The 70,353-nt window shown below is 49.8% G+C and overlaps 4 protein-coding genes across 4 annotated transcripts in view; 1 reads left to right on the top strand and 3 right to left on the bottom strand.

The window, feature by feature from the left end:
* Positions 1–9,846: 9,846 nt before the first annotated feature.
* On the bottom strand, positions 9,847–11,570 carry SOCS1 (suppressor of cytokine signaling 1). The gene is made up of 2 exons (XM_087815118.1): positions 11,511–11,570; positions 9,847–10,945 (listed from the first exon to the last, which is right to left on the bottom strand). The coding sequence occupies exon 2, from the start codon at positions 10,892–10,894 to the stop codon at positions 10,262–10,264; it is 633 nt and encodes a 210-aa protein (XP_087671244.1). The 5' UTR covers positions 10,895–10,945; positions 11,511–11,570; the 3' UTR covers positions 9,847–10,261.
* TNP2 (transition protein 2) lies at positions 10,896–23,685 on the bottom strand. Its single transcript, XM_087815208.1, has 2 exons — positions 23,248–23,685; positions 10,896–11,048 (listed from the first exon to the last, which is right to left on the bottom strand). Exons 1-2 carry the CDS (start codon positions 23,683–23,685, stop codon positions 10,896–10,898), a joined length of 591 nt encoding a protein of 196 aa, XP_087671334.1.
* A 3,690-nt stretch (positions 23,686–27,375) lies between these two features.
* PRM3 (protamine 3) lies at positions 27,376–27,669 on the bottom strand. The gene has a single exon (XM_087815117.1). It carries the CDS (start codon positions 27,667–27,669, stop codon positions 27,376–27,378), a length of 294 nt encoding a protein of 97 aa, XP_087671243.1.
* Positions 27,670–67,408: 39,739 nt separating this feature from the next.
* Positions 67,409–70,353, top strand: part of RMI2 (RecQ mediated genome instability 2) — a 5,809-nt gene continuing 2,864 nt past the window's right edge. Inside the window, exon 1 of the mRNA XM_087815116.1 lies at positions 67,409–67,712. Coding sequence (XP_087671242.1) covers positions 67,409–67,712 — 304 coding nt within the window. The remainder of the gene's footprint in view (positions 67,713–70,353) is intronic.

Raw genomic sequence — 70,353 nt, 5'->3', positions numbered from 1 at the left:
AACAAATAGATGTCTTTCTCTCTTAAAAAATCAATTAAACTAAATAAACAAACAAACAAACAAACACATAAATAAATAAATAAATAAATAAATAAATAAATAAATAAATAAATAAATAAATGTGGAGACAGATTGTCAGCTCGGGTCTGTGTTCTGTGAGGGCCTGGATACCTCGTGTAGAGGAAGGAGGGGGCACTTGGGGTCCCACACACCTGGGTGAGAATCCCAGCTCTTCCCCAGCAGGTCACCTAGGCAGGTCACTTTACCTCTCTGAGCCTTATTTTTCCTCCCAACTAGAGTGGTGCCAAAGAGGATTTAAATGAGGTGTGTGGGAGTCCAAGGCCTGGGGCAGAAAAGCACACTCCCGGTGAGACAGCTGTGATGAGGACCCCATGTGCTCCCCGAGTCTCAGGTAGGAGACATCAGTCATGGGCTGCGCTCGATCGCTGGAGCTTGGAGGTCTTGGGCAAATGTTCACCACACTTCTGCGAGCCTTAGTTTCTTCACCTGCCAAAAAAGGAGAAACCTGCAACTTCCCGGCAGTTATATGGGTTATGGGAGGCAACACAGACCCCTTTTCCATATGCTGCCCCTCCGCCTGAGGTGCCTCACCAGCAGAGGCTGCCGGGTGACGTCCCCGCTCACACCAGAAGACTCCATCGGCGGCCCTCCCACCCCCCTCCCGTAACTCCTAGGCCTAATTAGTTTTCCTGGTGCCCCCAACCCTCCGGCCACCTTCCTGTTGGGGCGTGGAGAGAGTGATACTGACACTGTGCCCAAGCCCGCCCAAGCCCTTGTTTTCCTGACTTTGTAACAGCTCAGGTTCACCTGCTCCCGCGCACCTGGCACACAGGAGGCAGAAACAAACGCCTGGGGAGTGAGCCCCTAATCTCCTTGCTGTGTGGCCCTATCATGCTGGCAGCGTGGCACCTGCCAGGGGACGGGGCCCTTGGGTGAGAGAGGAAGTCCAGGCTGCAGCTGGAAGCCCAGGCGGCTGATTTCTAAGAAACAGGCTAAGGAACAGGAAGGCCAGGGCAAAGCTCAGGACGGCTTTCACTTTCAGTTTTCTGGGGCTGGAGCGGAATAAGTGACCAAGGTAGTCGGTTGGGAGCAGAAGGTATTGCAGGCACAGCTTTGCAGGGTCAAGTGGGGGCACAGCCACACTTCAGGACATGGACCAGGCCTGGAGCCCAGAGAGGTCCTGCATGGTCCCTGGCACCGCCACGGGGGCGGGAGCAGGGGCTGCCAGGACTAAGGGCCAGCTACTCGGCTCAGCCACCAGTGCTTCCCCTTTATTCATTTGCCCTTTAGTTTATACATGCCTCGGATCATTTATTCCTTCATCCATCCATTCATTCACTCACTCATTCATTCACCTATCCATCTCTGTGTCCTTTCTTTTATTCTTTGGCCCTCTGTCTTCTCTTTCCTCCATTTTTTCATCTCTCAGGCTCCTCTCCCCCCTCCCAATTTTCTCTTCTTACATAAATCCAGCATTTCTCAAGCCATGTCATTCACCTAAGACAATTTTTTTCCACATTTTCTAACCAAATGCGCCTCTCCCAACTTAAAAAAAAAAAAAAAAATCTATGTACTTATTTTAGTGTTGTCTCAGGCAATAATAGCCATAACCTCTCAGGTTTGATGTGATGCATCTTTTCCTAACACACATTAAAACAAATATAAAGGAGAATTTTTGCCAGTCTCATGCCTAACATATCTGGTAGGGGGAGGGGAGGTTGGTGCTGGGGTGTCACACCTGCACTTCAGGTTAGGGGCTCCCTCACCTGCGTGCCCTGGTGTATCCTCTCTCCAGTGCTCCTCAGGCTAGCCTGTCATCCTGCCATCTGCACTCACTGTGGGATTGCTACTCCATTTCTAGAGAACTTTGTTCATATAAGCATGCTCCTAAGCACTTTACAGATATTAATGCATTTATACCCCCTAACAGTCCTGGGAGATGGCAATGATAGTAATGGGGAAACTGAGGCGCAGAAAGGCTAAGTAACTTGCCTGTATTACACAGCTAACAAGAAAGTCCCTGCTGTCCCGACACAAGCCTAGGAGACAGCAAACCTCTTGGCACTCTGATGTGGGCTTTAACAGAGGCAGGAACACAGGAAGTGGGGGGCCAGTAGAGTCAAGGAGGGATTCCTGGGTAAGGCGATGTCTGAGCTGGGCTTTGATGGTTGAGTAGGAGTTTGCCAAGTGAAGCAAAAGCAAGGGAAACATCAAAGCTTTCCCTGGGCTGCTCAAAAGGCCTAGGGAATGATGAGAAATTGGGGATGATGAAAGCACATGGGGACTATGAAGAGAACAGTGCACAGCTGGAAATGTACAGTGGGGCCAGTTGGTGAAGACCCTCAAATCCCATGGGAAAGGGGTCATATTTTCATATTGAGCAGTTGGGAGCCATTGGAATACTCTGGCATCATCTTGCTTGGTTCAAATACTGCTTCTACTGCTTTTACCAGCAGTGAGATCATAGACCAGGAACAACCACTCCTGACCTCAGTTGCCTTGAGTGTGAAATGAGACAATAATAGTATCTAGAAAGTGCTAGATAAGGGAGAGCTAATAATACTCATTTGCAGTGGGAGCTCAGGTGTGTGTTTCACCAGGGGTGTGAAATGATCAAATTTGCAGTTTGACCCGGTTTCCTCCTAGTGCCCACATCTCTAGGCCTCAGTTTCCCCATCTCAAATCCAGTGAAGGGCAGGCCCACTTTAAGGGTCAAGTGTGCATTCCTACCCCTTCCCCTACACCCCTGCTCACCTAGCTGGGAGAGCTTAGCAGGCCCCTCAGCTGGACCTGAGGTAGTTTCACTTTGACCCACCTTCCAAAAACTGTGGCCTTTCCTGTCACTACACTAGCACAGAGGGGACTTGGTGAAAGATAGATAAGTGGCACTAAGGAGTCCCAGGCTGGGCGTGTCAGGGTTTCATTTTCAGTGTCTCAAGCTGGGGATGAGGGCAGGGCCCCTGACATAGCACCCAGCCTGCCCTGCCAACATTGTGCCTCTTATAGACCATGAACTCTGTGCTTAACAGTTTATAATTGCTTCCTTTTAATCATCTATACTCTGTGAGATCCGGAAGCTTATACTGTTTCACAGGTGAGGAAATTGAGGCTCAGCATCAGTGAAGAGACTGCTTGCCCACGACACACAGCTAGCAGCTAAGCTGGGCTGTGTTTCCCAGGATGGTCTCTGGATGATGGTTTTAGGTGGGACACAAGGATAGTTTTATAAAACATTGAGCCCTCTCCCTGATGTGAAACAGCAATTTCTTATTTTAATTCTCTTTCTGCTTAAGTCAAGGAACAAGTCTCACATGGGTGCTATTGTATCTTAAACACATGCCACTTGACACGTCTTTCTCTCTCCCTCCTTCCCTTTCCCTCCCTCTCCCTCCCTGCTTGCTTCCCTTCTTCCCCCCTTTCAACTAAACACAGAGCAAACCTCCCAAAGCAGAGCAAGACCCCAATATCTAGTTATAATTCACTAACATTGTTGGGGTTTCATTGCATTTTGTAAGGGTTACCTCTTTGTGGCAGGTGATTCTGCCTTTCTGTATACGGTAATGATGTTTCCCTTTAAAGAAAACATATAAATCAAGTAACTTGATTTGAAGAAAGTAATAATTGAGTAATAGGACTGCTAGAACTTGAATAGATCTGGCAAAAATCATAAAAGAGAAGCTCCAGGGTCTGATGGTTTGGCAAACTCAACTTAGAGCTTAAAATGGTAAGAGTGGCTGTAAAACCGGGCTCCCTGTGTTAGAATCCCCTGGGTTCTGTCACCTCTTTGTGCGTGACCCTGGGCACTTTAGTCTCTATGTGCCTCAGTTTCCTCATCTTCCAAATGAGGATAATAATAATAATTATACCAGTTTCATATGGTTCTTATGAGGATTAAATGAGATACTGTGCATGAATTACATAAAATGATGCCTAGCGTCTAGTAAGCACTGGACATGGGTGAGCTGGTAGCCATGGCAGTTCTTAGCAAATGCTGAGCTGGGAATGGGACCAGGTCTGTCTGACTTCATGGCTATGCTGATTCAAATGCCTCTGGGCTACCTGTGTGATGAAAAATAATAATTATAATTCCTATATTTGGGTGGTGATTCATTTTGTTTCTACTCATATTAAATCATTTGATCCTCATGACCCTTTGGAAACAGGACAGTGGGTCTATTTAAGTCTAATTCTCATTTTCTAGATGAGGTCACTATAGTCATACAGTTGACAAGGTCAGGACTGGGTCCCAGTTCTTTCTGCTCCTCCATGCTGCCTCCCAGAGGAAAATGTTGGTGGGCAGAGGCTCTCCAAGGCTGACTTAGCCAGGCCTTGCCCCCTCCTCTCCTTCGTCAGCTCCCCGGCTGCCCCTCCCAGCTGCACCCAGGTGTGAGGCTACATGTCTCACCACACAGGCCCCTGCAGGTCCTCAGGTTGGGCCAGCCCTGAATGTCACCCTCCCAGCCCTGCCCCAGCACAGGATCCAGCTCCCTGGCTCATGCCTTCCCTGTCCTTGCCCATTCTCATTTGCACCCATGCCCCCCACCAGCTGTCAGGGGTATCCCAGGGCCACTCCTCAGGATCCCTTCTGACTACGCAGCCTCGGCCACTCTCCTGGGCTAAATTCTGACCTAGCTTTGCAGTTATCAGCCCACTTCCTCTCCTGGCTTCCCAGCCTGTGCTGTGAAGAAAGGGCAGGTGTGTGAGATGCTTTGAGCCCTGGCTGGTTCTGAACATCCTCCAGGGTGGCGCTTGGTGTTAGAAATAAGGCACAAGCCCATGAACCCTTGAGCTCTGTAGTGGGTAAGATCATGAGGTTGGGCACCGAGCACCTGGTGTCAGACTCTGACTCTGCCATTTTCACATGCACGGGGCAACTCCTTCACCTTTCTGAACCTGTCTCCTCGCAGTGCAACCTGGGTCAAGGATGAGCACCCATTAGGTGCTCAGTAAATGGCATTATTTTAAAACAGCAGCAATGCAATAGATAAAAAACAGAGAGCCAGTCCCAATGATTGGACACCTATCATGTGTTAAGCACTTTACAGGCACCCTCTTACTTAATTTTGCCCATGGGATGGGTACAGTCATTCATCTCATGTCCAGGTGAAAAAAAGAGGGTTCAAGACCTCAGGTTGGGGCAGACAAGGGTCAGCGTGGACTGGGGTGAGGTGGAAGTGCCTTTTGGTCTCTGTGGACTCAGGAGGGCCCGCTACTATGACCTTGACCTGCATGGCCTTAGGATATGCGCTCTCAGAGGCCAGAAAGCCCACAGATGGCCAGCGGGCAGGGGTTATCGGGCGGCGTTAGGACCGTGCGGAAGCGAAAGGGGCCAGGTAGCCCGCTGCGGCTCGGAGGGGCCCAGGGAACCGAGCGCGGCGGCCGAACAAAGCCGAGTTCGCGTCGGGTGGGCTCGGCGGTAGCCGCGGGTGCGGCGGCGCGGTGACGTCATCAGCGCGCGGCACGTGGCGGCCCGGGAGCGCGGGAGTCTTGCTGAGCCCTCGGACGGACGTTGGCGACGGCGCCTCTTATTTGTATAAGCTGTTTACTTCGAAACCCGCTGGCAACCACCACCCACGGCGCACTAGGTGCGGGAACAGCATGTGCAAAGGCCCAGCTGCAGGAGGAAGCGCGGTGAGTACTGAGGCTAGACGCGGAAGGGCCGCCTGCAGGCCTCTTGGTGCTGGTGGGAGGTGGGCCTTCTCCCGAGTGCGGCTGGGAGTCATTGATGGAGTGGAGCTTGGCGATGCCTGACCCCACACTGGGTACGAGTGTGTGGGAGGTAGGGGTTCTTTCAGGGGCCAAACAGTGTAGAGCGTGGAACCCAAGTTTCCCTGAGAGTTGTATAGCAGGTTCCAGGGCCAGGACCAGGGTTGGGTGGCACAGTTTGAGCGCCCTCCTTGGGCACTATTTTCTCTGTGAATTTGCTTTGTTGAAAACTGCATCTCCTCTCTGAAGGATCTTGAGACACCACCCTCCCCCCCCCCCTCAGAATTATGCCAAGCCTGTTACTTCCCTGGAAGCTTCTAGCCCTAGAGAGGCCAGGTGAGGGGGATGCAAAGCAAGCTTCCAGGTAGCACTGGCCACACCCACCCCGTGTCAGCTTGTCTACCTCCTCGTAGGTCTTTTGCTTCCTTCCCCAAAGTTGAGGCCAGCTCTGCCTCATAGGTGAACACTGCTCCAAGAAGCCCCTCATTGGAGCCTGGGGGGCCATGCCCTGGGGCTCTGTTCAGACCCAGGCTTGGGGTCTGGTCATACTTGGGGTTTCTGACTAATGTCTGCCCCAGGGTGGCCACTCCAGGCCTGGCCCACACTCAGTCTTAGCATTCAACTAGGTCTCAGTATTCCTGTGGCTGTCCCTTCCTTGCTGTTGGCCTGATTGGCTGGACCTGAGGGGTCTGGCCAAGAATCAACCCCCTCCCCCATTCAGCCCCATCCCCAAGTACACATATAAGGCAGGAGGCCTTAGCCCATATTTACCTAGAAGTCAGAGTATCTAGTCACAACACAGACTAGGTCAGGTCACCCCCAGGCTCCCTATCACACTGCAAATACTACAGGACTCTGGCTTCTGCCTACTAGCCACCCATTCCAACTCATCTGCCACTCACCTTCACTCAATCCCCTCCAGCTTGGCCAGCCTCCTGGAATGCACTGAACTCACCAACTGATAGCCTTTGCATTTGCTGTTTTTCTGCTTGGAATGCCTGCCTCCCGGGCTGGCTCGGTTGTCATTCCAGGCACAATTTCACTGTCCCTTAGAAGAGTCTTCCTGGCCTTTCTTTCTAAAATACGCCACCCCCTGCCCCCAAACCCCCTTTATCCAACCACCTTGTTGAGTCTTCATCTGAGCACTATCACCACTTGGAATGTTTTTGTTTTAGTTTCATGTTTAGTTATTTACTGTGTGAGGCCCTGAATGTGAACTCCAGAACAGGGACAGGACTCCTCGATTTTGTTCCTTCCTGTATCCTTTGGGCTTAGAGTAATTCCTGGAACACAGCAGGTGCCCAGTGAATGTGTGTTATATGGACTCGGCTATCATTTATTGAGCATGGGCATCACTCGGAGATGTATTGCCAGGTTGTGTCTAAGTGCTTTATGTGCATCACCTCAGGAAGAGGCTCAGTGCTCCACTTCCTGGCTCTGGGACAATAACACTTCTAATAAGCTTAGGAGGACCAAGGGAGCTGCTAGGAACATGAGGCCTAGGAACATGTGTTTTCCCAGGATTCTTCCCTCTTCCCTCCCCTATTCTTTAAAAAACCATTGGTCTGTAGAGTGGGATGGACCTGGTGCAGGTCTTGGCTATCATGTTTGAGCTGTGTGACCTTAAGTGCCTGTACTTCTCTGCACTTCCATTTTCTCATCTCTAAAATGGGGATCAGAGTCCCTGGCTCAGGGGTGGCTTTGATGTGGGCTGAAGCCTGCTCCTGCACCTGCATGCAGTCCCCATTATGGTAAAGAGCTGCCCCTTTCCCATTCTGCATGCCCCATGCTGCCCAGCTCACCCACTCTCATTGGGGAGGTTACCTCAGCAGCACCTGAGCCCCCAATCCACCCCCCTCCCACAAATCCTCCTCTCACTTTTCATTCTTGTAAATTGACGTCAGCACTGCTGAATCATGAAGCTGAGGTTTGAGAGAACCTGCACCGCTGGGGAAGCCACATGGCACACACTGCGCCATCCCCCAGCCCTTTTCCTCTGCACTGGTGTCTGTGCACAGATCTCAGTCACACGGGGCCTGGAGTGCAGCTCCCAGGGACTTTTAGGTCATTTAGGCCACTGTACAAGTTAGTATAGATTTTTAATGACTTATAAAGAGAAAGGGCCAGCTCTGGGGAGTGTGATAAGAGAGGTCTTTATTCTTAGCTGTTTTGCTCCAGGTTTTATAGGGGTAATGGGTTTGTGTAATAAAGAGTGGTTTTTAAACATTTTTAAAAGTAGGGTAAAACCCTGAAAATATTGTCAACTACCTTCTGATTCATCCCTCTTTAGATGAGGACCTGTTTCCTCATCTGTAAAATGGGGGTGTTAATAGTAAATCATAAGACTAGGGTGAAGGTTGAATGTTTTAATATAGGTAAGTAGGGGCTTGGAATGGTGACTGCACAGTAACGCTATATGTAAATGTTAGCAGCTGCTGCTGTTATTATTGTGACTGTTAGGCCCTCATGGGAGGCTGTGTTACCTAGTGGTACGCAGCCTCCGAGGCAATACAATCTAAGTTAGAACATCTGGCTCCCTACTTTGCCTTTCTGAGCCTGTTTTCCCACCTATGAAATGGAGGGAGGTTTCTAACTCACAGGCTAGTTGTGAAGATTAAACAAGGTAGCACAGGGCCCTGCACACAGTAAGTACTCACTAAGTGTCTGTGGTATGCCCAAGCACTGCCTTCTTGGATTTCTCTTTTTTTCAGGCACTCCCCAAACTGGGTAGGAGACAGGGAAAGTCAAAACAAGGACAGAACTTGACCCACACAGCAAAGAACAAAGGGCAGGGAGGTGTTTAAAAGAAGAAAGAGCAGCGAATCCTTGGAGCCAGAGACCTCACGGCACCACCTCTCCCACCCCACCTTACTGAAGGACGCAAGTGCTGAAGCTCTGAGACCCTGAATGAATCTCTCCTGGCCATCCCTAACCTTGAGGCCTGGAGCCTGTTTAATCCCAGAACAAGCCTGGGCAGCTCCAGGTCTCAAGTTAATTTTACACTGCACTTTGGAGTCTGAAAGGTATTATTAAATATTAGGACACTCCATTATAAGCATGTCAAGGTTGCAGAGGCCCATTCTAACTTCTAAACATGAAGTGCGACATCTGCTTAACCCTGAACCTGAAAATTACTCAATTCACTGATGCAGCAACACAGCCCTGAGTTGCCAGCATGGCTTATCTGTCAGGCTAGTCAGAGACACAGGAGTACCATAAAACCTGTGTCTTGGGAACTTTCTGGTGATTCTGGCCAGCCTAACAAACATCCTGGAGCAGCCTTTCCCTTCCCTGGCTCCTGAAACCACTTTCTCTGATGCCTAGACATGTGCTGCTGAGGGTTCCATCTCCTCTAACAATCCCAAGCCCATTTTTGAGGTCCACCCTGAGGCCCCAAGAGGCAAAGGGAATTGCCCAAATCCGCCAGCAGGGCCCTCCTACCACCACAGACCACAAAGCCTCTGACTCCAAATTATGCGTTCACCAAAAAGTACACACAAGACAAAACAGGGTGGGAAGAAGGAAGTCAGGCCCAACACTGTATCCTCCATCCCATCTAAAATGTTTCCTTTGATGCTGAGTTTCAGTATGTACCACTCCTTCCAAAAACTCATCAAGCCCCCATTCCACCCTCCCTTCCTGGAAGTTACTGTGGTCACAGAATAAAATTTTCTGTCATCCATTTCAAACAGATCCTCTGTGGACAGCCAAAACAACACCCAAGTGTCGTCTTTGACACAGGAATGACCAAAGGCAAACTTACCCCTGCACTGGTTTTCTCTTCTGTAAAATGGGTAAAGAGCCTTGCTTCATAGGATTGTCTCAATAGGATTAAGTAAATGGAAGCAGGTAAAGCTCCAGAAAGGGCCTGGTACACATTAAGTGCTCAAACATGAGCTGCCATTTTACCAGACATACAATACCAAAACTAGACCAACAGTTCTTCTACCGGAATCTGTGGAGGAAACCGGAGCAGGGTTATTTGCCACAGAATATGGACCACACACCACCTCCAGCCAAACAGGTCAGTCATAGGATCCCTTACCCCTGGACCCATTCAGAACCAAGGAAAACCTCTGACTAAAGCACACGCTCCAGAAACTTTTCTTTAAAAAAAAAAACTTTCATAATAAAGTTTATTATCTAAACTGGTTGTAAAAAATATAAAATAGGATTCTGCACAGCAGAAAAATAAAGCCAGAGACCCTCCCACAACCCCTGGTTTGTGCAAAGATACTTGGGTATATGTAAACATGAAGAGGTAGGAGGTACAAGTTCAGGTCCTGGCCCCAGATACAGTTAAGTTAAGCTGCTACTACAACCAGGGGGACCCAGAGGGAGCACCAGGAGGGGGGCACGCCCCCAAGAGTTGGGGAGGGGTCTGCGGCCTCGTCTCCAGCCGAGAGGGGGAGGGACCTCGCCCCCCACACCGGCTCCCTCCAATCCAGGCGGGGAGGGCACCCACGTGGTTCCAGGGAAATAATAATTAATAATAAAAAATAAGGCGCCCAGTTAATGCTGCCTGCGCGGCCGGTCAGATCTGGAAGGGGAAGGAGCTCAAGTAGTCGCGGAGAACGGGGTTGAGGGGGATGCGCGCCAGGTTCTCGCGGCCCACGGTGGCCACGATGCGCTGGCGACACAGCTCCTGCAGCGGCCGCACGCGGCGCTGGCGCAGCGGGGCCCCCAGCATGCGGCGCGGCGCCGCCACGTAGTGCTCGAGCAGCTCGAAGAGGCAGTCGAAGCTTTCGCGGCTGCCGTCCAGGTGGAAGCGGCCAGCCTGGAAGTGCACGCGTATGCTCGTGGGGCCCGAGGCCATCTTCACGCTGAGAGCGAAGAAGCAGTTCCGCTGGCGGCTATCACGCACCAAGAAGGTGCCAACGGGCTCGGCGCGAAGCCGCTCGTGCGCCCCGTGCACGCTCAAGGGCCCCCAGTAGAAGCCGCAAGCGTCAAGGAGCGCACTGGTTCGGGTGATGCGCCGGTAATCGGCGTGCGAGCGGAACGTGCGGAAGTGCGTGTCGCCCGGGGACGGAGCCGGGACCGCCGGGCAGGGCCGCGGGCGCACCGGGGTCGCGGGCGAGGAGGAGGAGGAGGAAGGCTCTGGCCGCCGTCGGGGCTCTGTTGCCGTGGAGATTGCATTGTCGGCTGCCACCTGGTTGTGTGCTACCATCCTACACGCGGGGCCAGCCGGAGGGGTGGGCCATAGCGTTCCGGGGGTGCGCTGATGGGGAGACATAGGTAGTGAGCGGAGTCTGGGTGGAGCTGGACAGGTAGAGGCCAAAGGCAACTGGGGGTGTGGGGGGCTTAAGGCCGAACCTCTGACCCTAAAGGGCCGAGGGCACAGGACCAAGCCGGCGCGGCCCCTTAGAGTCTCAGTGGACTAATCTCAAAAATGGGACTTCCCGGCGCGCGGAGCACTTCCAGGCGGTGGGGGCTTGGTGGGGGCGGGTCCAGCCTCCTGCAGGCTGAGTTTGGGTAAGCGGAGGGGGGCGTGGAGAGAGGTGCCAGGGAGAAGCCTGCCCCACTACGGGGCGGCCCTCGGCTCGCCGCCTGCTGGCCAGGCCCGGGATTGGCGCCTCGTCGGGACGATTTGGGCAAAGGCAGGAGAAAAGCTGCGCGAGGGAACCCCACGCGCGGGGGGCTGCCAGGGTGGGGCCGGCAGGAGCCAGGGGCTGTGGCGGCCGCGACCCCGCAAGGCAGTCTTCAAGGCCAGCCTGACACCCAGCTGTCCTTTCCTTTCCGTTTACCCCTCTCCCTCCCGCTTCCTTGCCCAGAGCCCGGCTCACCTGGCGGCGGGGCGCTGGGCGCCGCAGGAGGGGCGGCGGGGGGCTCCGGGGCGGCTCTCGCGCATGCTCCGGGGCCGGGAGCCGTGCAGCTGCCACGGCCGCAGCTCGCTCTGCTCCGCGCCCGCCCCTGCACCAGTCTTTTAAACCGGCTTGGGGCGGGGCCCCGCGATCCGCGGCTCCGCCTCTTGGAGACTCCACCCTGCGGCCCACCCCTCCCGCGCCACTTTCGGTTTCTTTTTCTTTGGTTGGAGGCCAGGCCGGCTCAACCTTTTGCATACACTCTCCCCTGGGAGCTCCCCGGCCCAGACTTAGCCTCGCACCTTCTCCTAGGAACCCTCCATCAAGGCCTCTGGCCTCGTCCCTGAACCCTCTGGCCACTTCTCGGACGCCCTCTTCGGACCTGGTGCCTCTATTTTGCCCCTCTGCCTTCGGCCGAAGATTTCTGCAGCCTAGCCTTTTAGTATACTCCGAACTAGCCCTGACACGCCCCTCTCCTCTCCAGGTGTCTCAGCACCCATCTCAGCGGAGCTCTGCCCTCTACTCCGCTGGAGCCAGACCCCTCCACCCGGCCTGGGGTCCAGCCTGAAGGTCGCAGCCTCGGACCCCTCGGGACTACTCCAGCCATGCCCTTTTCCAGTAGTCAGTAGTCCAGGACGCTCAGGACAGCCTCCCCCGCACTCTTCCCGACCTGCTGCTGTCCGTAGTCTTGGCTTGGGCTTCCCAGGAAGTGGCGGCCTGACCACAGGCTTCGGAGGAACCCTTTGGTGGCGCAGGAGGGGCACCTCCACTGCGGGTCGAGTTCCTCAGAAACCGGGCGGGGCCCGGCAAGGTCCCCCGAGGCCTTGGCTTGTCCTCCTACGCTGGAGAAACTGAGGCTTTGGGAGGGCTCTGATTTGGAGTGACTGTCACATGGGGAGCTCCGCAGGAGGCCCGCCCCCCTCACTTTTATTTTGGAGAGAGCGGCTGGGCACCTCCTAACGCACTTTGGAGCCCAACGAAAAGATAGTGCATGTGATGATTCTTAAAACCTACTGTTTCATACTGGCAGTCCTTCTCTTCCCCCACTTCCCACTGCTCAGTCAAGCATCTACCTCCACCGAGCACGCTTGGGATGGATGGTGGTGTAGGCTATAATTTGTTCATTTATATGTTATCCAGTGATCCTGTCTGGTAGAAAGGTGCGGAGTAGGTACCTGACTGGAGCATGTGTTTTTGAAGGAAAGGAAGAAGGAATGAGGGTTGGGGCTGGTGGGTGGGTAGCCTCAGAGCCTGGAGGGGATTACACAGAAGACAGGACAGGCTGAGGGCATGGTGGCTGGCCTCACGCTGGCATACACTGCCCTCTGCAGGCAGCTCTCAAGTGGCAGCCTAGCCAGCTCCTCTCCTTGAAGCCCTGGTGCGTGCTTTTCCTGAGGCCTTTTTGCCCCGGAGAAGAACCCAGGCCCCCTGTGTTTCCTCCTGAACACAGGAGGTAGCTTAGAACTAACTCCATCAGCTCCCTGAGTTGTGTGTGACAGCAGTTAGTGTTGCTCATGGATGTGGTGGTCCTGGGTCGTGTGCGTGTGCATGTGCATGCACTTATGTGCAAGGGGTGGCAGAAGATGCAGAGCCATGCATGTGCCAGTGGGCAGGTGCTGTGGTAATTCAGGAGCCGGACTATGAACCCAAACTACCTGGGATCCAATCCCACCTCTTCAACTTTCTAGCCTTGTGCCCTTGAGCATGCTATTAACCCCTCTGCCTTGGTTTCTTCACCTGTGAAACAGATAATGATAGTACCTCCCTCATGGCTGTAGGAATTAAATGAGTGATCATGGGTCCGTCAAGTGCTTAGAATAGTGCCTGGCATCCAATAAGCATTCAGTAGGTGTTTGCTGTTGTTGTTGTTCACCCAAGGGCACCTGTGGGTGTGGCAGCGTGTTGGAGCCCGCAGACACATGGCTTCATTCCTTATGCCCATCCTACAAGCCCTAGGCCAGGGAGCACAGGTTAGAGGAGGCACAGGCAGAGCAGGAGAGTTTCACCAGGGCAAACCAGGCCCCTGGGTGCTGGCCATGGGGAGGGGTAGCACCTCCTTGTCTTCTTGCTTGAGCTGGGGCCAGGTGTCCAGGCCCAGAGAAAGCAGCCAGGCAGGTCTGGCTCCTGCATGACTTTTCTTCCTACCAACATGTCTCCTTGGCAGGCTTCTGGGCAGAGGGAAATCTATAAGCCAATGGCCCATATGTCCCCAACCCCCATTGATAGTCTCTTGGCTACTTGGGAGAGCCACCCTTTTTCCTTGGGGACTGGTTCCTCCTTTTCTTGCTCCCCCCTCCCCATCTTGCTGCTATCCTCCCACCCATCCCTGTGGAGCCCCCTCCTTCATTTCATTTACTGATTCTTGTGATGTATTGGCCTAAGCTGATTGTGTATAAATGCTTTATAGTCCTTAGAATATTGGATCGGCTTACAGCAACCCAACCTGCCCATTTTACAATAGAGAAACCACTTGCTCAGGGACACACAGCTTAGAAGAAGGAGCAGAGACAAGATTCGTACACAGGATATTGGACCCCAAAGCTTGTGCCCTTGTCTACTATATTGTAAACTCCCTCCCCCTGCCCTGGTGATCTCAAATCCTGATCTGTCTTCAGGAAAAACAGTAGATACCAAAGAAACTAGAGATTCATTTGGATCTTGAGCCTGCTTAGGGAGGAGTGGGTACAGGTCTGCCAGCTTCCCTCTCATTTATAAGCCTGGGGAGCTCCAGGTTTTGGCATCCAAGCCTCTGTCTTGCCCTTTGTGGCTTTGGGCCCTACTGAGTCTCAGTTTCCCGGCCTTCACAACAGCAGTAGCCCTTCCTCAGACCTGTCCAGATTCTGGTTACGAAAGCATGGTGAGTCAGGCCCCAGTTGCTGAACCCACGTGGGTTCTCTTCAGTGCCAACATTGACGGTTACTGTAGCTTTGTTTTCATTTTCTGAAGTCCCGAGTTCAAAACGAAACCAAATGTAGATGCCAAAAGAAAAAAAGAAATACACTGATTGACAAGCATCTACCTCCTGGGCTGTTTTTTCTGGAGGAATGGTGCTAGGCTCAGGAAGCTAGGCAGCATGGGAGCCTTGAGGAGCTCAGAATCTGCAAGTAAGACTGGACTCCAGGTCTACTGTTTCCCGGATGTGTGAGCTTGGGCATGCAACTGCCCTCTCTGGGCCTCATTTGACCCACCCGCAAAATGACCTCTGAAAGTTTTATACCTCATAGAGCAGCAATGCGTGCAAAGCCTGAAGCAAAGTGCCAAGCACAGAGAATGTGCTTAGCACAAGTGACTTCTTGTCACAGGGTCAGTTCTGTGTCCACAGCTTGCTGGGCCATAGCCAGGCATGTGGGATGGTTCTCCTCTCCAACTTGGCAGGCTCTGGCAACCCAGAAGTAAGGGACCTAACCCTTGGAGCTCTGTTTTGCAGTTTTTCTTTCCAGCTTTGGCAAAGTCCTGCTGAGAAATGCAGCCCCTGGACAGGATGTGTCATCCTGAAACTGCTCTCTGCCCCACTGCTCCTCAGCTCCCCTTCTCATCTGACACTCAGGGCAGCCAAAGTTCCCATGGGAGTCTGTGCCTCTGGAGAGCCCTGAACTGTGGGGTTTAGAGCATGGATTCTGCTATCAGCCGGCCTGGGTTTAAATCTGTCACTTAATGAGCATGTGGCCTGGGGCAAGCTTTAGCTTCTCTATGCCACAGTTTCCTTATGTTCAAGATAAGGGTAATAATATCTATTATTTTACTTCTGTTTCACTTCTTTGGTATTTATTCAGTAGGTATTTATTGAGTACTTACTGTCTGCCAAGCAGTGGGGACTCAGGGGTCTTCCAGCAGACCTGGGGGAGACAGTGAACTCACAGGATCTTTTCAGATCATAGTAAGTGCCATGGGGAAAATAAACAGGGAAATAGGGAGCCACAAGGTGTTTATAGGGTGAGGGAGGAGTGAGATAAGGCAGTGAGGGACGCCTGTTGGAGGTGGTGATGTGAAAGCTGAGATCGTTCTAAAAGTGGGGGACTAGAAGTCCAGGTAGAAAAAAGAGCCAGTGCCAAGGCCCTGAGGTGGGAGTGTGTGACATGCTGAAGGATCCGAAAGGGGTGAGTGCAAGGGTGGGGCCTAGGGCTTGACAGTTGATGGGGCAGGGCCTTGCTGGGCGGTGGGAAGGGTTTGGGATTTCACCTTAACTGAAGGAAACAACCCTAAAAGCCCAGGAGACATGGTAGGACTGAGTGTAGAAAGAAAGAGCCCTCTGGCTGCTGACCTTCCAATAGCTAGGGCTTTAGCCACGATGACCTTCAGTAGGGATCTTGGGACGTACCTCAGGACTATCCCTCACCACCCCCTTCCCCTGCCTGGAATGTCACCACACTAGCCCCTGAAATGGGTGTAAAGACTCCTCTAAGGGAGACCTGGGACATTCGTGCTTTGTAGGAGAGAGCACTGCTCTGGGAGTCCAAGGCCCAAGTTCTGGGGTCAGCCATTACTCCCCAGGAGACCTTGAGAAGGGATCACCATTTGCTTGTGACAACTTTTTGGTGTATTGTCTTATTTCCTTTCCCTCATGGTTCTGGAAATTTTGTGTCACCATTTGTCAGAGGAGAAAAGCACGACTCAGGGAGCTGGTGGAACTTGGTGGAGGTGTTTGGGGAGCCCTGCTTCACTGTGTGTGGTAGACCCTAGTCCTAGCCCCTCCCAACAGCAGGAAAGATCATGTGTTTCAGTGGGGGAAGGCCTGTGCAGCTGGGGACACTTGAGTGCAAGGAGAAGGTTCTCCTCTCGGACAGGGGGAGCCGAAAGGCCAGGGAGTGATGACATGAGCCGGTGGCGGAACTCCAACGTGATGACAGGCTGGCTCCTTGGCAATCCTGGGGAGACTTGATGAGAACCTTCTAGCAGACCCATTTATCCCTGTGTGACGGGTGAAGAAAGGAGAAATTGGTCAGAGATGATGTGAAGGAGCTGGTACTAACCAGCTTTCAGAAAGTAGCCACTATTTTTGTGTTAATAACTCCAAAACAGGAGGGGCTAGAAAGAGGATTTCTGAGAGCACTGGTTGTGGATTCCAAACATACCAGGTCCCAGTCCCAGCTCCCCACCCCACCCATATCAGCCTGTGGCTTCAGGCAAATTGACTTAATCCAGTGGCTCAAAGAGCTGCCACAAAACCCAAGCTGGCAGGTTTGCTTTTCCTCAGCAAATCCCTCAGGACCTCACCTGAGCCTATTTATCCTATTTTTACATACTGTTCTAATAAGCTGTCCTGGTTCCCACCCTGCCCCATCCCAGAAGGGGCAAATCAGGTGTCAGCAGCCGACGGCAGAGCAGTAGCGGTTACCTTTGGCAGGTGACATAGAGGGGAGGGGAAAGAATTTGCAAAGCTCTGAGCCTAGACACAAGAACCCAGACACAGCGGGCCGGGGATGTTGAGAATGAGGGGGCAGGAAGACTCCTCAGCTCACGGGCCCCTCACTGTGAGGAAGCTGTGGAGAATGGCAGGCACCGTGACAAGAGGTTGAACGTGGCCTGGTTCTCTCAGTTTGAGGAGCCGTCTTGTTTTGGGGCACACTGACCAGCAGCGGACTTGACAGTGGCCCATGACATGGCAAAGCCCAGGATCTGTTGGTACAAGAGGAGGCACCTGGCCAAGCTGGCAGGGCCCTGAGCAGGATCCAGAAGGAGGGGATCCTTGACCTGAATTTTAAAGAACAAGTGGGTCTTAGCCCAAGGAATAGAAGGGAGAAAACTCCTGGCTGAGCACAGCACAGACACAGGCCTGGAGACAAAAAACTGAGGACCTGAGTGGCAAGTGGCAGGAGATGATGAGCTTAAGCTAACCCGGAGAGGCGCTAGTGACGCCATAATTGTTTACAGACAGAGGCTTGTCTAGGGAAAGGCCTTGGGTTGGCCTTGGCCTCCCCCTGCCCTGGGGCAGAGAGTCCCTATGGGCAGAGCCTTCTGAGTCACTTTGCCCAGACCCTTAAACCCAGAGAAGACAGTACTTCAAAGTCACAGAGTTTACATTCATCATTCTTGTATTATCTCTTCAGTGTCAACAAAGCTTTGCTGAGCACCTACTAGATGCTTCGCTAACGCTCATTTCCTTCCCTCCCCTTAATTTACTTTTTTATTTTCTTGTATAAAATAACTAAAGCATTTCCCCTCCCAGATGTAACCCCAGGCACCAGCTTGGTCTTTGTCCTTCCAGGTCTTTTTCTGTGCCTTTACATACCTGCATTTTCCCTCATAAGCATACAGTGTTGCAATGTATAGAATTTTTCCCTCTATAAAAGGTTTATCTTTCTCCACCTGCTCTTTTCACCCAACAACGTGTCCTAGCAACCTGGATAATTACATATAAATTAACTTCATTGTAAAAAATTACATCTATGTTTAAATGCATCCTCAGTGTTCATGTAGCCATCCCCTGTGGATGGGCACATAAATTATTTCTTGTTTTTTTGCTCTTGCAAACAATGTGGTCCTGCACCTCCCTGTACAAGGTCTTGGCACACGTGTGAGAAACACTTGTACAGTTTAAATGCTAATAGACACTGCCAGTTGCCCACCAACATGCCTGTGCATGTTTGTCCTCAGCAGTGACATTTGGCCATATCCGCTTCCCCATGCCTTCACCAGCACTTGTTATTATCCAACCTTTTCCATTTTTGCCCATTCAGCGGGTACTCAAGTAGCATCTCACCATTGCTTTAATGCCCACTCTTTCATTTATTGAACAAATATTTACTGAGCTCCTAATACGTGCCAGGACTGTGCTAAGTACTAGGGATACAGCAGTTGAGAACAGCCTGGCTCTTGGACCTCTTCACAAAGCATAAGGTGCAGATAAGGCTTGGAGAGGTTAGGAGACAGGCCTGGGATCACCCAGAGAGGGAATGAGGGAGCTGGGAGTTGACCCTGGGTCTGTGTTGCTACAGAGTTTGAGGTATCTTTCCTCCTGAATTGTACCTCAAATGGGCATCTCAGCCCAGGCTCTGCACCCTCTTCCCTGACTGCTGGGTCCCCTAGTGACATCCAGGGCCTGCAGGCATAACAGTGTCCCAGGCAGCTGAGCAGACAGCCCTCTGCAGGCAGGGCTGCATCTGTTCCCAGACTTCACCTCACCCTAGTATGCCACTGAAATGAACCAGAAAGGTAAGGTGGTTGCCTTCAGTATCTGCATAGCCTCTCAGTGGCTGAGTTGGGCGTCTGTTTCTCTCCGTTTCCTGGATTTGGGTTTCCAGCAGGCCTACCCCCAAACTACTGTCACCCCACCCCAAACCAAGTAAGTGAAAGAATGAATCTGTGGTTTGACATTTTTCCTCTTGTCATCATGTGTCCGTGAGAGGGTGGATGTGTGCCTACGAGAGCTTGCTTGAGTGTGTTTCAGTATGGGAGGGGAGGTGTGTGAGAGCCGGCCTATATATATATGAGGCGGGGCTGTATTTGAGAGTCCTCATGTGAACTTGGTCACTATGTCTGAGTGGCTTTCAATGGTGATTTCTTTGTGTATGTGACTGGATATCTGTGTTTATGCCACTTTTTTCCTGCATGTTGGTTTCAGGGAAATGTGGAGTTAAGAATGGGTCCATAAACCACACATATAACCCAGTCTGCTGCTTCCCAGTTTACTTCTTCTATTATGGAGATCATGTCTCTATAATAAAAGATCTGCCTTCAGTGATCATATTATAAAAGAACACTTAAGGGAATAGGGAGGTCCTTTGGTGAATGGAGCTCAAATTGACTTTATCCTCTGACCCTCTTTTTCTACCTACTCCCTTAAACGTGCTCCCTAGAAGTGCTTCCCAAACTTTTTTGCAGTGTGGAGTCAAAGATTATCATGGGATTATGTGGCTTTACATTTTTAAATAGGAACCAGGAGGTTTGGGGGAAAAGATGACTCTCTAATCTTAGACATGCCCTCTAGGAGACCTTGATGAAATCATTTCACCTCTGAGTCTCGGCCTCTTCATCTGTAAAGTGGAAACAGTAATGCCTCCTGCTGAGAGTGTGTGGATTTAGTGGAAATATTTTATGTCAAAGCATCTGGTACCTAACAGGCGCTAAATAAATGGTCATTTCCCTCGCCTGTTTGGGCCCTTCCCCATACCTCTCAGAAGGTGTGTGGTATCAGCCTGCAACATTTCCCTGCTGCGAGGGCAGGTCAGGGGACACTGAGTGCAGGCCGTGTCCCAGACCCTCCTAGATGCTGGCATGGTCATCGCTTCAGTGAACCCCCAGTGACCCCTCAAGGGAGGCACTTTAGCCTCCCATTTTATAGAAAAGGAGACTGGGGCACAGAGGGAGGAAATGACTTGCTAAGGCCACCCAGCTGAGCTCCGAAAGAGGACCTTCCACTGTGCACTACTGCCTGTCCTGCAAGACTCAGACTTCTTTTTAATTGAGCTATAATTGACGTATCATTAGTCTTGATGAAATGACATATGCACCTGTTATGAAATGACCACCACAATAAGGCCCCTTTCGGTCCCTGTCCCTCCACTACAGACACCCCCATCATTTCCATCTATCCCATCCTTCACCTCCATGTGTTCTCTCTCGTTCCTTCAGCCCAAATGCCAAATGAAACACAAAAAGGGATAAGAGCAACCATGTGCTGATCTCCCTGAGGTTGGAGTTACCACCCTGCTAGACAGATCAGACAAGTCTCAAGGAAAATGTGACTAGTCTGAGGTCCCCAGGCTAGGACTGTGGGAGCCAGTATAAACTGAGGTCTGACCTTAAAACCAAGGCTCGTGGGCTTGGAGGTAATTTACATGCGACTCTGACCATTCCTTAATCCTTTAATCTGGCAACTAGCATTTCTTCAAAAATAAATTGTCTAGTACTTTTATATGCCCTATTAATAATAGCACAGGCCCTGGCCGGTTTGGCTCAGTGGTTAGAATGTCCACCTGTGGACTGAAGGGTCCCGTGTTCGATTCCTGCCAACAGCACAACCTCGGTTGCAGACTCAATCCCTGGCCCTGGTCAAGGTGCGTACGAGAGGCAACCAATCGATGTGTTCTCTCTCTCTTTCTCTCTCTCCCATCCACTCTCGGAATAGCAATGGAAAAAGTATCCTCAGGTGAGGATTAAAAAAATAAAAAAATAATAGCATAATGTCATTGAGTACCTACTATGTGCTGGGTGGACCTAGAGACCACTTCATATACATGATCTCGTTGAACCCCCCAGCCACCCAGCAAGAGATCCATTTTATAGATGAGAAAGCCCAAGTTTTCTCTTGATAATTGATCTAATTATCTAATGACACAACTTCTTATCTCCTAATTCATTTGGAAGCTACGTACCTATAGAACTCTCTTCACCTTTGTCTTCCCTTGTGGCCCTTAGCCCAAGGCCTGTATAAGTAGGAGCCCAGTAAATGTTTGCTGGACCTGACCAGTGTGGCTCAACAGTTAGAGCATCAGCCCGCACACCAGAGGGTCAAAGGTTTGATTCCAGGTCAAGAGCACGTACCTGGGTTGTAGGTTCGATCCCCGGGCCCCATTGGTGCACGTGCGGGAGACAACCATTCCATGTGTCTCTCTCACATTGATGTTTCTCTCTCTCTCTTCCCTTCCTCCCTCCCTCCTTTCCACTCTAAAAATTCAATGGACAAAATATCCTTGGGTAAGGATTAACAAACAAAAAATGTTTGCTGGAGGAGGAACTCAGTCTCTCAACCCATCTGTATTGGATCCAGGTCTCCAGTGCCATCCTTCAGTCCCTCTCTCCTGGCCACACCCTACCAATGGCTCTTCTTGTCCCTTCTGTTCTCTACAATCCAGCCTCTAGACAGTAGCCAGCACCATCTTTAAATACTTGCCCCAAATATAATGTCCAAGTTCCCCACAGCCTGCAAACCCCTGCATAACCTGGTCTCTTCTGGAAATCTCACCTCCTTTCTTGCCACCTATATACCCTGTACCAGTCTTTGGAAGACCCCAAGTTTTCTTGTTTTAAAAAAATATATATGTTTTTGTTGATTTTAGAGCGAGAGGAAGGGAAAGGGAGAAACATCAATATGAGAAACATCGAATGGTTGCCTCCCACATGCACTCCCGACCAGGGACTGATCCTGCAACCTGGGTATGTGCCCTGACCTGGAATCCAACTGGCTGCCTTTTGGTGCATGGGCTGACGCTCAGCCATCTGAACCGTGCCAGCCAGGGCTTGCCCCAAGTGTTTTACACATGCTGCTTCCTTGGCCTGAAACCCCAGCAGAGTTGCTCTGCTTTGTATTATCTTGCTCCCTTGGTACAGCTTATCATGACTGGCAATAGTATGTTCTTTCTCTGGACAGGGCCTTGTGTGTCCCCCCACAGCCCCTGAACATACTTGGTCCCTTAGTAAAAGTTAGTTGAAACAGGTGAGGCACACAGCAGGGAGATATGAGCCAGGATAAACCAGGATTCAAATTCAGGATGCGCTGGACTAAAATGCACATTTCTAACCCCTCTTCCTACCTATCTCCTATGCTCCTGGGCTGGCTACTGCATGTGGATCACATGAACAGTGTGTGGGCCCCTGGGCATCCCATGTGTGCACACTTGTGTGCATGAATGTGGGAGCATATAGGGCAAAGTAGGGCTCTGCACAAGCAGAATGTTGTCTGTCAAAGGCTTCTTGGTGTCTCCACCCCGTGTTGGCATGGCTCCTTACACTTTCATAAGGTTTCATCACAAGGCATGTCCCTGCTCCCCTGTGCAACCTCTTTTCTGCTTTGTGCTACCAAACCAGGCCCCAAAACACATGACCCGTTAGTGAAATTAAAATGCCAACTCAAGGAAAGTCATCCAGTGTACAAGCTTTAATCATTGTTGCATAGAAATCACTTGTAGTAACACATTCCTGCAAAACTTTGACTTCTAGCATTCCATGCGTGATGGTGTTTCTCATTTGGGTGACCGACACAGGAACAAGCCATGGAGTCCAATCTCAGTTATATTTCCGCCCTAAGTGATAGGAATAGGAAAGGGACCCTTTAATAGTTGTGCTTCATGAAGTCACTAACCCTCTCCTTTGGGTTTTGGTCTGCTCATTTGTTATGCGATATGGGCATAGATAGAGCATAGACTATCGTCAAGTTCCTTTTGAGCTATGTGAATCCATCCATCCCATCCACTTAAAAAGACAGAGTGAAAAAAATAAAAAGACTGGGTGACTCATAACCCATCCATGAATCACCCAGTCTTTTTATCCAATATTCCTTTCATTATTTCAACTATATCTGGGCTACCCACCTAGTTTTAGTCCAAAAGTCTTTTCTTCCATCCATTAAATTCACCCATCCAATCAGTTCACCTACCCATTTGTTTGTCCACAATGATCTAATCATCCACCCAACTGACTAGTTAACCAATTCACCACATCCTTTAACGACATCCAAACTTTGCATTCATTCAACTGCATTCTTCTGTCCATTCATCTACCCATCCCTCAATCTACTTAAGCAACTAGTTAACCCTCCAATCACTCATCTCTCTACCTAATCACACTTCTATTTATCCGCCCAGCCTCCCATCCCCCACCCATCGGTCCATCTAGCTAACCTGCCACCTGTCCACTCTCCCAATCAACCCATCCACGTTATTTGAAGAACTAGTCCAGCAACGTGCCATACACACAACTGCCATAGTTTCTCCTCCCTCTTGGCTTGGAGGCTGCAGCCTCCACCTCTGCCCCCAGTGCGCAGCCGGGCAGCCCCCCTCACCTGGGGGCTCTGTGGCCCTTCCCCACCTGCGTGAAAAGTACCTGAGCTTCGCCTTTTTGTTTTGTACACCTGCTGGCTCCTCTTGACCACTTTCCTCTTTTTCACTTTTCCTTGCAAATTCTTTCTGTTCTTGGTGTAGCTGCAGGAATGGGTGGTGGGCCGGGTGGGGCCGTGGTGGGAGTGCATGGTGTGTTTGTGATGCCTTGGTGGCGGGCTGGGGCTTGGACTCTGGCTCTGATGGCCAGGTGGGCTGCGGTGGCCGGTCGGGCTTTGGCTGGGGCCCTGGCTTCGGCTGCAACTCTGGCTTCGGCTACAGCTCTGGCTGCAGATATGGCAGTGGTGGCTGCAATTGCAGTGGTTGCAGGTGTGGCTTTGGGGCCGAGAGTTGCTATAGGGCTGGGTGTGGGTCACGGGAGGGTTCTGTGTCTTGGTGTCCATGGGAGGCCACACGTGGAGGGGCAGAGGCCGCCTCCTCCTCCTCCTCTTCCAGCACACCCAGCTTTACAGAGCCCCTGGCATCCCCTAGTTATATAGTTGGGCCCAATTGTGATGGCACAGGCCATGGAGGTGTAACAGATATGGCCCGGCCGGGACAAAGCCCCCTACCCCTTACCCTAACCCCAGGGTGGGGCAACTTTCAGGGGGCCTCTGGGGTAATCCCATGTGTTGGTTAAAAATAGGGACCCCTTGGGTCAGATCATGCTGGGTCCACATCCCAGATGTGCTTTTCTCTTTCCTTATGGTTCACTCACCCGGGCTTTCACCTCTCCAAGTCCCAGTTCCCCTATCTCTGTAGAGTGAGGACAATAAGAATGCCTACCTCCTAGGGACTTCAGACATATTAAATGAGAGAATCTGTGTCCAGCGGTTGGCTCAGGGACAGCCCACAGTAAGAGCTCAATAAACATTGCCAAGCATTCCATCTCTTTTTCTGATTCCACCCAGGCAGCTTAGAGGCCAGGGGCACAGTCCTGACCCCATTGATAGTTGTTGGTGTGTGCCTGTGTGATAAGATACGTAGTGCAAGGATAGATGGGTGGGTAGGTGGATGTTGAATGGATTGGATGACTTATCACAGGGGTGGGGAAGGTAGGGCCCATAGGCCATAAACAGCCTGCAAAATCATTTGGTCTGGCCCTGCCAAGACAACTGCAGGCAGGACTTGAAATTCAATAAATCTAGGACCTTTTTTCATAGCTAATTTTTAAGTTGGTTATTTTGTATGGCCTGTGAATGATGTTATAAATATCCAAATGGCCCTTGGCAAAAAAAGGTTCCCCATCTTTGGCATATCGGATGGATGAATGATAAGAGGAATGAAATCGACTAGACTGATGGGTGGTCCTGGGGCCTGCCTGACAAGCCCACCTCCCCAGCAAGATTTCAATTTGGGAGTTTTAGAGCCACATTCAATTCCAGTTTGTGCTGATGTCATATCTTGGGTAGGTCATTTTGGTTTTTGAGGCTTGGCTTCCTTACCTGACAGGGATGTCATTCCTTCCTTCCTCGTGTTCTTGAGAGCCTGAGGTGACTGTCAAGCCACAGGAGGCTCTTGAAAACCCTTTTCTCCCCCTGACTCTACCTTCCTCCCTACCAATGAAGCCCCACCTACAGTTGGAATCAGGCCCACCCCCACTCAGATCTCCCAGCACCTAGGGAAGAAAGCCCAAACCTGTTTTCACATGAGACCCTGTGAGCACATGCAGCCCAACCCTTCCCACGCCTGGGCCAACACCCTTGGGCTTAGCTCTTGGCCACTCTCAGCCTGCACTTTCCCCCTCTCTCCCATGAAACTACCTCAGTCTCCCTCTCCCCTCCCCTGGCAGGCCCCCAGCCCATGTCTACTTTTGCACTGTCACTTGCATACACTTTGCCTTTTGGTATAAGGCTTTGCTTGTATTATCTGCTTTTATTAAGTTTATTTCTTAACAAGCATGTCACATCACTCTTGGTGACAACCACCCCCATTTACCGAGCACTTCCTCTTCAGCTGGGCTCCAAGCAACCCCTGCCCCTTTCTAGGCAGCTTTGTCCTTGAGTCTCACAATGAGCCTTTGTAGTGGGTTGAATGGTGGCCCCCCCTAATTTATGTCCAGGTCCTAACCCCAGAACCTGTCAGTATGACCATATTTGGAAAAAGCATTTTTGTAAATGTAATTAAGTTAAGAGTATCCTGGGTATCCAGGTGGGCCCTAAATCCAATCACAAGTGTTCTTACAAGAGATAGAAGAGAAAACACAGAGGGAGAATAGACCTCGTGAAGGCAGAGGCAAAGATTAATTATATAGCCACAAACCAAGGAATGCCTGGAGCCACCACGAGCTGTACAAGGCAGGGAAGGGTTCTCCCCTACGACCTGGGGGAGGTGCATGGCCCAGCTGACTTCTTGATTTCAGACTTCTGGCCTCCAGAATGTGAAAAGATAAATTGCTGTTGTTTTAAGCCACCAAGTTTGTGATCATTTGTTCCAGCAGTCCTAAGAAACTAGTGAACCCTAAGAGGCAAGTATGAGTGGCACATTTTGCAAAGTGGGAGCAGCTCAGAGTCTCACTGCTAGTCAGTGGCAGAGCCAGGATCCAGATCCAGGTCCGGCCCCCTCTTGTCCAGCCTGTGGTCACTAAGGGGTCTGAGGGGATTACAGAGAGCACATGTGGCTCTGTTCTAACGGCCTTGCCTTGTGTGGGCTCAGTTGGGCTGGTTGGTCATGCTGTGAAGACTCTTTCTGGGTCCCCCATCCTCCCACCACCACTTCCACTGCTGATTTCCCACTTCCACACATAGAATAGAGGCTGTGTTTTGTTTATCATAGAGCCCATAATGACTATCGTGTGCAGAAGGGGCTCAACAAATGTTTGCTGGGTGACTGAATGGGCAGGTGGATCTCTGGGACTTGGACAAAAGGACAAAGCTGGTTGACCAAGTTACTTGGTCAGAGGTATGGGTAGGAATCACAGACAGCGGGGCCTCCTTCTTCAGACATCACTTGTCCTTTGCAAGTCTTAACGGTGGCCTCCCCTTTGAATAACCCAAGGCTTCTCTCCCCTGACACACACACACACACACACCCCCCCAGCAAAGAAGCTAAGGCTTCCCTGAAAATACTGCTACTCCCACCCCCCAGCAGCCCTAATCAGGATTCTTCTCAGCCAAAACCTGGTGCTTGGCCTACTGAGGGCAGAGGGTGGAGATCGCATTTGTCATTTCTTCAGGGGCAGGATGGGCAACAGACACATTCTGATGCTTCTCCAAGTGGCCAGAATAAGTGGACGCAGGGCCTGGGTTTTGTGTCTGTGTCTGGCAGCTCCTCTGGGCTTCCGTTGCCCATTGCTCTAATGAGGACATGGGTTCTGCCCCCACAGCCCGACCCCTTGTTAAGGGCAGACGTGAGCGTCTGGGGGCTTGGGTGGCAGCAGAAGAATCACTGGCTGAGGACTCAGACCCTCCACATATTCTGACCCCCAAACCAGGGCCAGTGAGGCGGTAGAACCGCCACACTCCAGCAGCAATACGGTCTTAGACATTCACTATGTGCCAGGCCTGGGCCCACCCAACATTTCAGTTAATTTTTCCAACCCACTGACCTAGGGCGTACTACTAATGTCACCCTTGAGCAGGGAAGGGTAGGCCAAAGCTCAAAGACAGTGACTTGCTTAAGGTCACACAGCTAACAGAAATTTGAACACTAGTGTGCTGAACTCCCAAGCCAGTGCTCCTTAACAAAACTGTCCATGCTAGAGCAGCAGAATGGGGGCTTTGCTGAAGGAGAGCACACTGTCCCGTCAGGCGTTTCAGCCCGTGTCTGCTCAGACTTGGAGAGGAATCTCCCCCCCCAGCTTCCCCCCCACTTCCATCCTGTCACACATACACCCCCAGAGACAAGACTGGCTGAGATGACTTTCCAACCCAGGCTACCAGATTGTCACCCCAAAAGCAGGGGAGGGTGGCTCTTCAACCTCCCTAAACACACATACACACGCACATGCACACACAAGCAAATACGTACATGGTACCACAGGCCAAGGAGACCAGAAAGAAGGAGAATTCCTTTGGAGACTTTATTGACTCTTTCCTGAAAGTTCTTGTCACTGGAACAGCAGCAGGCACCTCTTCCTGGGTCATCGTCGGGGGTCAGGAGTGCGTCTGCTCGTGCTCGGGGCTCTGCTGGGCCACAGAGTCGTCGTCTTCAGCGCTCTCCTCCTGCCGCTCGGGCTCCATCAGCAGCAGCTTGCCCTGCACCGGGAGCTCCTCCTCCTCTTCCTCCTCCTCCTCCTCCTCCTCTTCCTCCTCTTCTCCCTCCTCCTCTTCCTCGCCCTCCGAGGACAAGGAGAAGTTATCTTGACTCACGCAGGCCACGAGCTTCTTCATGGAGGATTCATGGCCCCGGCTGTGGCCTGTGCTTAGCTTGGCACAGTGGGAACCCATTGCCCGCTTTGGCTGCTTCTCCAGACTGGGAGGGAAGGCCGCTAGGGAGAAGTGGAGGGGCTCTGAGGACTGTAGGCAGGGCGCTGACATCACAAAGGTGCCCCTGGAGCTCGCCACCCTTGGATACCTGGGCCTGGGCTGACACCTGACTCAAATCTCGGCCCTGAGCAGCCCCCCTGAGTTCTTGCCACCTGCAGAGCAGAACGGAGGCAGAATACCAGGCCAGTGCCGAGGCTGCCTCCCCCTACCGGGCTGCCCCCTCCATCTGGCCTCATTCGCCCCGATTAAAGTCTCCCTGTGAGCTGGGATGACAGTTTGGGAGTAGAATTTCCAGAAGCAGGAGAGCGCACAGACTCCTCCCCACATCCCAGAAATACCCAGCCTAAAAGAGCTGTTGACAGCGTGTGATGATAGGTCAGAGCAGCGGCTACCTTTGGGGCTGGGGACACAAAGGTGCATCTGGTGGGAAGAGCTGGAAATGTTCAGGAAGGTGCCTACACAGGTGTACTTAAAATGTGTGTCCTAAAACTTAAAAACTTCTTTCCTGTCCTCCAAAAATCACCCTTTCAAGGCAGCGCTCCTAAGCTTTTGGGGTCACAAGTCTCTAGCTGTACATGCCCATATGACATGCATGGGAGGGCAGAGTTAGGTCCCCTTGGTATCCATTTTTCAACATGTAAATCAGATATTTCCAGTTTTCTGCCCCAAATCTTCAGTGGCTATAGTAGGCTAAATAATGACCCTCTGGGGTGGATTAGCCGGGTAAGCCATAAAGTGTCTCACAAGTGTCCCTGTGAGAGGGAGGCCGACATTTCACAGAGGCGGCCATGTGACCACGGAAGCAGAGACAAGTGATGACAGGGAACCACCAGAAACTAGGAGTGTGGCCCTGCTGACTGGCCACAGGCCTCACACTAATCCGCCCCGTTTCCTCTATGCCAGACCTGCTTCCCGTCTCAGCATAGTTTCCCAAGCCACCCAGCACACGCTTAAGGTTCTTCAGGCTGAGCGCCTAGCCTGAAAGACCCCTGCAGATGTGGATGACAAGGGAACGGGCACGTCAGTGGAATAGTGTGGCGGCATTCGAGGCAAACCCTGGCTCTGGGTGACATCCTCGGTTAACACTCTGTGCCTCGCTCATAAGAGCACTCAGCTGAACCCCCTTGCCCTGGCCCCCAGCTCCTTTCCTCCCAAGGAAGGGAGGCCGCATTGATGCCCTTTGCGTAAAGGAGACCCTGACAGGCCAGCAGGTTTCTTATCTCAAGCTTTATTTGGCAGGTGACTTTTGCTCGTTTCACTCAAGAACTTATGGGCTTAGGGTTTGGGCATCCAGCATGGAGAGATTGCTACGGTCTTGTGAGGTGGTTGCTTGGCAGGTGACTTTTCCTTGGTTTCCGGCCAGGTGTATGATGCGCCCAGGGAGGTTTAGTAGTACCTTCTGTATCTTCTCCTCCTCCTGACCCTTCTGCAGCCTTTTGGAAAAGAAAATTCTGGTCACAGGGCAGTCCAGAGGACCTGGGTGGGGCTGGGGCTTGGGGACTATCAAATGGGGCAGGTCCCACAGGATATCCTGAGTCCCCCCACTGCCCTGCCCTCCTGTGCCCTCTAGGTGCCCAGAGTGAGAGAGAGGAACTGGCCAAACCTCTGCGGTGCCTCCTGTGCCTGCCCGCACGTCTCCGGCGTCTTCGGCAGGAGCGGCGCCGCCTTCTGTGAATCCTGTACAGCCGCCTTCGGGAGCAGCGCCTGTGTCTATGGTGATAGTGGCCTCTGAGCGTCCTTCCACCCACATGGCCATCCTCTGCATTCGGATCCTGCTCTTGCTCCTGGCTTTCCTGCTGTGGACGTTCGCTCAGACTCCTCATGATGTGTTGAACCATTGTGATCACAGGTCAGGCGCTCAGGCTGAGGCTGTAGCTAGCTTTGGGGACAGGGAGGAGGGCTGAAGCCTGCCCACCTGCTCTTGCTGTTAATGTTGGTCTGGTCTGCTGGCAGCTCTTTGGGCACTCGTATATAAAGGGGCCCCCCACTATGACTCATCGGCCCCACCCCACCATTGTCCTCACCCTGGCCAGCTCCCTCTATGAAGAAAACACAGGGGTCCACAGCCAGCAGGGCCCGGAAGGGCAAGCCCCTTCCTGGTCCCTTGTAGCAAGTGAGACTTAGCCAACCTTTTCTTGTCCAAATCTAAGCCCTTCTCTCACCCAGCTGGTGGGAATCCACACGTATCCATTTATGAGGTTTCCTCACCACTTTAGGGCTGTGCCATGGTCTGGGTGGGGCTTCATTATTGCTAATGTGCCAACAGTTATCTAGTGGTTACTATATGCCAGGAATTTAATTCATTTACTTTCCATACATTTACTCATTTACTTCTCATTTTCCATGAGAAGTTATAATCCCCATTTTCCATGGGGGAAACAGACACAAAGCGGTTAAATGACTTGTTCAAGGTGACTCTGCAAATAAGGGGCAAGGCTGAGCTTGAGTACATGTCCTTGACCCTCCACTCCCTTCCCAGCCCTCTCACTGTACTTTTGATGATCCTGTTAAAGTAGAATCAGCCATAGCTGGTTTGGCTCAGCGGCCCGCAGACTGAATGGTCCTGGGTTCGATTCTGGCGAAGGGCATGTACCTTGGTTGCAGGCTCGATCCCCGGCCCTGGTCTGGGGCAAGTGCAGGAGGCAACCAATTGATGTTTCTCTCTCACATCCATCTTTCTCTCTCCCTTCCACTCTCTGAAAAGTAATAAAAAAAATATCTTCAGGTGAGGATTAAAAAAAAAAAAGCCGAAGCACAATCATAGCGACTGGTTTCCCTTTCATAGAGATGTCTGTCCATGCCCTGATCCCTGAGCCTGATTGTTACCTTGAAAAAAGACTTTCTGGGTGAGTTAAGGATCTGGAGATAGGAACTCATCCCAGATTATCCTGGGTGGGTTCCACTGTAATTACATGGGTCCTTAAAAGATGGAAGAGGGAGGCAGGAGGGTCAAAAGAGCTTTGAAGATCCTATGCCACTGGCTTTGAAGATGCAGGTGGGGCCCTTAGGAGCTAGAAATAACATGGCCCTGCCCGCACTTTGCTTTTAGCCTGTAAGACCCATTTTGGAATTCTGTAAGATAATAAATTTGAGTTGTCAGCTATGAAGTGTGTGGTAATTTGTTACAGTAGCCATAGGAAACAGATTAATACAGAGGCTTAATTCCACCCTGGTGTTCATATGCATTAAGGTGAGCAGGGCTTTCTGGGTCCAGCCCTCTGCCATATCCTCTGGGTGTAGGAAACCACCTAGACTGAGGTCATAGAAGCAGTTTCAGATCCCCATTTAATGTCCTCACCTGGAAAGACAGGGTTGTCCCTGTGTTGCAAAGTTGGTATGAGGCCTGAAAGTGAATGCAGAATACCTATATACCATGGTGCCTGACCCATGGAGGCCATGGCCATGCTTCTGAGGCTCTAGGTGGCCCTGTCACTTTAGGAAATAGAGTCTCAGCCCTGAGCTTTGCTCTGCCACCCATGAGAGTGTGAACTGAGCCAAGTATACCAATGTCCAAAGTGTTTTGCGAACCATCCCCACATTTCCTTGGGGTTTCAAGCCCTCAGTGTATCATGTGGGTTGAGTGGGCAGATGAGACGGTCAGGTTACCATGTTGCCGTCACAGGTTAAATGTGAAAGCTTAGCTCAATGGCTAACTGGGCAACTGCCCGTCACTGTACCCAAACCAAGGGGAGCTTTGGGCCAAAATAAAACTGTGGGGACTTTGGGGACTGGTAGGACATAGTGATGAGCTAGAGCTAGCTCTCTGGGATGGGTCAGGGGAGAGCAGGCCCTGATTTGTCTGTGGTCCACTTCAAGCAGCTGACAGCCATGGAGCAGTGTTGGAGAGAGATGTGCTCAGAAACAGCGTGACCCGGGTCCTTGTCCCCACGGGGGGATCTATAAAGGGATGGTTGGAGAGGCAGATTTTGATTGACTTGGTAGTCAAGAGTTTGGAACAAGATTTAATGTGACAACCGTCACTCATGTCCTCTCTTCCCCATATCCCCAAGCCCTCCCCCACGCTTTTGTCCCCAAGCCCTCCTCTGGCCTGAACCCCCTTCTCAAAGCAAAGACACAAGAGTGGAGTTATTTTTTCAACATTTATTGACAGGCGGCGTTGTTCGTTAGCAGGCTCCTGTTCAAGTTCATTTCGTTGAGATGGTGGCGTGTTCAGATGTAGCGAGGGGGTCTCGAAGGCCGGGAAATTCGGGCGGGAGTGTGCTGGACTTGCTAGCTGTGCCTTTAGTGTCTTATCTTCTTCTCCACCTCATGGAGTAGCGGCGGCAGCACGCTGGGGAGCAAAGTGGAGAGAGAAAATTTTAGTGTGGGCAGAACCCCCAGTTCTGCCCAGCTCTTGGCTCTTCAACCCGCAGAGGGACCCCCTTTACCTCTCCTCCTCCTCCTCCGACCGCAGCGCCTCCTCCGTCTGCGACCTCTTCGTCTCCGGCGGCGGCATCTGCTCCGGCTGTGGCTGCGGCAGCATCTGTATCTGGCCATGGTGCCGGGTGGAGCTGGCCGGGGCGCTCAGAGCAGGGGTACCACCTTGGCTGAGCCAGCCAACCTGTGAGCAGGTGGAACTTTGTGGGCTGTGGGCCAGGGGCTGGCCCCGGGCCTCTTATAGACACAGGTGCGGGGCCTGGCCATTGTGAGGTCGCAGAGGCCTCGGCCTCAGACCCCAGCCAGGGCTGGCCCGCGTCATGTCCGTATAAGGGCACGTGGGAGGCCCTTGGTGAGGGCAGGGAGGGGCTACCCACGTCACCAGCCACAAGACGACTTCCCTGTAAGGATAATCATTCAGTCAATTAACAAAATATTATTGAGCACCTACTGTGTGCCAGATTCTGGGCCAGGTGTCAGCAGACAGTGATAAATTAAGACGTGTTCCTGCCTAATTAACTATAGGAAACACTAATGAAATAACTGTAGAATAATTGTAGTGGTGACAAATGCTGACAAGAGAAACCGGATTTTTATGGGGGTGTATTTTGGGGGGACAACCTCATGGGTAGCTCCCTAAGGAAGTGCAGGTGAAGTGAACTCCTAAAGGATGTCACAGTTGGAGGAGGGAAAAGCATCTGGGAGGAGGGAGCAGCTGGTGCAAGCCTCTGAGGCAGCATGGGCGGTGTGATTCCATTTATATGAAGTGTCCAAAAGAGGGAAACTCATAGACAAATCAAGTGGTTGCCCGGAGTGGGGGGAATGGGGAGTGACTGATTAGTGGGTGCGAGTTTCCTGCTGGGGAGATAAAAATGTTTTTTGGAATTAGAGAGAGGTGATGGTTACACAATATTGTGAATGTACTAAATGCCACTGAATTGTTCACTTTGAAATAATTGATTTTATGTTATGTGAATTTTACCTCAATTGAAAAGTTCTGAGGCTGAAAGGTGCTTGACAGGCATAAGGAATCAAAGGCAGGCCCACAAGGGCGGAGCACAGAGACCAGCAAGACTAGGCCTGACAACTCTGAGCTTCCTCAGATCTTTCCCACGTCGCCCAGGACTTTTAGGGCTATAGAGAGTAGCAGTTATTAATAGATTTGGTTTCTTTTATTATTTTTTCTTATTTTTTAAATTTTCATTTTTTAATTTTTTTCTTTTATTGAATTTATTGGGGTCACATTGTAGATATGGTTACTTTTAACAGCAAGCCAAAATAACTGACTTTTAGATAGAAGTTTTATGTTTCACTTTAGAAATCAAGAGGAGGTTTGGATGAACGTTAGTGTCCTGGTTCGAGGGGTACACACTGGAGTGTTTAGGGGTGGCGGGTATTGTGTCTGCCCAGTGTTCTCAAGTGATTCAGAAGAAGAGAAACAGTGAGTCCAGATCTACATAGAGAAGGAGAGGGAGGAAGGCGGCAAGGAGAGGGCAGAGGAGTAAAGAGGTGGAATGTTAACTGACCAGTCTGGGTGACGGCGAGTTCTTTGTACAGTTCTTGCAAATTTTCTCTCACTTTGAAGTTATTTCCAAATACATCATTCACTTTTTTTAATTTTTTTTTGAACAGAAGGAAAAGGAGTCAGGAGGGAGGCCTTCCAGGGCTGGTGTAGGGGCTCCACCCTTATCAAGGTCCCAGGGCTGTTTTTATCTTTCAGCTCTGCCCTCAGCAAGCTCTTTCCATTCTCAGGGTTGCCTCACAGTCCAAAATCAGGGCTGCCGTGGATGGTTTTGCAGTTGGGGTACTGCTCAAAGCTCTCAGCTTAGGAATTGGGTGGAGACGGAATGCAGGCCCAGCACCCATAGGCATGGGTGTGTCCACAGGAGCTGTTCTTATTTGAATGCTCACAGTGGAAGTTTTTTTCTAATTCAAACGAAAGCACACTAAGGGCTAGCCTTGGCCCTACTGAAAGTTCATCCATATTTACTGTCCAAGCAGGAAGGGAGAAGAGGAGGAGGGGGTAAAAGATGTCATTACCCTGTAAAGAGTTTCCCAAACACCCAGCAACTTCCCCTTCTGACCATTTGCCTTACTGCAGGAGCATCCTCCCCTCAGGATAGAGCTGGAGCTCTTAGGAAGGAGAAAGAGGTCAGTGGATAATTAGATAATTTGTACTCTTTGTCCCAGAAAGGGTGCAGCCAGAAACTTCCAGAACCCTACCTCCAAACCCACAAGAAGGGAGGAAAACCATGAATTGAAGCTGAAGTCCACTGAGTTACTAAAAGGGCTGCACCTGGCATATAGTAGGTTAACAATACATTTTCTTTATTGATTCATGTCTAGATCGACTATAGCTTATTACCCTCAATCCTGTAACACTTAATACTTTTTAAAGATAACCTACATTGTCCCAGAAGAGCCCCAAGAAATGGTAGAGTTTGGTATTTACCCTGTTTTACAGACGAGGATTTGAAACATGGGCTGGATCACACATTCACTCAGGTTTTTATTGAGCGTCTGTTATGTGCCAGGCACTATTCTAGGCAGTGGGAATACAGCATGAGCAAGAGAGATAAGAGTTCTTGACCCCTAAGAAGCTTACATTCTAGTTGGGAAAGACAGTATTCTAGTGAACAAATAAATGAACAAAAGACTTTGATGTTTATCACAAATATGCACAGAATCGTTTGATGTGCCAGAGAATGACTGGAGGGTGTTGGGAGTGGCCTTACTGACATTTGAGCTGAGAGCTGAATGATGAGGAGGCTGCTGTGCCAACTTCTCTTCAAGGTGGGTGTCCCTGTCAGGGAGAGAGCCAGCAGCTCTGCCCCAGTCATTCAGGGACTCGGGCACATAGCTTCCAGCATGACCTGGATGTTTACATCCAGCCACTGGGTAGAGGGAGAGTAGGGAAGGCTCCTCTGTTTCTTAACTGCCTTGGTCCAAAGTGACACACTCCACTTCTGTCCCCACATCATTGGTGAGCTAGTCATATGACCTTGTGGGACACAAGGAAGGCCTGGAGGTCAAGTCTGTGGACTGCTGCTCCCCAGAAATGTGCTGTGGAAAGGGGAGTGAGAATCGGTGTATTTCCCCTCTGCCACAGAGCTGAAGGGGCACAAGAGCTGGTGGTGGGCAGAGTGGCTGGCAGGACACTAGTACCACAAGGAGGTCTGAGAAGGCCGACACTCTGGAGGGGATATGTGAGCTGAGACTTGGCTGATGGGAGTGGTCTGTTGGTCTGAAGACTCAGCAGGGGGACAGGAAAAAGCTTGGAACTGAAAGATGGCCCCTGTGGCTACAGAGGAAAAAAGGAGTCTTGCTTGGCCTTACAGTTTAGTGGAGGGGGGGAGGGGCATTAATCAGATCATCACAGAAATAGGTTATATTTCTTGGAAGAAGTGGCCCTTGGAGCTATGAGGTGGAGTATTTGGCCTAGTCTGGAGTTGGGAGGACTTCGGTAGCCTTCTGAAATGTTGAGGTTTGTATGTTCTAGCAGCTGTTACCTTAAATAATGCGACACTTGTCATTGGTACATCTTGTGTTCATTATTTGTCTCCAAGTAGGAATATTAGTTCATTGAGATCAGAAACTCAACTGTGTTCAGTGGCAATCTTAGAGCTGAGAGTAACCAGTACATAAATCCATATATTTATTGAAGAACTGAATGATAAGTGTTTCATATGAGAAAATTCTTTTGTCATTTTTCAAATATTAAATCATGATATCGTACTTGGCTTTTGAAATGTTACACACCCTTTCCCTGCCCTCTGCCCTTGTTCTGTTGGGTACGGCCCCAAGCTGAGAAATGGCACTAATCCCCAAGACTCCTTTCATCTCAGACACACCCCTAAACTCAGGAGGATGGGCAGTGCTGTCCCCTGAGGTCCTGGTTGGTCAATCACACAGTGTGTGTTGTCCCTCCTCCAACATCTGTGATGTCACAATGGCCCCCCATGGCCATTTTAATCAAGGGGAGACTCACCAAAGAAGTGAAGGCAGAGGTTGGAGCCAGGCAGTTAATTCTCAGGATAATAGAGGACAATTTAGCAGTAAGGTGACAATGTTTTAAATATGCCATCACACCCTTAATGCTACAGTCAGGGATCTGTCTTGCAGGAATTCTCACACGTGTTCATAAAGGCATGTGTGGGAGGGTGTTCACTGGAACATTGTTTGTAGGAAGAAAATGGGCAGTAACAGTGTTCAGCTGAAGGAAATGGTCACTTGTTCCATCCATGTTGCAGAACAGCTCAGGCGGCTCAGAAGAACGCGGTAGAGGGAGGCGCACCGATAGGGCAGGGAGTCCACAGTCAACACTAAGTGAGCTGCTAAAGTGCAGGGCATCGTCCCATGTTTGCAAAACATTTTTAAATAAACGTTCACCTATGCCAAGGGAAGAGTCCAGACTATAATACATTGACTTAGCAGTGGAGAGTGGAATTATGGAAGGTTTATCTTTCTATTTTATTTATTTTGGTATTTTTTGAAATTTTTTACCTAAGGCTCAAGGCATTTCTGAATGTTGAGTTACTTCCATGATCGGGGGGGAAAAAATAATGAAAAAAGTAATACCCATTGCTATATTATCTGAATATTTGCTGTGTCTCATGATCCCATTTAGTTGTGAGGTTATAATTTTTTCTTTGATAAATTTTTTCTTTTGGGAAAAGTTGAAAAGTTGGTTACAAAGAGAGAATGCTCATCTTTTCCCCACTGTTAAAGTAACATTTTACATCACCATGGCCCATTTGTCACAACTAAGAAACCAGTGCTGGTTCATTACTGTGGACCAGGGGTGGTGTGTCTTGAGAGGAAGATGACAGAAGGGAAGGTCTGTTCTCACGTTCTATCAACGGCACATGCTCTCAAGATGACATACCATGATTGATGTTGACTTTAATCACCTGGCTGAGGTGTGTTTATCAGGTTTCTCTACTGTAAAATTACTCCTTTTCGTCCCCCATTTTACACAGTAGTCTTTGGGAGGAAGTCACTGTGCAGCCCACACTTAAGGGATGGGGAATTAGGTCCCACCTCCTTGAGGCCACAGTATGTACATAAACTATTTGAAATTCTTCTGCAGTGAATATTTATCTCTTCTCCCTCATTTATTTATTTAATCATATGTTTATATCAGCATAGACTCATGGAAATTTCATACTTTGGGTTATAATCCAATACTGCTTTATTTTATTGCTCAAGTTGTTCCACTTTTGGCCTAAGGGAGCTCTTGTGACTCGTGTCCCTTTGACTCCCGCCCCTGCCACCTCCCCAAAAAATCATGTGTGTTTTTGACCACTTCCTTACTTTCAGGCCCTGTGAGATGCTCCAGGCTCATCTTGTACATTTCCTGTCCTAGACCTAGAATCAGCCATTTCTCCAAGGAGCCCTGCACCCTTTCATTGGAAAATGGTGTTAGAAACCAGATCTGGGAGCTGGGGTGCTTGTTGCTATGGGGTGATGTTGCTTCTAGGCCTTCTTGGCTGACAGAGCAAGGAAATATATGTGTGTATATTAACGTTAATATATATTTACATTTCTATACACAACTCTATGTTATTATTAAAGTAAACATGAGTTCATCCTGATGTCTCCAGTTCTAATCCACCCCCACATGGGTCATTCTGGCCTCCCTGCTCCTTAGCTATAACCTCCTACCCCAACAGTGGGAACCCTGGCTCTTGCCATTCATCATCCATTTACTTAATTGTTCCAGTTCAGTATATATATAGTGGTCATAGAATTGTTAACCTTTACTTCTGGTACCTCTCCATTCATGAATTTATCCAATTACTATTTGATGAATGCCCTTTGTACTGGGCACTGTTCTAAGCACCGTAAACTAAACAAAGATCCCTGCCTTCATATAGTTTATATTCTAGAGCAGGAGGTCAAGCGATAAGCATGATAAGTAAATTGTATAGTACACTGAAAGGAAAACAGAAAAAGTAGAGCAGGATGGGGATGGCTGGGCTTGCTGGGGGTGGTTGGGACAAGTGGCAATTCAGGTGATCAGGGCAAGCCTTGTTGATAAGGCAGCATTTGAGCAAATCCTGAAGGCAGTGAGGGGTCAGTCGTGGATATCTGGGAAAAGTATCACAGGCAGGGGGAACTGCCAGTGCAAAGGCCCTGGGGTAGGGATGTATCTGCTGTGTTCAAGGAACAATAAGGAGGCCAGTATGGCTGGAGTATAGAGAGGTGAGGAGTCAGTGGGAGGCGAGGTCATAGTGGTGGGGGCACCAAATTATGGACAATTTTGTCAGTCAACTCTAAGAATTGGCTTTTATTCTGAATGAGATGAGGACCACAGGAGTGACATTCTCTGCTGCTGTGTCGAGAAGGACATGGGAGAAGGGGTGGAGGTGGGGAACCCAATTAGGAAACTGGCCATCAGAGGTATCCCTACTGAGAATTCACACATGAGTTAACAACATGGCAGGCACTGGCAACCTTCAGTACAGTCTGAGTGAAGTGATGGAGCAAGGAGTGCTAATGGGAGTGGGTTTTAGGGAGAGGGAGAGGAGAGGAACTGGAGAGATCCAGACCGACAGGTTTTTCAGGGACTTGCACTGCAAAGGGAAGCAGAACAGGAATGTAGCTGGCAGAGGATGCAGGGCCCCAAGGAGGTTTGGTTTTGAAATGGGATACAGGGCATGTTTGTTTCCTGGGGGGAACAATCATGCTCATTTTTTTGAGAACGAAAAATGATGATACTGAGCAGAGTTATTGGAGCCCCATCCTGGAGCACGTGAGAGGGGACAGGATGCAGCCGGACACGAGCGTGGGGACTGGCTTTACAGAAGAGCGGGGTGGCCATCCAGGTACCTGGCAGGAAGGGAGGGCGTGCAGGTGTTGCAGGGCAGGCAGACGTGGCTGGCACAGCAGAAGGTCCCTGCTGAGGCTTCCGCTTTCCCAGTGAAGGACCGAGATCGAGGCTCCTTTGCCCACCGCCAGGCTTCTCTCCCGCTTTCCAGCTCATCGGTTGATTGCAGCTCTGTGCAGTCAGGAAGGATTGGTTTCATTTTATAGAAGGGGAATGAGGCTCAGAGGCTTAAGGACTTGTCCAGGGTCTCACAGGATTCAAACTCAGACTGAGTCCAGCCCCTGCTCTTGGCTCCAACCACAGCCAGTCCTCCACCCACCAGGGTGGAGGTGTCAGTCTAGACCCAAGATCCTGCTTCAGAGCCACATGGGCCTTCACTTAGAGAACCATTACCTGAAACTGGGAGCTCAGCCACACTTTCAAGTGTGTGTATCTTTCCAAGGAGATTTTTTGTTACTCAGTAAATAAGAGCATCCTTATCAAAAAGAATTGATACCACTCCTCCTGGAGAGCCCCTCCTCCTGGAGAGCTCCCTTTACCAGCTCCTCCCAGTTGAATAGTTTGGTGGATCCTTCCAGAACTTTGCTTGCATGTGTGTGTGTGTGTACACACACACACACACACAAAATTGTTTGTCTTTAAAAAGAATACATAGTAGATCCCACTACATTTCTGCAAATATTTTTGTTTACTTAACCACATATTAGCAACATTACTGCAGGCATCATTGGACTGAACAGTTTCACTTGCATAAGTCTACCCCTCGATCAGGGCCATCCAACAGACATAGAACCCAAGCCACAAGTACAGGGTATGTCATTTTAAATTTCCTGGTAGCTACCTTAAAAAAAATAAAAAGAAACAAGCAAAATTCATTTTAATGTTTTATTTAACCCAACAGCAAAACTATGATCATTTTGACATGCTCTTAATATAGAAATGATGAGATACATTGCATTCTTCTATTCATGCCTAGTTTTGGAAATTGGGTAGATTTCACCCTTACAGCCCCTCTCATTTCAGACAAGCCACATTTCAGGCTTTTAGAAGCCACGTGGGGCTCGTGGCTCCCATATTAGAAAGTGCGGCCCACAGTGAAGAACTGGGAACGCTCACAAATGAGCCAAGCATACACACGTGACCAATCTGCCACAGCCCTGCTGGTGACAGCCCCAGAGTTGGAGGCAACCTCAGTGTCCATTGGCAGGGTCTGGCCAGTACCTTCTAGCTGGTCTGCCGGAATCCTGCAGGCAGAAAGAGTTTGTTCAAGGACAGCTCTGGGAATACTCATGTGGAGAGTGGCCTCTGTGTGTTATTGAGAGCCGCATTCATTTTAATAAACATGCCCGGCAGGCGTGGCTTAGAGGTTGAACATCGACCTATGATCCAGGAGATCGCGATTCGATTCTTGGTCAGGACACATGCCCGGGTTGTGGACTCGATCCCCAGTGTGGGGGGTGCGGGAGGCAGCCGATCAATGACTCCCATCATTGATATTTCTGTCTCTCCCCCTCTCCCTTCCTCTCTCTGAAATCGTAAAGATATATTTTTTAAAAAAACAACAAAAAAAACCCATGACAACATCCATTAAAGAAAACATTTAAAAGAGACAGAAAAGTAAACATTCATTTGGGGGTTAATTTATTTAAATTAATAGACTATTTTTTAGAGCAGTTTTAGGTTTACAGATAGTTGAGCAAGAAGTAGAGTTCTCATATCCCCTCTGCCTCCCTCACCTCAGTTTCCCCTATTATTAACATTTTGCATTAGTGTGGTACATTTTTTATAATTGATGAACTGATATTGATTCGTTATTATTAGCTAAAGCCCATGGATTACATTGGGGCTCACTCTGTTGTGTGAGTCTGTGGGTTTTGACAAACCTATAGTGACGTGTCCACCGTTGCAGAATCATACAGACTATCACTGCCCGACAGATCCCGGGGCTTTGCCTGGTCGCCCTCCCCCTTCCCCTAGCACCTAGCAACCACTGCTGATCTCTTTACTGTCCCCATAGTTTGCCTTTCGCAGAAGATCACATTCATTATTTTTTAAGGAATGAATAGACTCAACTTTGCAAGTATATAAACCAAATATTCAGAGAAGATGTGGGGTTAAAATGAGGGGCCCTCACTTTGAACTTTACCTGTGTCTCTAATAATCATTTTTAACAAGCACGTATCCATTAGAATTATTTTAATGAAGTTTCTCAGGCATGCACTGTACCTAGCCCCCATCTCTGGAGATTAAAAACATAAAACATTTTGGGTAGATCTAAATCCCCCCTTTTATTCCTTCCCTCCCCGTCTCATTCCCTTTCCTCTCTCCCCGAATAACAGTGTTTATCATTATATCCATACGTCCGTTTCCCCAGTCAGAACACTCCTGGGTCCTGAAACCTTTGTCTGACATCACACTGTATGTGTCACATAATTTGCTGTGTTTGCTGGGTGTTGTGCGTAGGAGATTCACCCCCGTGGTCACACGTGGGTGAGGATGAGGGGGGCTGAGCATCCATTGCGCCATTGATACTGCCTTCTAACTGCTGTCTTCATTTCCTCTCCATGGACATGTAGGCTGTTCCCAGTTCTCTGCCATTGCAAACAGCGCTGCAGTGACCAAGTTTGTGCCCGTGATCAAGGATTACATAGAACACATTCAGCAGACTAATAGTTTCCAAGTTCCAGCATGCATCAGAATCATCTGGAGGGCTTGTGAAAACACCATTGCTGGCACCCAACCCAGAGGTGTGGGTTTTGTTTTTGTTTTTTTCCAGTTTGTCTGGGGCAGAGCCTGAGAACCTTCGTTTCTAACAAGTTTCCAGGTGATGCTGATGCTGGAGGGTCTGAGGGCCCCATTCTGAGAGCCCCTGCAGTAAAGGAGTGTGGGGCTGCTGGCCATGCCCCTTTGAACTTGACCCAAGGTGCTAGCTGGCTCTGCAGGATGTTTGTAACATATATACCCCTCCTCCCCTCCTCCCTGCGCTTTCTCCATGTTCTCCCCAACATTTGGTATTGTCAGGTTTTACCTTTTTTTTTTTAAATAGTACAGTATGACTTTTTAAAATATCAAAACAAACGCAAGACCAAATTATTTATTTCTGTATAGCTACAGTAATGCCAAAGGAGGGAGATGAGATTGGAGGGTAAGAGAACCAATGTGGGGTTTCATTTGCTTTGTTTTGCTCTTTTGCAGTGAGAAGATCCTCCTGCATCATTGGGGTGTTTCAACTTTTTTGGAATGAGAACTTTTAGAATGCTAGCGGCTGCGGGAGACAGTGTCTCTAATTTTCCTGGCTGCCATGTTAAAGCAAAGCTAGACTTCTATTTTTACCCGAAGTTCAGCAATTTTTACAAAATAAATGCTCCTCAATTTGTTATATGCCTTTGTTCTATTCCAAACCCCTGAAATAATTGTTGTTTTGCAATAAAAAAGTACTTTGTCCAGTTTTATAGTTGTTTTGCGGGGAGGGGATTTGTCAGTGTTTTCACCCACTGTCACTGGGACTCAGTCATTTAATTTTTACTTTTGAGTTTTTTTCCTGAGCCAATGTTTTCATTTTTATGGAATCTGTATTATCTTCCTGGGGGTGTCATAACAAGGTATCCCAAACTGGGTGACTTAAAACAACAGAAAGGTATTTTCTCAAAGTTACAGAAGCCAGAAGGCCTAAGGCTGTCTGCTCGGCTCCCTGCCTCTGGAGGCCCCAGGGAGGGTCCGTTCCATGCCTCACTCTTACATTCCGGTGCCGTTGGCAGTCACTGGCATTCCTTGGCTTGCAGATGCGTCACTCCAGCCTCTGCCTTTGGTCACATAGGGTTCTCCCTAGGTGTCGTCACATTGTCTTCCTTATGTGTCAGGTGGGTGGATCTGTTGCGTGGCTTACATTCCTCTTTTTATCCTTTAATTTATTTTTTTTAACTAAATTTGGGTTGGAATAATTTTAGATTTACAAAAAAGTTGCAAGGTTAGTACAAAGAGTTCTCATCTACCCCTCACCCAGTTTCCCCATTTTAGTATGAAAACTAAAACCACAGCATTGATACATGACCACAGGGATGGGCAGAGTAGGCTTACAATTGTTCATATGGAAAAAGGCGTGAGGGTTATGATTGTTACAATAGCTTTATTAACTCTGGGTTTGGCGCACTTACAACTGTAGACCTACTTTTGCCCACCCCTGTATTATGATTCTCCAGACTTCATTCAGATTTCAAGTTTTTCCACTAATGTCCTTTTCTTTTTTTAAAAATTGTCTTTATTGACTTCAGAGAGAGGAAGGGAGAGGGAGAGGGAGAGAGAGAAACATCAATGATGAGAATCATTCATCGGCTGCCTCCTGACCGCCCCCTGCTAGGGATCGAGCCCACAACCCGGGCATGTGCCCTGCCCAGGAGTCAAACTGTGACCTCCTGGTTCATGGGTAGACACTCAACCACTGAGCCACACCAGCCAGGCATAATGTCCTTTTGCTGTGCCATGATTCAAACTAGAATCCCGTATTGCATTTAGCATATTCCTTTTAAAATTAACATAATAGCAAACCTCAGGGAAACCCCACAAGTGCAGATGATCCAGTGAGAGTGGGCGAGGGGCAGTGCCGGAGAGCCAGTGTCTTGGCTCCACTTAGAGGGTCTCTCTCCTCTCCAGCCAGGGCAGCTCCTTCCATGGCCAGCTACGTGGGGCGGGGCCTTTGTCAACCCTGCAGGCCCTGGGGTAGATAGACTCTCATTGTGGCCACTGTTATGAGTGGGATCAAGGATGGCCAGGGCTTTTACATCTTAGGGTCCTAGAAGAGGGTGGGGAAGGTGACTCGGGGTCCCCTGTGTGGAGGAGGCTGGGGTGGGGGGGAGGAGGCTCTGAGGGGGCTAAACTCAGAATCCAGGTCTTTCACTCATATAGTCAAGGTTGTAACAGGGAGAAGGAAGGGGGTACCTAGTTTAAATTGGGGGTGTGTATACGTGACATTTAGCTGAAACCCCACATGACCGGTAGGAGTTGGGTGAGAGGAACATGAGGAAAGTCATTCTGCGGGAGAGTTTAGGGAGTCAGAGGACCAATGAGAGTCCCCCTCCTCCTCCCGTATACACCCATCTGCACCCCTTTACCCTGCGTGCTGCAGAAACCTAGGACCCTGAGGGCCTCCTGGCTAATCTGCCAACACAGCAAGGTGTTCCAGCCTCAGGGCCCTCGCACTGGCTGTTCCCTCTGCCCGGAACACTCTGGTCCCGTAGCTTTGCCTGGCTGACTGCTTCTTGTCTGGCAGGTCTTTGGCTCTTTAGAGAGGTCCTCCCTGGCCTCCCTGTCTGATGTTCCTCCTCCTAATGTTGATCACATTCCCATTTCATTCGTCATAGCCCTAATCATGATCTGAAGTCATCCTTATGTGTTAACTACCCCTAGCCCTTGTATGTCTCATTCCCTGCCACAGAGCCCAGTGCACAGAGCAAAGGTGCATTCTAAACGCTTACTGGGTGAATGTTCTATGTCCCCTTCTTGCTCGCCATGGTTATAAGTAACTGGTGCCCTCTCCCAGGAATCGTTCCATCCAGAGCCATCAAAGATTCTCCTCCTCAAATCTTTGTGGCACGGTGGGTAGGGGGTCATAGACAACCTCTCTGAGAATTGGAAGGAAACCATGGCCCTTGCCCCCAGCACTCAGTATTTTGCATATGCATTCAAGGTGGTCTCGGCTTCTCTGCCACCCAGCCCTGCAGTTCTGGGTGAGGACAGCTGCTATACAAATAATTCTGGAAAAATCTGGAACACATGTACCAGGTGTTCAGTATAGGCCAGGCATACAGGGAGGTTTGAGGCAGGCCCTGTATTCCAGACATAGGCTCCTCAAAGCACTAACTGTGATAGTACCCAGTGCTCTCCTCCAAGGGGGTGTGACATTGGGGTCACATATAGACTCTGGACTTGGTGAGGGGTCAGGGGAGAGGCTGCAGTTTCCTGTTACTAGAGGGCTTTGTGGAGGTGTGGACCTTTGAGTGGGGTTTTGAGGGGTGAATAGGAGTTCACAAAGCCAGTGAGGAAGGAAAGGACATTCATTTAGGTACTAAATATATTATTCATAAAAATCTCACTATAGCCTTGGCCAGGTGCTCAGTTGGTTGGAGTGTCGTCCAGATGTACCAGGGTTGTGGGTTCAGTCCTGGTCAGGGCACATGCAGGGATCAACCAATGAATGCATGAATGGGTGGAGCAGCGGGTCGAAGTTTCTTTCTCTCTCTGTCCCTTCCTCTCTCTCTCTAAAAGTCAATAAATAAAAAGTTTTTAAAAAATCACTCCAAGTGACAGTTAGGGGTTCTGTTTCTCCTCTGTTGGACTGCCCAAATCTGATTGCTGAGAAACTCCAGCAGACCCACAGAGAAAATGCTCTGGGGCCAAATAACTTCAAAAAGCAAAATTAGAAAAGCCTCTGAAAAAAGTATTTTTACGCTAAAAAAAGATGTTTCATGTGGCTCACAGGTCATTTTGTAGGTTTGCTGTGATGTGGAATGGGGCCTCTGAGGTCTTAAAACAGCTCTGTACAGCCAGGGAGGAAAACTATTTGGCAGTTTCTTATAAACGTACACCTACCCTGTGACCCAGCAGTCCCGCTTCTGGGTATTTACCCAAGAGAAAAGAAAACGTATTTCCACACACAGACTTGTACATGAATGTTCACAGCAACTTTGTCCCTAATAGCCCGTAGCTGGAACATCCGCAGGAGATTGGATAAACAGACTGAGGCACATCCTCACGATAGAGCTCTGCTCAGCAATAAAACAGACCCTCGCACACGTCATGTTATGTGAAAGGAACTAGACAGGAAAGGGTCACACGGGGTGGCTGTTGCTCTGCATGCAGTTTAAGAGCAGGCAAATCTATGACATTTACAGAAGGTTGCCTCTGTTGGGAGTGTGGGAAGGGGTGCAAAGGAAGGCTGGGAGGCTGGGAATGCCCTTGATCTGTATTCAAGTGGTGGATACATAAGTATAGAAAAAAAGCATCAAGCTGGACCTATAAGGTTGATACAGGTCCAGTTCATACACTTTACTATGTAAATGTTATTCCTCTTGAAAATAAAAAGCAGCCCTGAGGTCCCCGATAACACATACGGCCAACCCGATAGCGTACACAATCTGCCCGGGTGCAATAAGGCGCTTGTTTGCTAGGAAAGAGAAACTCAGCAGCCAGCCAGGGTTTGTTTTCACTTTCCTGCCCGGTCTGCGGTTGGGCTGTGCAGTGACCGCCCACCTTGCGAGGCGGCTGCCCGTGAGGCTGCAGGCTACGGGCAGCCACGCAGCCAGCTCCTTGCTTGTGCCCTCCCCGGGAGGGCTGCGTGCAGAGAGCCAGGTGCCACTCGGTGGGTCCAGTCCCTGAGATCTCCTCAGCTGCAGTGCCAGTGCTTGAGCTCACTCCAGACTGGGGCCTCAGTTTCCCCGTCTGCCAAAAGGAATCCAAGCCCCGTCTCCCAGCTTAGTGATAGAGGCGTTTACAGCATGTGTTTGTGCTCTGTGTTTTTATGTTGGGGGCTGTCAAAAAGAAGAATGCAGGAAACACGAATGGTTATGAGCCCCTATTTTTTAAATTAAAATAAAAAAATAAAACTAACAGAAGGAAATTCAAACTATGTCCAAATCTGTTCATCTGAGAAAAGGGTGAAATGTGTATTATACCAAATTGTTAATGTGGCTTTTTCCAAAGGTGGGATTAAAGAAAGGAGAAAATTAGCACTTGAGCACACCTACCTTTGTCCTGGGTGACGTGTTTCGGCATGCAGGGGTAGTAGCTTTGTGGTTTTAAAAAAAAAGTTAATAAAATGAGAGAAAAAAGTGCTTTGAGAACTATTTATAGTCCCCAGATCCTGTGGTGAGAACCTCTGGGACATCTGTTATAACGCAGGAGTCTACATGTCTAGGAAATGCCAAACCCAACTCCTGCTGAGGCAGCTGTGCTGAAGTCTCTCTGTTTATCAGTTTCTCTGTCTGCCAGATGGAAATAATGGTCCTCATAGGGTTGCTGGGAGGATTAAATAGCATTTTACCTGTGAAGCCTGCATGCAGCGCCTGGACAGGGAGGGAGCGCTTGGTTTGCTGTTCCAGGAGCAGTGGCCCTCCCAGAATGCTGGCCGCATGACCAGTAGGTCAGGAAGCTTGGGCTTGGCCGGCACTGCTTTCCAAACTGGGCCTCTGCAACCTCACTGGTCTGGATTTTGAAACTCCTTGCTCGGGCTGACCAAGCCTTCTCGTTCCTCAGCTTCCGTCCCTCTCCTGTGGGGAGGGGAATTGAGGGCCCCACAGGCCTTGCTGAAACCACAAGACTCTAAGACTGTAGTCACAACAGTAGAAATCCTGGAGGCTGGCTCCGATGGAGGCCTACTGTGTGGCTGCATTCAGTATTTCATTTAATCCATTGGTCGTCTCGGACAGATGAGGAAACTGAAGCCAGGGAAACCACAGAACTTGTCCAACATTACACAGTGAGTTGTAGATTCAAAACGAGGCAGGTTAAGTGAGGGGTCCCCAAAAGTTTTTCATCTCCTTCACCATATCAATATAAAGTATCAGCAAGAACAACCTTGTTAATAAATTATATGTGTCGTGTTCATTTCCTAGGGCTGCTGTAGCAAACTGGGTGGCTTAAAATAATAGTTTATTCTCTCACAGTCCTGGAGGCCAGAAGTCTGAAACAACAGTGTGAACAAGGCTGGTTCCTCCTGGAGGCTCCAGGGGAGGGTCCATTCTCTGCCCTCTCCCAGCTTCTGGGGGCTGCCTGCAGTCGTGGTGTTCCTTGGGTCGTAGACACCTCATTCCAGTCTCTGCATCCATCTTCACATGGCCTTCTCCTATAAAGACACTTGTTATTGGAGTTAGGGCCCACCTAGACAGTACAAAATTATCTCACCCTGAGATAATTACATCCTTAATTACATCTACCAAGATCCTATTTCCAAATAAGGTCGCCTTCACAGGTTTCAGGGGTTAAGACATGGATGTATCTTCTTAGGAGCCCTGTTCAACCACTACACACGAGATACAGATAAATGCTGGAAGGAATCAGAGGAAGCTGTCTGAAAAATCACAAGAGGGATATAAATAATAGTACTATCTTAGCATATGGCCCAGCACCAGGCATATAGTGGGTACTCAAAAATGTATATACATATATTTGCCTAGATAAAATATTCAGTCAGAGAAAATGTTCAGATGCTCCAGTTTTGCCTGGTTTAGACATTTTAGCATAGGATAGCAGGTTTGGCTACAACTGGGGCCCCTTCTCTGGGGATTTTATTGAAGACACCTTTAGTCTCATTTTTCTGTTTGACAAACAACTACTGTTCCTGTGGCTGCTTCAGGTTGGTGCAAGCCCCACGTAGGACACTTTACCTGCAAATAGAGCCCTTTGTTTTTCCATCCTCAGGTCTTTACTCCTGCCTGTTTTGGCTGGATGCCTCCACCTCTGGGCTGGTGAGTTGTATTTTGTAAAAGTGCTCACTCTCTCCCCCGGTAAGGATTAAACAAACAAAACTGTAAAGGACCCTCATTAAGTCAGTTCCTTGTCAGGGGCCCTTCACCCTGCTGATCTTAGAATCAAAAGCCGCTCGCCTTTGGGGAAAGCAGACAGCCTTTGCATTGTGGATCGTTCTGGGATTCATTGGGATCCTCCTGGCTTCTGCCCTACTCTGTGGAATGACTGCACTCAGGAGGTCGAATCCTCCCTGGGGCCCAGGGAACTGTGTGCAGAGGCTGTGTGGGGGAGTGATGGTGATGAGAATATTAACAGCTAATATTGATCGAATGCCTCCTCTGTGCCAGGTGCAGGCTAAGTGCTCTCCTTATTCATACCATACAGACAAGGACATGAGGCTCAGAGAGGGAAAGTGCCTGGTCCAGGGTCACACAGCTAATGCCTAGCTGTGTCTCCAGCCCAGTCTGATTCCAGAACTAGGCTTCGGAACCCCTGTCCTGCCCCCCTCCTCCTTTGTGTGTGTGCATGAAACAGCAACACAAAATTGTGCGCTTACAGGCTCATATTCATAGCAACACTTCATAATATCCAAAAGGTGGAAGCAGCCCAGTGTCCATCAACAATGAATGGGTAACAAAAGGTAGTGCAGTAGTCCCGCTTCCCCGAGGTTGCACTTTCTGTGGCTTCAGTTACCTGCGGTTAACACATCATCACAAGAAGGGTGAGTACCGTACAATAAGATATTGTGAGAGATACCATAGACACGTAACTTTATTACAGTGTATTGTTATAATTGTTTATTTATTATTAGTTATTGTTAATCTCTTAGTGTGCCTAATTTATAAATTAAACTTTTTTAAATCCTCACCCAAGAACATGTTTTCATTGATTTTAAAAAAATAAATGTTTTTATTGATTTTATAGAGAGAGGAAGGGAGAAAGAGAGAAACATCGATGTGAAAGAGAGGCATCGATCAGCTGCCTCCTGCATGCCCCCCCACCAGGGATCAAGCCTGCACCTTGGCGTGTGCCCTCACCGGGAATCAAACTGGCAACCTTTCGGTGCATGGGCCAACACTCAACCAACTGAGCCACACCGGCCAGGGCTTCATTGAATTTTTTTTTTTTTTAAGAGAGATTGGAAAGGCAGGGGGAGATAGAGAAACATCAGTGTGAGAGTGAAACATCAATCAATTGCCTCCCACAGGCGCCCGATCTGCAATCAAACCCGCACCTGCATATGTGCCATGACCAGGGATCGAACTGGTGACCTCTTGGTCCGTGGGACAGTGTTCAACCCACTGAGCCAAACAGGGCTACCTAAGCATTCTCGTACCTGTCTTTTGGTGACCATGCAACAAAATTTCTCTTGGGCATACTCGGAAGGGGGATTGTGGGATCACAGGCCGTGTGCATGTCCAGCCTCAGTAAACGCTGCCAAACAGATTCTGCTCTGTACCGACTCACACTCCCAGCAGCTGCTCACAGGAGACACCAGCTCTTGTCTTTTTCATTATGCGCCTCTGGTGGGGGTGCTGCGTGAGACCTCTCGGGAAGAATCATGGCCTGAAACCTTGATGACCAGCTCTTATCCAGTAAAGGATCCTATGGCTTGTAGAGAGCCACCACTAATTGACCTGTTTTGAGAATGTTCTAGGTGGCTTATAGCAGTGGTTCTTAAAGTGTGGTCCCTGACCCAAAGCATAGCAACACCTGGACCTTGTTAGAAATGCAGCATCTGGGGTCCCATCTCACACCTACAGCGTCAGGAACTCGGGGGGGGGGGGGCAGAAGAGCCTGTTCCAACAAGTCCCTGAGGGGATGCTGGAGCCACTGCCCATAGCTTAATATTTACATGGCTTTCCCCTCACTAGCTGTGTCTCCTGGACATGGTTCTTAATCTGCCTGGCTTCAGGTCCTCGTCTGCAATATGGGCAAAATAACCACACCCCCTCATAGTATGTTTTCAGGGAATAAGTGAACTAATGTCCGTACTGTGCTTGAAACAGTCCTTGACACCCAGCTAGCACTCACTGAGTGGTTGTAAAATTAACAGGCCTAAGGGAGGTTGGCACCAACATGGCTGGATGCACTGGTGCCATGTAACTGTTGGTTAAGTGAATACACAGAAGGGCTTCCGCTGCCTTCCAGGCCCTAGTCTAAGCAAAGCTCAAGTCTGAGAGGTCAGAGGTATGTGAGTAGGGTGGGGATGGGGCAGGGCTGTCACCCCAGGATGTTCAGGGAAACAGATTCCCAGCATTTTTTTCTGGAAAAGCAGGTGCACAGCCAGGCCCCTCACTCTTACGGCACCTATAGTCCTGCTAACACCTTTCTCTGCTTCTACTTTCAGGTTCTTGGAAAGCCCAACCTTCCTTACTCTGGGCCCCTCCTCTCAGCCCCCACCTAAGATCTGGGCACAAGAGGCGCCAGGAATATTGAGTCCCATCCAAGACTGGCAGATAAGAAATGCCCTTTGTATCTGCCAAGGTCAAAATCACACACATCAGGGCTGGGCCGTTCCACTTCGGGAGGCTTTTAGCAGAAATGCTTGCAGTAGTGCAAAAGAACCCGAGTGCAAGGTGACTTGGCACAGCAATGCTGTGATTATAAAAGATTGGCACTAACCTGTGTGCCCAGCATTCTGAAAGTGAAGGGCAAATTCTGGTATATCCACACCATAACCCAGCTTTCATGTGCTGATAGGGAGACAAAGTACAGGGTGATAAAAACCAGGGCAGGTCTGGGTGTAGACCATTTGTATAAGTGAGAAAAATTGGTATGGTTTCCATGTGCTGGTACATTGAGAGCATCTTTTTGAAAAGGCCCACAAGAAATTGATCACAGCAGTTGCCTCCAGGGAAGACAACGGAGGCTGGTGATGGATGGGGTGGGAGGGAAGCTGACGTTTTTTTCTGCAAAGCCTTTGGATGCTTTGAATTTTTGTTTAAATCATGTGCATGTGGGTTTTTTAGTGTGTGTTTTAAGGAAGAAAGAAAAGAAAGAAGCTTTCTTTCCTAAACTAGCTTGCTGGAGGGACAGCCTATGTTGTTTACTTTCTGAGAGATTCAGATTAAAATCAGTTAGGACTTTGGACTCAGTCTGGGTTCAAATCCGGGCTGTCTCACTTTATAGCTATCTCAGGCAAGTTGCCCAACTTCTCTGAGCCATGATTTTCTCTCCTGTAAAATGGCATGTTACTGATACTCATATTCATATTGATATGGTCTTGATATTAATTAATATTGATATTAATATAATAATAGTTCCTGCCTTAAAAGCTTGTTGTGTGGCTTAAATGAGGCAGTGCACAGACATGATTGAGAAAGTGCCAGGCGCGTGACAAACCCCCAGTATACAAAGGTTCCCACTGCTGTGGGAGACAGGCAGAGATCTTTAAGCCTATTTGTTGATAGGTAAATTGAGGCACAAAGTAGCAAAGTCCAGGGCAAGAGCCTGGCTGGGCCATCTGGTCACCTGTGATATGACTCCCTTCCCCTCTCCTGAATTGGAAATGCTGGGCCCCCAAGCACCTGGTCGGGGTGACAGGGCCTGCTTCCAGGCCTCAGCACACAAATCCTCGGGTCTGTTCAACCCACTGCTATCAGGGCCTGCAGTTCTGGGTGTCCAACAAGTTCCCTGGAGAGATGGGTGGGTGCTTCTGGCCTGAGGACCACACTTTGAGTTACCAGGGCCTTGGCGAGAGCTGCGGCTTGCATACATGCGCACATGTGTAAAAATTCATGGAGCTGTACATTTCAGATGAGTGCACTTTACTGCATGCGGGTTACACCTTAATGAAAAAGATCAGACACTCACACACACAGATGATTTTGGGTGCTATGTGGACAGGGAATTAAACATGAAATAACATTGAGAAAGAAATCCATAATTGTCTCAAGAGGAACTCAGAATGGTTAATGAACCGTCATGGCCTGGGCCTGGCCACACACAGCGCCCCTCAGCCTTTCTCTCCCCACCCTCCCCTCTCTGTCCTCCCCCCACCCTCAGCCACCCTTCCTACCAGGTGCTGGGGGGGATGGGAGGGCAGCACGCCCCAGCCAGCCTCGCCTGTCTCAGGAATTGCGTGTGGTCCCTGGGCCTGGAGACAAAGCCACCCGCTTTGTTGCCTGGCCCCCAGGAAGGGGAGGGGGGAAAATCCTTAGGAGAGGTTCCAAGAAGTGGGATTACAGCTTTAAAGGGAGTGCACAGTTTTAGGGCTGATAACTGCGGCGCTGCTTTCCGGAAGGGCTCGACACTCCCTGCTTTGCTGGAGTCTGCAGCAGGGCCCACCCTCCCGCTGTCCCTCCCTCCTTGGCTGTTGGTGACTCCCAGGCCCTTCCGTGAGTGGCCTCTGCGCTCTGACCACCCCACCTGCCCCCCTCTCTGGCTGCCCCGGCCGCGTCCTTCCCTGGCTCCTTCCCTCTTGGGCCCCCCCTGCCTCACTCTATTCCTTTATTTCCTCGCTGAGTTCTGGTGCCCCAGGGCTGAGGGGCTGTGTGGTGCAGAGCATGGGCTCTGGCTCTAGAACCAGGGTGTGAGGTCAGAATCGGCTCCACACTGACTTGCTGTGCGTCTGTGGCAGTTACTTAACTTCTCTGTGCCTTGGTTTCCTTGCCTGTGAAAAGTAACTTCATGGGGTTGTTTGTGCAGATGAAGCATGCAAATACAAGCGAAGTCCTTAGAATTCTAGAGTAGTAAGTGCTGAGTAATCGTGCAGCTGCTCAGGGTGGACTTCCTAGGAATCAAGTGGGGTGGAGGGGCCCCATAATCCCCTATGACTGGCGGTGACGAGTCTGCTGTGCTCTGCCCTCTGTTCTGCTTCCTCTGCCAGCTGCAAAACCTTGGCAGGTGGAGAGGGATGGAGGGCGGGTGTCAGGAGCCATAACCTACTCCCTCCTCAGCCCTGGTCAGGACAGGCTGGGGGCGATGAGAGTGGCAGCCTGGAGTTCCCGGAGGCCCCCAAACCTGGAAATATCCTGGGCTTTCAGGTTTGACACCTCTGGGTTTGAATACTTGCTTTACCATGTAGCAGCTTTGTGACCTCAGGCCTTATTTTCCTCCGCTGTAAGATGGGAGTGTTCCCCCTCTGCAGAGCAGGCCACCGTGAGTGGCACCCGGTATGTTTGCAACTGTCATTGTCATTATCCCTGCAGTGCCTTCCCAGACCCAAGACCAGCGGTGTCCTGGCTCCCTGTGGGCACCCTCTGCCCATGTGAGGTTGGGAGGACCCGCAGGAGCCTGGGGAGGGCCTATTCCTGTTTCTTGGACAGGGCCAGCTCAGTGAAATTTCCATGGAAGCCAGCTTTACTTCCTGTGGGGTTAGCACTCCCCGCAGGACCCAGAACTAGCTCCTGATGCCTCATCAGTTTCCAGGAAATGGTCGGGAGCCTCAGATTACCCACTTGTGAAAGAGCTTCAGTGACCCCCAGCCTGAAAGCACTGGTTACCTGATTTCAAAGATCAACAGACTTGATTGGTGGAGTTAACTACCAACTTTAAAATTTTTTTTAAGCATGGAGTTTTGAAGAAATCAACTAATATCCACATTTTCATCCCTTCCTTAAAAGAAGGATATTTAGTGTGCACGTGTGCGTACCTGTGTGCATGTGGGTGCGCACACAGACGTTCACACCGTTGGATGAAAGTGGTCCCTCAAATGGGATGATTTCAGTGTCAGCACTTGGCAGTGCCAGGTGTGAGCTCAGTAAGGCCTTGGTGCAGCCTCATGAGCGGTACCTCTATTTCCAGCTGGGAACTGGATTCCTAGGGACATGAAGTGATTGCCCAAGGCCACACAGCTGTTGGGTGGCAAATCCAGGATTCTACCCCTGGAAGGGGAGCATGGCTCCCTAGGCCAGTGGTCCTCAAACTTCAGCATGCATCAGTGACACCCAGAGAGCTCCCCAGAAAGATGCCAGAGCTCCCGTAACTCCGGGCAGCCTGAGAACGTGCATTCCTAACAAGTCCACAGGAGACACTGGTGCTACTGGTCTAGGGACCACCCTCTGGGAGCCACGGCTCTGTCAGGCTGTCCCCAGGACTCACTTTCCGTTTAGCTAATGGAGCATCTACTGACTTGTCCTGCTTTCCTCTCTTTGCTTGGAAGATATGGTTAGGGGTCGGACCTAGCCTGAAAGCCAGCACATGGGACCCTCAGCCAGGGCCAGGACACCAAGTTTGGGACTGCCCCCCTCCCCCTACGGGTCTCAGTGTTCCTACCTGACAAGTGAGACATTCGTGACCTCTGCCTTTCTGTAGGGGGCACAGGGGCGAGGAGGAGAACCCAGGTTGTCACTGGTGAGCAGTCCTTTTCACCAGGTGCCCTCAGACAGTAGTACTGAGCATTCACAGTGTGCCAGACACCATTTTATGTATTTATTTATCAAGTATTTATTGAGAGCTTTCTAGGTTTCAGGCTAGCACTGTTCTGAGGCTTTACATCTATCAACTCATTTAATTTCCTTTATGAGGTAAGAACTGTCTTATCCTCATTTTACAGGTGAGAGAGGGTGAGTTACTTGCCTGAGGTTTCACAGCAAATAACAAGATCAAGATACCAAGCCAGACTGGAAGCTCCACAGTCTGTCCCTTATCCCAACTGTGGTCTTGCTAGTGATATTCCAGAGCAGGGCTGGGGTGTGGGAAGGGCTCTGCCTGGTACCCCCCGTGGCTTACCGGTACAATGGGTTAAATAGTGCCCCCCCCCTCCAAACAATAGGTCTGCATTCTAACCCCCTGAAGCTGTGAATGTGACCATAATTGGAAAATCAGGTTTTTGCAGATGTAATTAAGGATCTCTAGATGAGAGCATCTGGATTTAAGGTGAGGCCTAAACCCAGTGACAGATGTCCTTCTAACAGAAAGACAGAAGGAGATTTTAGAAACACAGACATGGGGGTGGAGGCCATGAGAAGATGGAGGCAGAGACTGGAATCATGCAGCTCCAAGCCGCAGAATGCCTGGAGCCACCAGAAACTGGAGAGTCCAGGAAGGACTCTCCCCCTAGACCCTCCAGAGGGAGTGTAGTCCTGCTGACACCTTGATTTCAAACTTCTGGCCTCCAGAACTGCGAGAGAAGCAATTTCTATTGTTTTAAGCCACCCAGCGTGTGGTAATCTGTTACAGCAGTCCTAGGAAACTGATATGCTGGGTGATCCTGGGCAAGTCTCCTCCCCTCTCTGGGCTTCTGTGTCCTTACCTCAGCCCCCACCATTCAGCCCCTGGGTTTCCTGCTCACTGGCCCCTAACAAGAGCTGGCCATGGTCCTTTCCAGGACTTGTGGGAGCATCGTTGGCTGGGGAGCCTCCCCTGGGACAGCACTGGGCAGGCCCCAGTGGGTTCATGCCTGGACCTGCCTCCCCATGCAGATACACTGGCTGGGCTGGGGTCAGGAGATGTTGGACTCTGCTGCAGACCCTAGTGACTCAGATAAGATGTCAGGGCCTCAGTTTTCTCTTCTGTAAGATGAGAGCCCTCTTGCCTCCTAGGGCTGCTATGAGCATTCCTGGGGCCCTGCCTGTAAACATGGCAGGCCCTCAGTCTGTCATGAATTCACTTCATTCCTTTAATGAGCTTTTACTGAACACTTACTTTGTGCTTGGCTGGCCATGCTACCCCTCTCAGGGAAGCGGGTTGTTAGTATTATGGTTTTAATTATCTCTGCTTTAGTAGCAAGGGAGACCAAGGTTCAGAGAAGTTAAATCCTTTAAAGAGGTCTCCAAACCAGCAAAGACAGAGCCAGAACCCCAGGACAGGTCTCCCTCACTTCTGATCATGTGTGATTGCTGGGGGGTTGCTTGCTGGTGGGTGGGGTTGTGAGAGTTGGCTATTCGGGAAGGGGGGATTGCAGGGAGAGGAGCATGTGTGCCTTGTGTGCCTTGTGTGTGTATGTATGTGCCTGTGGGCATCTGCATATGTGCCTTTATGTGTGTGCGCACACACGTGTATTCAGTTGTGTACTCTGTGTACTTGTGTGTGCGTGTGAGTTTTGCTTTCACATTCGGTGCTGCTCAGGAGGCTTGATTCCTGTAAACCTTATGGTCTAGTTTCCAGCAGACACTGCACAGCAGTGGTGGGCACTGTGACCCACGTCTGGTCTGCCTGTGGCTTCCCCTTCTCGCTCCTCTGCTCCTCTGGCTGTGGGGGGCTGAGGGGATGTAAATGAAGGCAGGACATCTGGCTCCTGGCTCTGCTGCCAGCTGCAGGGGCTGTGGCATCTGTGGCCTGAAGCCAACCGCAGGAGCCTGAGGAAAGTCATGCACTACTGAGGCTGGCGAGGGCGGAGCTGCCTCAGGAAATGCGGGTGCGTCCTGGGGTCCTGTCTCGGGTCACCAGGGGCCAACTGGCCAGAGAGAAGGACTCGTGAAGGAGTCTACCCACAGCATATCCAGCTGCTTCCCCTCCTATAAAACCGGGGTGGGAAGCCCTCCATGCAGGAAGCAGGGATGAGCTGCACCAGGCAGTTTTTCATGGGCCCGTCGGGTGCGACCTGGGAGACTGGACCAGGAATGGGACAGTCCTATGGTGGGCCCAGCCCTTTCGTACACCCCGTGTGTTTCCCTCAGCACCCAGAAGTATCAGAGAGCAGTTGCTTCCCCACCTGTTTCTGTTCCACTTGGAAAGGACACTGCCTAACGGTTGTCGAAGTTTCCTTTGTCCCAGGAGCTAAATGAGTAAGAGCTCCTTCTTTAACCCTGCCGCCACCCTCATGTGGTCGGTACTTATATTTTCAATCTCATTTTGCAGATGAGATTGAGTCCTGTTAAGGAACTTGCTCAGTATCACGTGCTAGGGTGGTCAAGTTGGAATTCAAATCAAGTAGGAACTGGCTTTAAGGCCTCTACGCTACACAGCCCCTCGGAGGTGCCTTTAGACGGAGTGGGCTTCCATTCAGCCCACAGGAGGAGGGAGGACCTCTGGCAGGGAGAACCGGGTGGGCAAAGGTGTGGAGGTGGGCCGGAGCACGGCACAGGTCAGGGGAGAGGATGGGAAGAGCTCCATGCCTTGGGGAGCAGCGTGAGGTCAGGAGGTGAGGCAAGAGGAGGTAGGAGTGCAGGTCCTGGAGTGGGGCGTGAGCGCCCTGGGCTTTCCTTCAGGGCGAGGAGAGTTCCAGAAGGCAGGAGAGTCCGTTCCTGGCTGGGTGGCTTGCTCAAATCAGCTTGGTCTCAGTGAGGTGCACCTGCATCCCCGGTCGCTCAGACCCCAAACCGGGGCGCCATCCTTGACTCCTCCTGGTAACCCCTTTTCAGACCACGGGGGGTGGGGTGGGGACTGAAACCAGCCACTTGTCTTCATCTGCCCAATACCACCCTGTTCCAAGCCTCAGCCATCTCCAATTACTGCAGAGGCCTCTGGGCGGGTCTCTCTGTTTCTTTGCCCCCCACAGTCCATTTTCTACACAGCATCTACTCAAAATGAAAATCCGAGTCTCTGTCTCTGTCTGTCTGTCTGTCTCTCTCTCTCTGGAGAATGCCTGTTGCATTTAGGACAAAGCTTGAGTCTTTGCATGATCACCCCCCCCCCCAACTTCTGGACCTTAACCTCTCACTACCCTGTCACTCACTACACCCACCCCCACTCCCCCACTAGGCTTTCTGTTCTTCAAACACTCAGGGCCAGTCCCACCCCAAGGCCTTTGCATTTGCTGTTCCCTCTGGGGTGCCCTTCCTGGGTCACTGGCTCCTTCTCCTCATTCAGGTCTCAGACTAAAAACTGCCAGCTGACAGTCTTTCCAGATAAAGACCCAATCTCCACCTGTCCTGGTTTATTTCTTTTACCTGCATACACATCACCCAAAACAGTCTCTGTCGCTTTCCTTGCCCCTCTCCAAACTACAAACTTTATAAAATCAGGATCCTTGTCTGCTTTCTACACTACTGCATCCCAAATGCACAACAGGCATTTGGAAAATACTTGTTGAATGAAGAAATGAATTAAAGATCAGACTCAGCCTTTCTCTCTGTAAAATGGGTCCGCATCAAACCTCGCTGGTATGGTGGTGGTATGGTTCAGAGGCAACATTTGCACACAGCTGGGGTTCTCTTCCCCTTACCCAAGGGCATCACCCCCTGCCACGCCCTCCTGGAGCCTGGTTCTTTCCATTTTCCCCAATCCCCCTGGCCTTGTGCCCGGGCATAAGAGCCCTCTTGCAAGCTCCCTACCTAGCACTAGCACTGCTCAGCCCCTCTAAGCCAACCTCTGCCCACAGGTGCACAAGAACAGCTGGGGGTTGGCATCCAGAGCCCAGCCCCAAGTTCATACAAACTCTGTCTCCCAGCTCAGCCTCTTGTGGCACCCCCTAATGCAGCCTTTTTGAAATCCTCACCCGAGGATATGATTTTATTGATTTTAGAGAGAGAAGTGAGAGAGAGAAACGTGGTTGTGAGAGGGAAACACCCGTCGGTTGCCTCCCGCACACGCCCTGACCGGGAGGTCCGACCTGCAGCCCCTTTTTTGGTGTACAGGACCACGCTCCAACCAACCAAGCCCCGGGCCAGGGCCCTAATGCAGCCTTTTGTTGAGAGCCTCTCAGAGTTGACTCATACTTCCTTCGTCCCCAGCTGGGTTCACTCAAGAGTGTCTCTCTTTTGCAAGGCTGAGGTTTCTGAGTCCTCAGGCCACAGTGCCCCGGCAGCGGTGCTGTGTGCCTCAGTGAGGGTCACCCCGCAGACAAACTCAGCTCCAGGACAGCTACGAAACTCCCTCCTTCTGGCAGTCGGGGCATTGTGGTTTGCAGAAGCAGCTTTAGGCTTTGATGGGTGGTCATCGTGTCCATCCCGCTGCCTCCCAGCCTAAGCTTGCCTGAAACCCATCAGAAGAATGTACCCGCTGCCTTGGGGGGGGCGCATTTCAATGCCTCGTGTCCCGCACTTTTCCTTCCTGCTGATGAAATCAGGCATTCCTGTTCACTGCCTTGCTCAAAGGTTTTCGTTTTGTTTGTTTTTCCTATGCAAACATGCACGGTGATGCTCATTCAGCCTCAATTTTCTAGGTCTGTTCCACTTTCTCAGAACTGATGTCATTTCAGGGAAAGGGGTCCATTACAAGTACAACAGATTGCCCCCATTTTTCGTGTTTATATCCCTGGAAGATAAACCGGGGGAAGAATCCTGGACTCCTGGACTCTGTCAAAAGTTTCGGTTTGGAAAAGGCGTTTTTAGAAGCCACACGTACATGGATCCGAGGTCGTCCATGGCACAGAAGGGACAGTTGGCCAGAGCTTCCAGGTCATAGCCAGTCACTTTTTGAGGGTGATAGTTAATCCATTTTATCACATCTGTCCAATGGAAAGGACTGAAGCTTTGGAGGCAGACTGATTCAGGGTCTGTGTCTCATTGGCTTGAGTAAGTTACTTAAACCTCTCTGAGTTCTGGGTTCCTTGGATGTAAATTTAGGGCACATCTATTCCCAGATACTTTTTTTTCTGGTTGGAACCTTTAAAAAAAAATAAAGGTGAAATTCACATATTAACCATTTTGAGTGCACAGCCCACCTCTATCTAGTTCCAAAGCATTTTCATCAGCTCAAAAGGAGACAGTGTACCCATTAAGCAGCCACCCCTCCCCCCCGCCCCCACTCCTGGCTCCTCGCTACACTGTAAACATCACCTTATACATTATTGTACTTGCATTGTTGTACTTTCTTGAGTCTCTAGAAGAGGAAATGGTGTTTGGGGCTGCGCCACAGCTGGTGACAATAGACAGCCTGCTGCCACTTACATGGGGTCGACTAGCCTGGGGCTGGGATTCTGCTCTGTGTGTGTGTGTGTGTGTACAGTGCTTTGAATTTTAACACAGTAGAGATTCCTGTGACTACCACCACAAACAGGACACAAAGTAATTCCGTCATCCCTGAAAGTTTCTCCCTACTGTCCCTTTGTAGCTGGCCCCCCCAACCTCCCCAGCCCCTGGGAACCACTGCTGTTTTCTCTCCATATAGTTTTAGCAGTTGCAGAATGTTATATAAAAGGACTCCTACAGTATGTTAGCTTTTGAGCCTGGCTCCTTTTGCCCAACATAATGTAGCTAAGATCTGTCCAGGTTACTATGTCCATCAGCTGTCCATACTTTTTTCTTGCTCAGTAGTATTTTATAGTGTGGGTGTACCGCAGTTTGCCTGTTGAATAATATTTGAATTGTCTCCAGTTTTGGTTTGTTAGAGTCTTCACAGATCTGCTAGAGACAGATAGGGAAAAGCTTAAATCTTCTCAGTAGTTTGTGGTTTATTGAAAAGTCAAGGAACATGTGGGTAAGTTGTGCCCAGGGCCATGTAGCCAGCAGCTGAGAGCGCCCTGCCTTCCACTGCTCAGAGCTGCACTAACACGGTAGCCACTAGCCACGTGAGGCAACTGAGCACTTGAATAGTGGGTAGTGTGAGTCGAGATGGGCTGTCAGTGTCAAATACACAGTGGATTTCAAAGACTTGTTATGTGCAAAGGTCCCAAGGCCAGAGGGTGCCTGGTGCATTTGAGGCACAGGAGGAAAACAAATGGGGTGGGAATGGAGGGAGCGAGGGAGAGAGAGGAGGAGATGAAGACAGAGGTGACCTCGTGGTGTCTTTCTATGTCTATCCTCCCACTTTATTATTGCTCCTTTTGGGCAAGGGCTGGGTATGCCTTGTAAGCCTCTATAGCCTCGGAGTCAGCACAGTGCCTGCCATAGAGTGGGTTCCTGTTACATGCTTGTTGAATGAATGAGTGCATGTTGGTGGGAACTAAATGTAGCTGAGATCAACTGAGCAGCCTGGAAGGAGAAAACAAACTGCCTGCTGTAGGGCCACTGTGGTGAATGCCTGGATGGGATGCACCTTCTGGACTGAGGCACTCACTCCTCAGCTGCTGGGAGAGTTGGTAGTCGGCGACTCCCAGCTGAGTTCTCTCTCTGGGAATGGCCCCCAAGTCACACTTCTGCTGGGATGGCATCTCTCTTCATCTCCTCCCTCTGCTTCCGCTCCCCTCACCACCTGGCAGGTGCTAACTGCTTGCCAGTCTGCCAGCTTCCCAGGGAGCCTGCCAAGCCATAACCTTGCCATTTGTTCATTCAACAGATATGGATTGAAAAAGTACTATGTCCCAGGCATTGTTCTGGGATCCATCAGTGACGCCAAGCAGACCAGGACTGTTTGTTGGAGGGATGTGGACCATCAGGTTTTCAGATTTCACTGAGACTGACTCATCTCGCAGCCTCACCATTGCCATGCCACCTGCAGGAGATGTGACTCTGCTGCAGCTCCCTGGACTGGCCCTTAAAGAATCTAGACTAGTGTCGGAGGAGTAGGGGAGCAGACTCTGGAAGCTCAGGTCCCTGGAGTCAGATCCAGGCTCAGATTCCAGCTTAGTGCTTTTTTGCATTTCCCTATTGACTAATGATATTGAGCATCTTTTCATGTGCTTATTGGCCATTTGTCTATCCTTTTGGGGGGAAATTGTAGTCAAGTCATTTGCACATTTTTAAATTAGGTTGTTTGCCTTTTTGTTGCTGAGTTGCAAGTGTTCTTTATATACTCTGGATGCCGGATTTGCATCAGATATATGATTTGCAAATATATCTCTCATTGTGTAGATTGTCCTTTTTAACTTTCTTTATAATATCCTTTGATGTGCAAATGTTTTTAATTTTGATGAAGTCCAGTTTATTTTTCCAGTTGCTGCTTGTGCTTTTGGTGTCATATCTAAGAATCTGTTGCCATATCCAAAGTCGTGAAGATCTGTCCCCGTGTTTTCTTCTAAGAGTTTTATAGTCTTAACTTTTACATGTATGTCTTTGACCCATTTTGTATATGGTATGAGGCAGGGTGTCCAACTGCTTTCTTTTATGTGATGTTCCAGCACCATTTGTTGAATAGACTATTCTTTCCCCATTGAGTGATCTTGTTAACCTTTATCAAAAAGCAACTGACCATTGATATGTGAGTTTATTTCTCTGAAATGCAACAAAAAGTAAAGTGGGTGGATGGGTGGATAGAGAGGAGGACAGTGGGTAGAGATGCGATAAGGTGAGTAAACTGTTCATTGTAGAATATAAATGGTGGGCTCTGCACAGCTCTTTCAATAATACAATGTTGGGGTACTTATAGGTTGCAGGCCTGCACCACAGCCTTCCTGCATCAGAATCTTGCATTGCCACATGGGTTTGATGGCTGTAGGCTCAGTGCCTTTTGAGCCCCCCTTTCCTCCTTGGCAAAGGTCCCTGGCAGGGGTTTGTGGGTGAAATGAGCAGACATAGACATAGCAGCTGGCACCATGCATGGCCTGTAGTAGTAGTGGCAGAAGCAGTTGCTGTTGTTATTATTAGCCTGGAAGGATGGCTCTTACTTCCAAAGAGTGGGCTTTGCTTAGGGGCTCCTCCAGGAAGCTAGTAGGGCCGGTCACCTTGAGTGTGCATGGAAAAGCAGGCATCACCATTGGTGCAGGAGACCCAGGATTGTTGGTCATTGAGGCATGTAACTCCACCTCTCCCCACCCTGGCCTGGGCCTGTGGTTTCCATGGCTGGGGCCTGTAGAAAGGAAGACCCCATGCTCTGGCTTAGAGTCAAGAAATGGGACACCAGAGGCCAAGAAGTGTCTGTCTGTCCAGTGACCTTCTGGTAATGTTATGTGAATGAGGGAATAGGAAGCCTGCTTGTCGCTGGGTGGGGGAGGGCATTATCAACAAGTAAGCAAGTAGGCTGGGTCTTAGGATCACTCTAGGGTCTGACTCACCCCGGACACTGTATTATTGAAAGAGTCATGTGGTGAACACGATGAACATACCGTTTAGATTCTACAATAACAGTTTACTCACCTTATCACATCTCTATCCACCTGTCCTCTATCCACCCATCCCATCCGCCTTACTTTTTGTTGCACTTCAGAGAAAGTTGTAGACATTTCTATACGCCCCAACCCCTGCATACTTCGGCATGTACCCCATTAACGAAATTCCAAGTTGTGTGTTTTTTATAGAACCTGTATTTTTGTTTTTATTTTTTAATTCCCCAGGGAATTCTTCCCTGGTGATGGCCCTGGATAGTGGGTAAGAGCCCCCTTCACCTGGGGGCCTAATTATTGAAAGATACCTGAGAAGGGACCCTTTGTTCCAGGTGGGGATCAGAATCCCTGGCTCCATCTCTTACTAGCTGTGTCGTCTTGGGCAGGTCACATCACTTCTCCAAGCCTCAATTTCTTCATCTATAAAATGGGCTTAAGAAAAACACTTTCTTTTTAGGGTTGTCATGAGACTCTGCACATGAAGCACCTGGCGTGGTGCTTAGCACATAGTAAATGTGCGGCTAACTGCTGCTATTTTGAAGATGCCATTGCACGTATATCCTTCCAGAACAAACCTCTATTCTTAGGGTGGTAGGGTTTGGTCTTTGTTCTAGGCAACCAGAGCATTTTAGACCTTATCTGCCTGGGTCAATGGGTAGGTTAAGTGTGAGGCCAAGGCCCAGAATTCCCCTTGCCTTACCTTTGTTCTCAGGTGGCAGGAAATCCCCTTTCCAGGAGGCTTTGATTTCACTTGGAAGCTGGGGCCAAAGGGGTTGTTTCAGGCCCAGAGTGAGGGTGATGGGTGGGGAAGGACATAATCTTCCATGGAGGTGAGTCTGCCAGCATGTGTCAACACACCCTAGTTGTCTGCTCACAACAATAATTTGACTCTAAATTTGCAACTCCAGGAGCTGGTGAAACACAGCAGCCCCTTGGATATTTTTCAGGAGGTTCTAAGGAGCTGCACATATGTAACACACAAGCTGCCCAAGCAGCAGGAGAGCTCACATTCCAGGGACCGAGTTTGCAGACTGCTTGCCCATGGGCCAGAGTACCCACAGATGGCTTTCAGGGGCACACAGCCTTTGTTTGTTTGTTTGTTTGTTTGTTTGTTTGTTTGTTTGTCTTAGAGTTGAATAGGTTGGCAACAATTTTTTAAAAATTTATCTTTATTGATTTCAGAAAGAGGAAGGGAAAGGGAGAGAGAGAGAAACATCAATGATGAGAGTCATTGATTGGCTGCCTCCTGCACGCCCCCTACTGGGGACCGAGCCCGAAACCTGGACATGATCCCTGACTGGGAATCAAACTGTGATCATAGGTCGATGCTCAACCACTGAGCCACGCCTGGCCAGGTGGCAACAATTTTTTAAATGTGAAGATTACACATAAAAATGTCTTGAAAAATCAAATTTGGCAACCCTGGGCCCATTGGCTGAGTAGGGCAGCCATTAGCTGAGTGTGATCAGCCTCTTTGTTAGGGCACATGAAGGCCAGTTTGTCACTGCTACACCAGGGTTACCTGGCTGGCTGCTGTTGGCATCTGAGTTTGGACCCCTGGCCTAGCTAGTGAGCTGGACACAGATTCAAATATTTATGGTTCAAGACAAAGTGCTGTGAGTATTGTAGATTAGGGCAGTGGCTCTCCACAGGGGGTAAGTTAGCCCTGTGGGGACATTAGCACATGGGTTGCTACAACTTGAGAAGGGTGCTACTGATATCTTGTGGATAGAGGCCAGAGATATTGCTCAACATCCTAAATGAACATAGGACAGCCCACAATGCAGAATTAGCCACCCCCAAATGTCAGTAGAGCTAAGATACGGACACCTGGATTAGTGGTATCAGCAAACTGGTCTACAAGGGAGAGACCAACGATGGCTTCCTGAAAAGAAGCAGCTTTGGTCACCACCTGAGCCAGGTTTTACCTGGGAGAGATTGTGGGGAAGGCATGTCAGGTAGAGAGCAACATGAGCAAAGGTATGGAGGAATCTTTGATGGGGAAGTGAGTGGCAGTATGGAAGTAAGATGGCATGTGTAGTTCAAGGACCATGAGGTTTGGGGTCAGATGGGCATGCCTCACTAGCCATGTGGCCTCAAGCTTGTCATTGGCCTGAACCTCAGTTTTATCACTTGAAAAGTGGGGGTAAGTAACAAGGTTATGCGTACTCCTCAATTTGTATTCTGTATCCAGCTGTTCTGAAATACTGCCGGTTTGCTTAATATCCCATCCTCTCCCTCTCCTCTCTGGGCCCTCGATGTGCAGTTCCCTCTGCCTGGAATGCTCACCTTCCAGGTATATGGATTACACCATCAGGAAGTTATAAACCAGGCGCCAATATGCTCAGACTTATGTTTTGGAAAGATAACTCTGCCAGCAAAAGGCATGGGGCTTGAGGGGTGTGTGTGTACGTAACTTTGAAGGCCAAGAGAATGGTGGAATATTTCCAGGCTCAGGAGGCCTAGGAACCTCTGTCTTTACCCCAGCTACCTACCCCATCATTTCTCTGGCCTTCAAGTGCCTTGGGGAAGCCAGGAATTAAGGGGTGGGATTCTCTCTTGATTAATGTCCCTGCTCCCTTTTCAAACCAGGAGCCTGGTTACTCTGTAGCTCTGGGTTGAGGTGTTCAGGCCAGGATCCCACAGAGGTTATTGCCAGAGAGGCCATGGACAAGTTACCTAGCTTCCCAAGCCTATTTCCTTATCTGTGCAGAACACAGTCTTTACAGGGTGTGTGGGTCCATGGGATAATCCCTGCAAAGCTCTAAAGACAGGGCCTGGTTCAATATGTCTTAGCCACTTTATAAAAACCAAGGTCTTGCCCAGCTGGGCGTAGCTTAGCGGTTGAGCATCGACCTAGGATCCAGGCGATCGGGGTTCGATTCCCGGTCGGGGCACATGCCCGGGTTGTGGGCTCAATCAGTGACTCTCTCATCATTGATGTTTCTACCTTTCTCCCTCTCCCCCTCTCCTTTCCTCTCTGAAATCAATAAAAATATATTTAAAAAAAATAAAAACCAAGGTCTTGCTGAATACCCTCTGAAGCCCTGGGAGTACAGAGTCTCCTAAGGCTTGGTTTAGGGTTTGTAGATTTTGCTGATTGAGGACATCTAATTTTTAGGGAGCAATTCCATTTCTAGGAATTTATCTGAAATGTGTGCACAAAGATTTAGCTCTAAGTAGGTTCACAGTAGTGATTTATAAAGTGAAAAACTGGAAATAGCCTTAATGTCCAACTCTAGCATATTGGTTAGATGGGTGATGAGACAAATAGAATATTATTATGCAGTCAATCAAGAGGAAGCATGGAAAGATGTTTATTATTAAGTGAAAACAATATACGAAACGCTGGCTGGTGTGGCTCAGTTGGCTGAGCATTGTCCTGTGCACTGAAATGTTGCCTATTCCATTTCCAGTTAGGGCACATGCGAGGTTTGGGGTTCAATCCCTGGCCAGGGTGGGTGCAGGAGGCAACCGACCCATGTTTCTCTTTCACATTGATGTTTCTCTCCCTTCCTTTCTCTCTAAATATATATATATGTATATACAAAACAGTATTCGAATATCAAAATTATATACCTACATGTATTTTTTAAAACTTGGATGCTAATACACCCAAATGGTAACAGTGGATATATCTGAGTGATTTTTGTAATTTTTTCTTAGTTTATATTTCCCTTTCTAAGTTTTCTACAATGAATGTGCATTTCTTTTGTGAGAAATATAGTAATATATTTTGTTATATATATTTTAATATATATATTTTAATATATTTTCATTTGTTTTGTTATTAAAATATAATAAATAAAAATAGAAATAAAAGGAAGGGCAATTTTACTAGCTGTCCCTGTCCCTCTTCCCAGCCTTCTCTCGACTCAGTTCCTGATCACTCTAATAAGCACGGGCTGATGGTGCTGCTGTTCCTTTCAGTATTTACTAGTATTTATTGACCTCAGAGTACTCTCCTATGCAAGGCGATGCAAAGATGAATATTCACGCTCTCCAGGTGATGTGCATGCCGCCAAATCTAGACGTACATTAAACAGGTTCTTTACCTCCCTCCATTCACTTCTCTTTTAATTCATTGTACCCATTTAGTCTTAGTTTGGGGGCGTTTATTTACTTTTCGTGCGCATGCGCACTTCTGGCGGCCTGCGGGGCCGCTCAACCGGGAGGTCCCGCCTTCTGACCGACCATTGGCCGGCTCCGCCAGCTCGCCCCTGATTGGTGCCCGCGGGCCGGGCCCCTCTGCCTATCAAAGTTGGCGGGAATACCGGCCGCCGAGCGTAATGGCGGCGGCGGCGGTAGCGGACTCCTTTTCCCGCGGCGGCTCGGCGGCGGTGAGGGTGCCGCGGTCAGCGCCGGTCAAGGTGCTGGCGGAGCAGCTGCGGCGCCACACGGAAGGCGGCCCGGGTGCGTGGCGGCTGTCACGGGCGGCGGCGGGCCGCGGGCCGCTGGAGCTGACGGCCGTATGGATGCAGGGCACGGTGGTGGAGGCGGGCGGCGGCGAGGCGCGGCTGCGGGATCCGAGCGGGGCCTTCTCGGTTTGCGGCCTGGACCGGGTGCCGCGCGGGCGGCCCTGCCTCGCCCCAGGTAACCGGAGCTGGACTCGGGGATGGCCCTGGTTTTGTGCACCCAGAGGGCAGGGCCCGGTCATCCCTCCTCCGCGCCTTTGCCAGTTGCCGGTTCCCCGCCTCGGGACCCTCCTACCTGTTCCAGCCCCAACCAGGCGTCACCCAAGCTCACCTGACCATAAGCATCGCCTGCAGCCGGATTTTTTTTAAATGCAGGTTCCTGGGAAATTACACCCCCCCCCCACACACACACATTTTACCAGCTGTCCCTAGTAAACTCCCAGCCTTTGTATTTGCAACAAGCTCCTCGCCGTAGGCGATCCGCCCCCCACATCAAGTTTTGGGAAATACTATACTAGGAAACATGTTTATCCCTAAGGTCTCGAAGCCCTCCCGGACCCCTAGGAATGTGGACCCTCACTTGCACCTCTCCTTCATGGAACTACCTTAGTCTGTGGGTCACTAAAGTTTGCCTCTGTTTAAACCAGTGGTGCCCAAACCAGCGAATGCATCAGGCTCACCCCAGTGCTGGTGAAAACTCGCGACTGGGCTCCACCCTCATGCTTTGTGTCTGCAGGTCTGGGTGGGCTGAGATTTGCGTTTCTGACCAGCTCCGAGGTGGTGTAGTACTGCTGGACTCAGGGTCAGTCACACTTTGAGAACCACTGGGCCAGGCTGCTAAGGGAGAGATCAGGACTGTGCCTTTCTGACAGCTGTATCTTGAGCATTAGGTTGAATTCCTCCCCGGCTCTGCCCCTTTCCAGCTGAGCTGCCTGGAGCACTTAATCCTAATCTTTCTGGACGTGTCTGTCAAAAGGGCTCATAATTTCTGCCCATTATGTAGGTTCAATACATAAAAGGCCTTCACACAGCTCCTGGCTCATAGTGAGGGTTCAAAAAATTGTGTCCATTGGGCCTTACTATAACATACTCCTGTTTCGTTCTTGCCCTAGCCCCTGCCCCGTTGCTCAGCCTCCCTCCCTCTCTGCCCTCTGTTGCAGCATTAGTCTGGCATAGGGTCTGTAAACTACAGGCTTGCCTCCTCTCTTCATATGATCAAGAAACTAAAAATGGTCTTTATATTTTCATATGGTTGAAAAAATCAAAAGAAGACTAATATTTTATAACGTGAAAAGTGTATGAAATTCAGGTATCAGTATCTTTATAAGTAAAGTTTTATCGCGGTGCATTCATTTACTTAATATCAAGGCTGTTTTTATATTACAACTACAGACTCAAGTAGTTGGGATAGACACCCTGTTGCCTGCAAAGCCTGAAATATTTTACTATCTGACCCTTAACAGAAAAAGTTTGCTGACCCTTGGCCTAGCATGTAACCTAAGCTGCTTCGTGTCTCCCATGTCTGGTCCCAGCCCTGGCATGAGGTACCACTAGGTACCTGAGCATTTTAACTGATGGGCATTGGTGAACCTGTCTCACCCACTGCCTGAATGCCTGCAGGTAGGGGCCATGCCATTGCATCTTGTTAATTAATACCAAGTCTTGATTGACAGCCTAGTTACTGCCTTCAAGTAGGAAGCCAGGAACGTAAACAGGCCACTCAAATAAAAAGTAATATCTAAGCTTCAGCACAGGTTGCCAGGGGACCAGAGGAGCGGCAGATGGTCCAGGCCTATAGGGTCAGGGAAGGCTTACTGGAGGAGGTGGCCCTGAAGGATGTGTTGGAGTTACCTGTAGGGACCAACCTTCCCAGGTTGCCTAGGACTGAGGGGGTCCTGGGCTGTGGGACTTTGAGTTTTAGAACCAGAACAGTTGGTCACTGCGTCCATCTGAGCAGGAGATTGTCCAGGTCTATGGAACAGCATGTGCAAAGGCTTGGAGGTGAGAGAGCACCCCATGCCCTTGGGGAATCTGAGGCAAAATGTGGAGCAGCAGTGAAAGGTGGGAGGGCTCCCATCCTGCTGAGCTGTTTGTGGAAGGACGTGCCTGTCTCAAGGTGGCCTTTAGCTATGTTCATCTTATCAGTGCTGTACCCCCACTGCTTTCTTCTCTGGAACAGCCAGCAGTTTGTTTCCATAAATGTCCAGCTGCTGCATATGCAGAACTGAGTCAGAACTCCCCAGTCTGCAGGGCAAGAGGGGAGAAGCAGTGACCAAGACTGCATTGCGATCAGAGGGTTCCAGGGCAGGAGCTGCATTTGAGAAAGGTCGCTGACACAGTGCAATAGGGATGGTTGTGAAGAGAAAGCAGCTGGAAGCAGACCAGCTGGAGGCCATTGAAATGGCCAGAGGATGAAGGCCTGACCAAAGGCAGGGGAAGAGGAGACGGTGGGGAGACACTGGAGGAGAAGGAATGGGTAGAATGAACAGAACTAGTAACCAGGTTGTCTGATCTTGGGGAGGAAAACACCCATGCCTTTGAGCTCATCCCTCTAGTTGTGGGTGTGTCTTCATAGTGGGTCTTTTGTTAGCCTCTCCTGGTTGGGATCTCCTTGGGCTTGTTCTTTCTTTCCTGGGTGGGTCTTTAGTCATTCTTATTTTGAGGGTTCGGTCTCTACCAGCACTTTAGGGCCGTTCACAGAGAGTATGGCAAGTGTATTTTTAGAACTAGCCTCTGTCACCGAGGAACCCTTCATTACTTGCTTCAGTAGAATCTGGAGATGAGTTCAGAGAAAACCTAAATACATCCTTGCAGGAGTT

This window comes from Miniopterus natalensis, chromosome 3 (genome assembly GCF_054644295.1).
Source record: "Miniopterus natalensis isolate mMinNat1 chromosome 3, mMinNat1.hap1, whole genome shotgun sequence".
Taxonomy (NCBI): Eukaryota; Metazoa; Chordata; class Mammalia; order Chiroptera; family Miniopteridae; genus Miniopterus; species Miniopterus natalensis.
This window is presented reverse-complemented; position numbering and strand designations above follow the sequence as displayed.

Bases quoted from the DNA above. Each gene is read 5' to 3' on its own strand.
- SOCS1 (XM_087815118.1), bottom strand. From the start codon at position 10,894: ATGGTAGCACACAACCAGGTGGCAGCCGACAATGCAATCTCCACGGCA.
- TNP2 (XM_087815208.1), bottom strand. From the start codon at position 23,685: ATGGACACCAAGACACAGAACCCTCCCGTGACCCACACCCAGCCCTAT. The intron at 11,049-23,247 runs GTGAGGGGGGCT...TCGGCCCTTTAG, and splicing joins AAGGGCCACAGAGCCCCCAG to GGTCAGAGGTTCGGCCTTAA.
- PRM3 (XM_087815117.1), bottom strand. From the start codon at position 27,669: ATGGGTTCCCACTGTGCCAAGCTAAGCACAGGCCACAGCCGGGGCCAT.